The sequence below is a fragment of the Sorex araneus genome, chromosome 2 (assembly GCF_027595985.1).
Source record: "Sorex araneus isolate mSorAra2 chromosome 2, mSorAra2.pri, whole genome shotgun sequence".
In the NCBI taxonomy this organism is placed as follows: Eukaryota; Metazoa; Chordata; class Mammalia; order Eulipotyphla; family Soricidae; genus Sorex; species Sorex araneus.
Window position 1 is genome coordinate 45,721,006 of NC_073303.1, and position 72,089 is coordinate 45,793,094.

The 72,089-nt window shown below is 41.8% G+C and overlaps 1 protein-coding gene across 4 annotated transcripts; it reads right to left on the bottom strand.

The window, feature by feature from the left end:
• Positions 1-22,790: 22,790 nt before the first annotated feature.
• On the bottom strand, positions 22,791-56,001 carry DIRAS2 (DIRAS family GTPase 2). 4 transcript variants are annotated; one of them, XM_055126875.1, is made up of 2 exons: positions 55,977-56,001; positions 22,791-26,617 (listed from the first exon to the last, which is right to left on the bottom strand). In XM_055126875.1, exon 2 carries the CDS (start codon positions 26,579-26,581, stop codon positions 25,982-25,984), a length of 600 nt encoding a protein of 199 aa, XP_054982850.1. In that variant the 5' UTR covers positions 26,582-26,617; positions 55,977-56,001; the 3' UTR covers positions 22,791-25,981. The 4 variants fall into 4 exon arrangements, with proteins under 4 accessions (XP_054982850.1, XP_054982851.1, XP_054982848.1 ...); XM_055126876.1 differs by having other exon boundaries at positions 55,973-55,994; XM_055126873.1 differs by lacking the exon at positions 55,977-56,001 and adding an exon at positions 55,393-55,547.
• Positions 56,002-72,089: the final 16,088 nt, after the last annotated feature.

Below are 72,089 nucleotides of genomic sequence, written 5' to 3' on the forward strand. Positions count from 1 at the left end.
TTATCATTATAAATGATTATACTAATTTAATTAATTTAATTTTAATTGATTGCATAGCTTTTCATGAAGTAATTGTGAAATTGTGTTTAATCTTCTAAACATGGATCTTAAACAAGATGAACAAATTCAACCAATATTAGGGAATGAAAGGCCTCAAAAGTGGGCAAACCCTTGGCCATAGATTACAGAAAAAAAATTGTCAGTGCTGAAAAAAGTAGGGGAAGCAGGAGGAGGTAGTTTGGAAGTCTCAGAGGGACAAGGGTCTTGGACTTGTCTGGGATGTTAAGGTGAGGTATCTTCATATAGTGAAACCACAAAATTCAACACTGCTATAAATATGAAATAAAACTATAATAACTAAACTTAAAAATGTGTTGGTCATTGGACTCTGGGTTCAACAGGACCGGGGAGCAGAGATCTTCTGCCTGCTCCCCCCAGACTCTGGCGACCTGTGGGTCACCCCCATAATCTCCTCATCACCAGATAATCTCCTCTTCGGCCACCATCCAGAACTCACGGCTGCTTCTCCCAAAATGGAGCATAAAATGAGGCCCCATAACTATGCCACCGAACTCTGCGCCAGGCTGCTTTCATTTGGGGGTCCCAGACGTGGGTGGGTGAGAGCCCCCCTGCTCCAAGACACCCAGTCCCAGCAGCCGACCTCCACTACCCAACCACCACCATGCTCCAGGCCACTTTCCACACACTCGGGCTGAACTTTACGTATGAGTGAACATATTCCTGGCCGTGCAGCTGCTTTCTTGGCCGCTGGATACATTATGAGATACTCCCTACCCATTTTTCTTAATTACCACACCATATTTGATGGGGTTCAGACAGTAGGCAACAACTCATAGAGGGAAATATATATACATGCCTATATACATATATTCAGACATATATACCAAAGCTCACATCACCAAACTTTAACAACATGTTAGTGATATCTTATAGAATGTCTTAATGGCTCCTGCCAAAATAGAACAATCTTCACACTGTTTCCTATATGAACACTCTTTTGAAAGCATGTTCAGCAGTTCTTCATAACAGACAATACAAAATATATTCTTTCATTTGTGTTTTGGGACAGGATTGGGGCTTGGGATGGAAACATCCCAAATTTGGTGGTGGGAAGGTGTAATGGTGGTGGAATTGGTGTTTGAATATTAAATGTAATCAAACATTGTGAAGTAAGTTATAAAATAAAAAGTTAAAATATTTTAAAAAATTTTAATGTGTTGGTCAAAAAGATAGTTTAGGGGGCAGGAAGGAAGCAGGCTCTTGGTGGAGGGATGCAGACACTGGTGGTGAGATTAAAATGGCAACATTGCATATCTGCAAATCTACAGTCAACAATTGTTGAGTATCACAGTTCCTAAATTTAAAATAAAAACATCTACAACTCCTTCCCTACCAGAATATAAGTTTGATTGCAGTTGACATTGTGTCCCACTCCCCTGGTAACAGTGACTTTGCTTATAAGAGGTGCCTCTGTAAGACAGTGTTGATGATGAGTCAGAAGTGCAGGCTGTAGCATAGGTTTCCAGAAAGTTCCTATAAAGGGGTAATGACTCTGCACGCACTCATTCCTCTGTACCTTCTCCTACACTGGCCGCCTAGAATAAGGCAGAGTTCTGGGTAACATGGCAGTCATTTCCAGCAGTCAAGAGAACTCCTTAGAAAAAAAGGAATGCTTTCCTTCAAAATCCTAACATCACTGGGGCTGGAGCAATAGCACAGTGGGTAGGGCGTTTGCCTTGCATGTGGCCGACCTGGGTTCGATCCTCTGCATCCCATATGGTCCCCCAAGCACCGCCAGGGGTAACCCCTGTGCATCGCTGGGTGTGACCCAAAAAGCAAAAAAAAAAAAAAAATCCTAACATCATTGAGGAAGGTCCTGCACTGTGATTGGGGGTTTCTGTTATGTGCAACTAAACATTGGCCTCACGAGACCTGTGCATCTGTCTACAGACGCTGTGTGAAGGGGGCAGGAACCTGGTGGGCAGTCTCACCTGCAGCAGGGAAGCCGGTGGACTTGGAGACAATGAGGAAAAGTGAGCAAGAACCGCCCAACTGTCTTCTCAAAGAATTAAAGGGAAAAAGATCTTGGAAGGAAAGGCTAAAACTGGCTCTTTTGGATCATCTATATTTAGCACTTCCTGAAAGCAGCTATTTTGAGTTATGTGTGAATGAAAGCAACAGTGGATTTTAAAAGAGCAGAGAGGTAGAATGAAGCAGAGAAAATTTAACCCAGAAGAAAAGGATTGTACCAAAGTAATTCACATCACTGCACATTTTAGTTTAATTCAGTTTAATTCAGTTGACTAGTAAAAATGTGGTCTTGCACTTAGAAAAAGAAATATTAATGGTACTCAGGATCAAAATCAAATGAGGAGCAAGGGGACCTCCTGCCTCTCTGATTGAGGTAATTATTTCTGGGACAGTTGTAAAAGACTGGAATAAAATCAGTTTTACTACCTGATAATATTGTGCCAACTCTTCTACCTCTGTTTCTTATTTAATTCTAAAAGATTTGTTTCTAAACTCCCTATTAGAAGTGAGAAAATTGGGATATCCTCTTGCCCCCATCATGCACAGAACAAATCTGTCTCTGATCCAGTGTCAGCCCATGATCTTGTTTTCTAGCTATTCCAACTACAGCTGAAATGATCCTACTTTATTTATTTACTTGCTTGTTTCTTTGTTTGTTTGTGTGGTGGTCGCACCCAGTGGTGTTCAGCGCTTACTCATGGTTCTGCTCAAAGGAATCAGGCCTGGCAAGCTCAATAACCCTACTTTAAAGCCACTGCACAGATTCTGGTTTTCAATGTGATTATAAAAATCTCAATTAAGAGAATCTTCAATTAATTGAATGTCACAGGTAATTTAATTTCCTAGTTTAATTGGCCACTAACCAGAAAAAACTTTTTATTAAACACATTTTTCTAAATACATTAGACACACTTTCTTGACTTAGTGAATCTTATTTAAATTTTATTTGAGACTTAGTCACTTACAATGTGTATGACTTAGTTCAGGCCAACTGTTCTAAAAATCACTTCTTAGCATCCAATAGCACACATAATACTTGGTGTTCTATCAGATTTTTAGTTGTTTTTTTTCAATCTTCCACAATTAAGACTAAAGAGGATATCTCTAGGTACAATATTTTTTATAGGGGATTGAAGAGATAGTACAGTGAGTAGTGTGCTTGACTTGCACATGGTCAACCTGGTTTCAATCCCTAGTATCCCATATCATCCCCTGAGCCATGCCAGGAATTATTGCTGAGTGTATAGCCAGGAGTAAGCCCTGAACATCACCCAGTGTGGCTCAAAAACATATATATATATATATATGTATACACACTTATATATACATATATAGGTACGTATGTGTGTATATTATTTCCTTTAAGTTTCAAGTTGGTTCAGACATCCTCAGCTAGAATGTTGGGTTAACTGCTTGTTTAGTACTTTTCAATGCTTTTAAGAATAATATCAGAACACCCATTTTCTCTGTACTGATGATAGCACTGGATGGCATAATTCTTTTAATTTTATAGTGCAACTGATGTAAACTATAAACAGTAAGTCATGATGCGAATCATGAAATTTATATAAAGATTGACTTAGCAATAAGCTGGTAACAGATGAGCTGTGAGAGAAGAGAAGACAGTTCTGTGTGAAAAGAAGGATGAAGATGAATGAGTGAGCTGGAGAGAAAGAACGCTCAAACAGAACAAGGCTTCACAGGGGGAAAGAAATGAATAATACTCTGTGCAGCAAATAAGAGTGCTGGTCAATGCTTAAGAAGGAGCTTCCAATGGAAATGAGAGGAGAGAAGGGAGGGGATGGGAGACGAAGGGAGGGGCAAGAAAGGGAAGGCAGAGGAGGAGACAAGAAGTCATTGTCTGGCAAGGGGTACATGTTCCTGCCATGGACGACTTAAACTCATTTAGCTGGGAGCTGGTGGGGGGAATGATTACAGGTGGATCATATGACCAGAGGGAGTAATAGAAGGGGGAAGCCTGGAGGTGATTATGACTCCACCACCCTCTTCACTCTGTAGGGAAGAGTTGCTGTACAACTGTTCTGGATACTTACAATGGCCTATAAGGAAAGCCTTGAGGAGCTGGGTACCCTGTGTGAGCAAGAGATACATAAGTGCCTTGTCATGGCACAACTGAATACACATCATCGGTAAATTGTCTACACCCTGGGGAAGTATCCCTTAGGCTATACCAACACCCTCATCTCTAATTTTTTTAAACCAAAGGTCCAGATATGGGTGAATGGATCAGGAAATTGTGGTCTATGTATACAATGGGATACTCAGCTCCAAGAAAAGAATCATGCTACTTGCAGGAACATGGATGGCGCTCGAGGGTATCATGAGGGTAACATCAATCTTACGAATGGAGCCAGAGAATATCATGATGAATAACATCAGTGTACGGATGCCACTAGAGAGTATCATGATAGTAACGTCAATCAGAGGGAAAGGATCACATACAGAATAATCCCTCTTATATATGAGACTTAAATATACACAGCAAGGCAGCAATAAAGTCTGAGGTCCTTGGGGAAGGCAGTGGGTTCGCTGGTGAGTGGTGTGATGTTGAAGTGTGGGTATGGCAACAGGAGAGAGAACAAAAGGGAATGCCCTGCTGCAGAGGCAGGATGAGGTGGTGGGGGTTGGGATGGGGTGAAGGGAGGGATACTGGGATCATTGGTGGAGGAGAATGGGCACTGGTGGAGGGATGTAAACTAAATACAAACATGAAAGTTCCTAAGTTTGTAACTATACCCCACGGTGATTCACTAATAAAATTTTTTTAAATAAATAAATAAATTGTGGGTATGGGAAACCATCACTAACAATACTGCAAATCATAGAACTCCAATTAAAAACTTTTTAAAAATATTTTCTATCTGACAAGTAAAGCATGTCTTGAACCAAGTATCCGATTTCTTTGCAGAGTCATTATCTCTTCTTATTGGTCATCATTTTCCACTTATTTGAAAATTTGAAAATTCTTATTTGAAAATTCTAACTGAAAATAATAGCAGCTCATTATGGATGACAGTAAATGGTTGATTACTTTGGCAGAGAGTTCTAAGTACTAAGAGCTAAGGTTGAAATAGATGCGGAGATGAGGAGCTGTTTCTCCGTGGCCCCTCTAGGCTGCATTTTATCTGATTTTGGCTAAGAAGCATGTAATACTCTTATGCCAAAGTTTCATCAAAGAGACCACAGCAAATGGATGCTTAATCTAGTCACTAATTTTATTTGGCTTTTGGAAGTGTTTCTTCATGTTCTTTCTCAGTATTTGGTTATGGTTTTTAATTATTCATACTACAGCATTATTCTTTTTCTCTAATAAATTTAGAACAAAACATAAAATACTGGGTAAATGCTGATGGTTGAAACATTTTTCCTTGTCATGTTACTCTAATAACCTACCTAAAACAGTGATTGGCAGTATATTAACCTTGTATATTAATTTATTTTCTAATTTTGATGCATTGACATCTGGGATTACTCCCAGTAATCACCCATTTCCAGAAATATTAAAAAGACTCAATTGTGGGTATATCTTTTCTACACAAATCAACAAACACAGAGTCATACCCCCTACTTACCTTCTTTCTCTCTTTCCTCCCACTTTCCACACCAACCACCATTCTCCCGCATGAGTAATCCAGAGACACATAGCAGACAGATAAGAAAAGTCCTTATTCCCCAAATCAGCTAAATTGCTCAAACTAGCAATCTGAAACCCATGTATCCTGATTTATTTGTTTCTGAATCACATCAAAGGCTCTGCCCACACTTGCCCCTGTCTCTGACTCTCACCATCTCCACAGATGGTACCCACACAATGGTCTGACACGTCTCCACCTGGGGTCTAACGGTTGAACAAAGTGCTCAATCATTCTAAAGATCTGATTTTTCCATTAACATATCTGAAATAATAACATCGACTTTTTCATAATTCATTTTAAACACAGCTATTAAAATCTATCTTCCCTTCTCAATTAGAGATCTCTAAAGTCTAGAAAGCATAGATCCTCCAAGTTTTAAAAAACAAACAAAAACAGTCTTTGTTCTCTGTTGAGTCTCCTTGGTCACTGGCAGTGACTATATGGATAACATGCGATGATCTCACTTTTGTGTGGTACTTAGAGTTACTGTTCAGGAAATGCCATGGTTTAAGCGGTTACGCCTGGAGCACCTTTGGCCCCAGAGGAGAGGAAGGAGAAGGAAGGAGAGTGAATGGGAAGGGGAGAAGAGACAGGAGAAGAAGCAGCAGAGGCAGGGACAAGGGGACTCAGGTACATCAGGGTCTTAAGGAAAGATGGAGCTAAATATCCAATCCAGAATCAGCAGCACTGAGAGAGTGAGACCCAAGCTTTAATAACCAAACTTAAAAGGTGCCTGTCAGATGGAGGACTGGGTCTAGGGCAGTGGAGTAGGCAAGGAAAGCTGGGGACGCTGGTGGAAAAGATATTCCCACAAGTGAGTCTCTTGGACACCGGTGGTGGGACCAGTAATGGAACATTGTATGTCAAAATACAACTCTGAGTAACTTTGTAACCCACAGTGCCTTAATAAAATAAAATTTGGAAAATTAATAAATAAAATCCATTTAGTGACGATTCCACAGAATTAAGAAATATTTTTCCTACTTTTCCCTAACTCTCTAACCCTAACCCATCTTCTTTCTCTTGGCCCAAAGAGAATCTGAAGGCAGGAATGCCAGCAGTCATCCTGCACTATTCGGGTATGTCCCCATACCCTCACACAAGGAAGCTACACCATTTAACAGGCGTAGACTCCTCATTGTTTATGAAGCTCATGAATTCCTCTCATGTCACCAAAAATAAAAATCTGTCATTCGAAATATATTATTTGGCACAAGCAAGGCCCAGGTCTGCAGGTGCCAGGACTAAATCTCCAAGCCGCATGGCAGCAGAGGCACCGCTGTCCCTCCTTGGCTTTCATCCACTCCGTGGCCTGGCTGTCATGCTCACAAGCTTACTCCGAGTGCCATCTTGGTGCACTAGCAGCCCTGGGCCAGAGACTCCCAGTTGAATTCCCAAATGGATTAGTGCCCCACAGAGAAGTCTTTGGAACCCAGCCATTTACAGCGTAGGATTCTAGATGTGCACAGTTGCATGAGGCCAAACTCTTGTGATATTCAAAATGAGCAATGGAAAATAAATTATCTAGCATCTGCCCCTGGCAGGCAGACTTGAATGGAGGTGGGAAAATTCGGGCAAAACATAATGCCAAAAAAGTAGAGAGAGAGTATTGGGGAACTTGTCTGCCATAGACCCACGGGGAGGACTGGGATGGGGGTGCGGAGGGATACTATGGAAGGTGTGCACTGGTGGAGGATGGGTGTTCAATCATTGTATGGCCGCATCTCAAACATGAAAGCTTCGTAACTGTATTTCACGATGATTCAATAAAATTATATATATATGTATATACATATATATAATTTGAGATGCTACTCTACTCAATCAAATAAATACATAACGTTAAATTTTTAATGTTAAAAAATCGCTATATTTTGCCCTGAAAATTAAGAACTGAAGCCTGTCAAGACCCTGAACCTTTATCAAAATGTCACAGGATCAAGCTACTGACATCATCAGTATCAGAAATAAAATAGTCTAACACATTCTTAATATCAGAAACTTTTACTAAGTTTCCCCTTCAATGGTGAGCATAGTACTGAAAGGTGGCATGCTAAGTGCCCTTCTCTGGCACTTTTCCTAAAAATAGATAACAGATAAGATGTGGGAGGCCATAATTTGATTAGATTCACAGTTCTCAGTTCTCCCTTGTCCTACACAGCTCAGGAGTGGGATAGGTAGCTTTAGCTACCAACTGCCCTGGAAAACAGAGCAGTGACTAATATAAATATTGATCTTCCTTTTCCATGCCCATCATCACTTGATCCCAAGTATACTTTCTGCAGTGCATGCAATCTTACAAAATAATCACAAATTAAATGATTTATGATAAAATATCTTCTTAAACAGTGCAAATTATCTTTGCTCCCTCATCTGTTCCAATAATAGGCCATAAAACATATACAAATACAGATTAAAATCAGTAAGGTCACCAAAGCACCAACACATTGGTTCCGCTCTGACCCACGGTTGGGCATTAGTAATAGGTGATCGCCAATAATAAACAAAAGAATTTAACCAAAAAAAAATCAGTTTAACTGGGGCAAAGCAATAGTACAGCAAATAGGGTGTTTGTCTTGCATGCAGCCGTCCTGGGTTTGATTTCTGGCATCCAAGAGGCCTCCAAGAATTACTGTCAGGAGTAATTCCTCATTGCAGAGCCAGGTATAACCCCTAAGTATAACCGGGTGTGGGCCCAAAACAAAAACAAACAAAAATTAGTTGCACTTACTTTCTAAGAATGTCTATAATAAATTTTGAATATGGTCTTAATAATTTCTGCATCATGGTATGATTATGTCTTTTTTTCCCTAAAATGGTATAATTTGGGGTTATTTTCTCTCTACTTAAATGTTTGTTTTGCATTTTGTTTTAAAAAATTAAATCTGGTTTACAAATGACAGTGAAACTTGGATGAATTGATAAACTTTCTGAAGAAGTAACACATTTATGTTGTGGAAGAGGAACTTAGGCTCATAGCTGGCAGTGCTCAGTTCCTACTTCTGGCCTGTGCTCAGAGATCATTCCTGGCAATGTTCAGGGGACCATATGTGGTACTGATGTAGGCAGGTAGATAGGGAAAGGTCCTTGGCAATGAAAATTGAGATTTAACAGTCTCTGAGAAGGAGACTCTTAAGACTTGCAGATTCAAGAAAACAAAAGACCCGAAGGAAGCCATCAGAGGACCCTGAGGATAATGGACCCCTCCCCAGGAGGTTCCCCAAAGAAGGCCATCACCACTCCCAACCTCCCTGGTAACCTTAGCAACGAACTTTTACCTGGAAAGAAACCCCATGTGGGTGGGGGCAGGTTGAAGAGACCCTATAAAAGACACCTTGAACAAAGGAAGCGTGCGCATATGCTGCCTGAGTCCATGTGCTGATTGCGCCCACATGGCCGAGCACATGTGTCGCCCCAGCACATGTGTCACCCGCATCTCCCCTCTTGAGATGTGTACTTTCATGCTTTCATACTTTTGTGTCTAAAGCTCGGTAATGTATAGGGGCTTCCTCCACCCTTGGAGAAGCCCGCGTTCTCCCTTGAGCGCATTATTCTTACTATTTCTCTCTCCCACTTATCCCTTCCGCCCTCCCTCAGAAACCTCTGAATAAAATCTATTCACTTCACTGCTTGTCTACTCCTGAAATTCTTTTCCGTGAGCGAGACAAGAACCCGGTAGCTCTGGGTCCCGGGTGGTAGAGGCGGTTGGGGAGAAAGTGACTGTTTTTCTCCTCCCTGCTTCAGGTAAGTCACCCGTGGGGCCCACTGACATCAGTACCATGGATCAAATCAGGTTTTTCCATGTGCAAGGCAAGTGCCTTACCCATTGCACTATTTCTCTGGCCAAAGAGTAACACATTTGCATGAGGAACCCATACCATATAATCAGATTGTCAAATATTTTATCTAATTTTCTAAATGCTCCAGTTTTTGGTTAGGGAAGAGATTTTTTTTTGCTTTTGGGGTCACACCCGGCGATGCACAGGGGTTACTCCTGGCTCTGCACTCAGGAATTACCCCTGGTGGTGCTCAGGGGACCATATGGGATGCTGGGAATTGAACCCTGGTTATCCGTATGCAAGGCAAACGCCCTACCCACTGTACTATCGCTCCAGCCCCGGGAAGAGATTTTTTTTAATCAAACTTTTATCAAATTCACAGACTGCCAGATTCACCTATTCACAAAGAGATTCTCACTGTTTGAAAACACTGTAGCTTTAGTATTTTGCTATTTAACTTTACATTTGTGCTTCATTGCATTGAGTTTGACACACAAAGGAGGAAAATGCAGTTTAACACACAAGAATGTATATGCAACAAGCATGACAATAAGCTTGCCAAATGAGAAGTAGAACTTTAATAGAGTACTGCCCTAAATGATCAACAAAATTCCCTCAGGCCCTGGAACAGATGTTGAGAACACAACTATTAGGAACTCAATGGAATGTCTGTGAAAGTCGATTGGTTTTATATTTCACATTTGTGAAATTTATAGGAAGGTAAAACCCTTTCATTGTTTTCCCCGAAAACCATGAAAATATCTCCCAACTACCCAACTGGTCACATATTTTATAAAACATTTACTTATTGTGTTAAAATATTCTGGAATGCCTAATGAAATGTAATCCAATTCACTAACTTTGTTAATATTTTTGTAGTCTAATTTATTGCTAATTGACATTAGCAGCTAAAATTTGAGAATTTTCTTTATAAATAACCAGTCAAAATTAAAGGAAAAAAATATTTGTCAAAGAAGACATTGAAAATGTACGTGCTAAATTCCACCATGTTTCAAAAGTTTTCATTCTTCAATTTCATTGTATTCATTTGTGTTACTTTTAACTTATTCATCTGCCATTTTAAAAAGAAAATGTTTAAAGAAGGAAATGTTCATCTGAGATTTGAAACCAGGATTAATTTATTAGTCAAGACAACGTGGATCATGCTGCTACCAAAGAAATTCCCCAAATCTGAACTGATGCAACTGTTTTAACTCAGATTAATGTACATATTGCAGGCGGAAGAAGTCTGCTCCCTGTTCTCAGACACAGTAGATAGAGAAGCCACTGTCCTGACTGCTGCTGCCCTGAAAAAAGTGAAGGGCCACTCAAGGAGACTATTAGGGAACAGAAACACTCCAGCCAAGAAACAATGGTATCTCTGTCACTCCCAGAGATGGCCAGCTCAACCAGACAATGAAAGGACCAGAAAGTGCGATCTTTCCTTGCATCACAAGGAGGCAGAAGGGGAACACAAGGAGAACTGCACAGAATCCCACAAGCACATGTCCCTAGATCTTGCTGCTCATTCTAAAGAGTGTGGAGCACTGATGGGTCCAAGGAATACCTCAAGTTGTCAGGAACATTCTACGAGGGTTCAAGGTTGAATAGTATGGCACAAATCAGAACACGTAGGCAAGAAATATTTTGATATAAAAAAAACAAGATCTGTGAGTCAGACAGGTAGGAAAAATCAAGAGGCATTTTTAAGAGGGAGAGAATTTATTTGATTTAAGCTGGGACAGTTTTGTAAAGCAGAGGATTGGATGACAACCTTAATACAGCAAATGGTTTTCACTTTTTAATTTATTAATTTACTAATTATCACATTTCATTCAAGTGAGAGAAAGAATCCGGAGATCTGACCTCCATCGATGATCAAGAATCAGGGACGCTGTCTCATTTGCCAAGACATCGAAATCAGATGGGCTGGACACGTAATGCTATTTAAAGATGACCGCTGCACTAGAGCTGTTAATGACTGGATTCCACGGGACGTCAAAAGATCATGTGGCTGCCCACCTAAGAGATGGTCAGACTTCTTCATCAAGACCATAAATGAACAGTTTGAGGCTCTTTGTGTTCCTGGAGCTACACTAGCACGTGCCAGGGACGAATGGAGATGCTAATGGTGTCCACTGGAACAATGGGATGACAAGTGATACAAGTGATTTATTAATGTAGGTTTCAGGGTCATGCCCAGCTGTTTTCAGAGCTTACTCCTGGCTCTGTATTCAGGGATCATTACCGGCGGTGCTTGCTGACCATATGGGGTACTGGGATTGAAACCCAGGTCAGATAAGGCAAGCCCCCTAACCACTGCACTATGTCTAAAGTCCCAGAAGAAAATTTTAATATGATGGAGATGGAGCCCAAGATGGAAAAATGGAGTTACTGAGAAGAGGAAGTAACAAGAGCGAAGCAGAATATTTTGATAGCAAACCCACTTAAAATGTTGTATGTTGTAGATGTATGCCATCAGTTTATAGCTATATCTTGAACAAAGGCCATTTATTAAATATTCACTCTATGGCTTTCACGGCTTTCACACAAGGTGTAAAATATACTAAGTCTAATTTTAAGGGCTGTTGTATTACTCTGTGTGTGTTATGTGAGTTTGTGTTTGTGCACATGTGCTGAGTATTAATGAGAATTTGGAGGATAGTTCTATAAAAAGATCTTTACCAGTTTATTAGTTCTATAAAATATCTTTGTTATTAGACTACAAAAAATATAATCTTGAAATTTGACAAAAGGAAAAACATTTCATTTCTACTTTATACCCATTGATTTTTCACATCTACTTGCATTTATTTGATGTCCCCATTGAGAAAATTGTTTAACTTTCATTATGAGTATTCCTATCTTCACTTAGATCTTCTTCTTTATTAGAAATCCAGCTGTGGGACCTGATGGTTTACTTTGTTTTCTTATACCTAAACTAACCCCATCAGTTTCAATTGCACAGTTTGGTGTATGGGTATTTGTATATTCTGTGTCTGCTCAAGCCCTAGAAGTCTAGCTCTTATTCACAGACAAAAGTTAACCTCTGTTGCGTGAATGTTCATGCAGTCAGAGGCGCTGAGATAAGGAACACAGAAGAAATATGTCTCATGGATGACCAAGGCTCGCTCTGGCTCTTGACAAAGGCAGAGGGCCTCGTGGATCTCCTTTTATTGATCAGGGTACCTCTAAAGGGCACAATACAGTGACATCACCAAAGGCATCAAAAGGTGTTACAGGAAGAACATTGAGGCAGTAGAATATGCATTATTTTCTTGCATCTGCAGGCCAGTAATCTTGGCCTCCGGAAAGAAGATAAAAAACCAAGACTGAAACCTTGGACTAAAAGCACTTGGATTTACATCCCAAAGACAAAACTGGGCCAGCACCTGAAATCTACATCCCAAAGACTAGTCTGGGCCAGAGCCTACAATTTACAATATCAAAGGTCAGGCCTGGCTAACACCATCTGCATGTTAAAAAACAGCCAGGCTTCTGTGAGAGAAGGAAAACTGCTCTTTTCAATATACTGAAATTATTTTTATGAAGGCAGCTTGAAGGGGGAAAATGTTCAGCTTCATCCAAACCAGTCAGGACACACAAGAAATCTCGCCCATTTTCATGGGTCCCTTATGTTCCTGTCAGTAGTACAGTACAGTATACATGGGCTCGCCCTGGTAGCTCAGTCCAGCCCCAACAAACCTCTTACCCTGATTATTCATCCCCACAACCCATTACTTTCTGGTACCTAAATGATACTATTACTGCTTCATGAAAGAGAGGAATAAAACTTTTTTTGTGTGTGGGTTTGAATTCAGCCTGCAAAATTTTGGAGACAAACTTTTTGAGTTCCAAGTGGCCACTGAAATCTTAGCAGCATCTTTGATATTATTCTAAAGAGCCATAATCCCTGTTAAGATAAAATTTTAGGTACAAAAATATTCACTGTGGCTAATTGGGGTATTTATTTCCTTTTCCTACAACCTATTCTTAGATAGCCAGCTTTTCTACAACAAATGCAAATTTCCAGTAGGTCATGGATTTTCCTCACTTTTAGAGTCTAGTCACTCCAATGATTTATTTTGATTCAAAATTTGTAGTCTTATCTTTGTCTCTTTTATAGTTTCAAATAATTTTTCAGCTAGTGATACAATGCATTTGCATTAAGTACTGACCAGTTCCAATTGTCTTTATACTACAGTGACTAATTTTATATCTAATCCTTTCAGCTGAATTTAACAAGGATTATTTAGATGATCTTGAAGAAATTTAGCAATATGACTAAATTTTTTTTGGGGGGTCACACCCGGCAATGCACAGGGGTTATTCCTGGCTCATGCACTCAGGAATTACTCCTGGTGGTGCTCGGGGGACCATATGGGATGTTGGGAATCAAACCCGGGTGGGCCACGTGCAAGGCAAACGCCCTACCCACTGTGCTATTGCTCCAGCCCCCTATGACTAAATATTTTTAAGACTTGTTTGATTCCCTCAAAATAATCAGAAATACTTTTATTTTTTTAATTTTTAAAAATTTGTTTTATTTTATTTTTTGAGGGTATTTTTGGTGAGGTGTTTATTTCATTGACTTTTTATTTTTTAATTTAAATTTATTCATTTTTTAATTAATGAGTCACAGTGAGGATACAGTTACAGATTCACACATTTCCGTGCTTGTTTTTCCCTCATGCAATGTTTGAGAGCCCATCCCTCCACCAGTGTCCATTCTCCACCACCAATGAGCCCAGTATCCCTCCCACCTCCCCAATCCCACCCCCCTACCTCACCCCGCCTCTGTGGCAGGGCATTCCAATTTGATATCTCTCTTTCCTTTTGGGTATTGTGGTTTGCAATAGGGGTATTGAGTGCTCATCCTGTTCAGTCTCTAGTTTACTTTCAGCACACATCTCCCTTCCTGCGTGGGATCTCCAATCACATTTTTCTTGGTGTTCCCTTCTCTATCTGGGATGACTTTCACCCAGCGTGTGTGTGAGGCCAGCTTCCAAGTTATGGAGCCAACCTCCTGGTATATACTACTATTCTTGGGTATTAGTCTCCTACTCTGTTATTTTATACAGAAATACTTTTATAAGGCCTTAGTTTGCAATGCCAAGTTGTAGACCAATTTTTATTTCCAGGAAACGCTGGAGGAATAACACCACAAAAATGGTTGACTATGCCTTGTCAGCAAGAGGATTGGAAGGTTGATCTCTCTAAAAACTAACATTCTACTTGTTCCATTCATTGCCGAACCTTGCTCCTTTACAGAAACAAATGGATTAGCTAATACAGGGTGAATACTCTGGCACATTAGTCTATGAACTGTGTCAAGTCCCCCAGCGGATCCTGCAGAATCCCATAGGAAATCTTACAGCATGTAATTCAGTCATGGACCTAGGGTATAAATTACATGGTAACAGATTCCCTTCTATTGTTGGTTTCTGCCGAGAAGGAGTTTAACAGCACTGGAGTCCTGGTAGTTCTCCAAGGATTCTGAGGGTAAGACAGGAAGTACAGGGTGGTAAAGCTAGAAAAAGGAAGAGGACCAGGGAACCCTCAGATAGAAAGGTACAGACAAAGAGGGGGAAAGTAGGAGAAAGAAAGGGTCATATTTGTTAACTTTTATAAGTTAGAGGCAATTTCTGCTAAATTTTTATAAGATACATACATTAAAATAGCACGATTATGTCTTCTCTTTGAATCTTTCAAATACCAATCCAGGGAAGCATCTCATATTGTTTCTTCAATTTTTGAGCAGGTACATCCCAAATGCATACACATAAAATATTAATCAGGCCTTTCATGGGGTTCCTCGTACGACATTTTATTTATTTTAATTTGCTATTGGGGTCACCCCTGATGGAGCCCAGTCAGCCTTGTGTCCCTCTCAGCCTTGTGTCTCTTTCAGCCTAGTGTCTCTCCAGCAATGTGGGCCTGAGAGGGTCACTGCTCAGGGGCCCTGAGATGTAGTTCTCGCATTGCCTGTGCTTAATGATTCCAGGTCACCACATCGCTCAGCAGTGCTCCGGGAACTGAGCAGTGCCAGGGATCATCTACCTTGTGCGTACTGGACATGAACTCTTCTAATTGAGTTTTATTCCCTAGTCCCCATTTTTGTCACCTTCTTGGGGGAATCTCCTTTTGTAGAACACCCCCATTGGGAAAGAAATTTACAAGTGTGAACCTTCTATGTGTTACACGTGAAGTTGGCCAGAGTACCGTGTGGATGCTTCTTGTCTAGTATTGTGTATACTTGAGCCTTGCATGTCATATTCCAATCCCTCTTTAAGAAATGTTTTCAGCAAGACACTGAACTCAGGACTGAATATTGTGGACTTGAATGTGTTGCGTGGTCACTAACCAGCTTTCATCCCTACTCTTTCACATGGAAATTTCTCTATAGCCACAACTGGCATACAGAGTGCAGCGTCCCAGGATAGGCAGAGATTCGTGTCCCAGGATAGGTAGACATTAGTTCCAGTGGCCAACTTCACTGTGCACCAGGGCTTGACCCTTGGCACCTTCCCTTGGCAACCGTTAGTCTGCAGCTGGCATCAGTAGTACTGATGGTGGGTCACATAGAGACGGAGATATTTCAACTTCCTGGCTGACTCACTCATTTTGTTGTTGTTGTTGTTGTTGGTGGTGGTGGTGGTGGTGGTGGTGGGTTGTTTCTTACTTGGGGAAGTTTCTTACTTGGGAAGCTGTGCTCAGGGCCTACTCCTGCCTCCATGCACAGGGAGCATGTGTTGCTGGCAGACCATAGGTCATGCTAGGAATCGAACCTGGGTTGACTGTGTGCAAGGCAAGCACTCTGTCTGCCCCCATACTGTTGCTCTTGCTCCATTATTATTACTCATGGTAGCAGGTTTGTCACATAGGAAACCAAAAATTTGGGGAAGGGAAAACTCTGAACTCAATTCGCCCCTCAGCACTCCCAGATTCTTCTTGGTATCTTTCACGCTAGAAAATCCCTTTGCAGTTTTTTTGTTTTCAATTTGAGCAAAAATCTCATCTCAGTATATTTCACCCTAGGAAATCGTCTCAGTTTTCCCTGAGAGATCTTTGCATAATTCTGTTGGTTTTGTCTACAAAACATTCTCCAGCTAAATGCAAGGAGGATCAGAGAAGGGGCTAGAGAGTGTAGAGGTAAGGTACTTGTCTTGCCACAGCTGCTCTCCAAGTGGACTTCCCAGCACAGCCAGGAGTGATCCCTAAGCAGAGTTGGGTGTAACCCCCAAACAAAAATAAATCCCCTCCCAAAAAAGATTTCCTGTGTACATTTGGTGAGCTTCTTTGGGCCCAATTTGAGCTGCTACAACTAGTAACTAAACAAAATATTGCCACTACCTGGAGGAAAGAAAGAAAAGTTTGTTTTCAGAGTTCGGTGTCTGGCACCAGGAACAAGAAGCCAACATAGAAGAGTTCAGATTAGCTGTCTCCCCAAATTATGCCCCCGACTCTGTTCAAACCCTGATTTATATATCACTGTGACACATGCGCTGTACTCTTAAGCAGACAATTTACATCGGATCAATAATTTCAGAGTAGCAGAGTAACAAGGAAAGAGACAAAGCAAAACGCCCACCCCTAAATAGCCAACCCAGTGCCTGTGAACATTTGTTTTCCCTCCATTTTTTTTTTCTGAATGCTCGAAACCCCATATGATTTCTTTTCTTTTTTCCATTTTTTTAGGTTTGGGGGCATTCCCAGGACTGCTCAAGGGTCATTCCTTGTGGTACTCAGGAAACCAAATAGAGTGCCAAGGATCTAACAGTGTCAGCCACATATAAGACAAGTAGGTGCCTTACCAGCCAGACTATCTCTTTCTTCTCATCTCTCTCCCTCTTACTGCTTTTTGGAAGGGTGGGGGGCACACATGGCAGTGCTCAGGACTTCCTCCTGGCTCTGTTCTTAAGAATCATGAGCTCTTGGCTTTCAGGGGCCTTATGGATTGCTGGGGATCAAATCCATGTTAGCCGTATGGAAGGCAAGCACCCTAAACATTGTACAATTGCTAAGGCCCATTCCTACTGTTCTCTCTCTCTCTTTCTCTCTCTCTCTTTCTTTCCTTTTCTTTCTTTCTGTCCTTCTTTCTTTCTAATTGAATTACCATGAGATACACTTTCACAAGGTTGTTCATGATTGTGTTTCAGTCGTACGATGTACAATGTTCAAATACCTGTCCCTTCACCAGTGCACATTTCCAATCACCAATGTCTCCAGCTTTCCTCCTGCCACTATTCCCATCTAAGCCCTTCCCCACCAGACTGCCTCATAAAGGCACCTTTCTCCTCTCTATCTATCTATCTATCTATCTATCTATCTATCTATCTATCTATCTCTCTTCCCCCTCTCATGGTTGACAATATAGGTACGAGCAGTTATCACGTTTTGCCCTTTACCTCCTTTCATCACTCAGTTCTTGTTCAGAGTGATTGTTTCCAACTATCATTTTCATATTGGTCCCTTCTCTATCCTAACTGCCCTCCCTTCACCCTTCCACTTGTGGCAAGCTTCCATCCGTGGACCGGTCCTCGCCCTTGTTTTTACTGTTCATGGGTATTAGTCTCATATTATGCCTTTTTATATTCCACAGATGAGTGCAATCATTATATTGATATAGGCAGGCAGGTGGATAGGGAAGGCCCCCTCCCAATACAATGGCAGTAAATTTCCTGGGAAACAATAGCCCTGAAGTTGTGAAAGCCAACCTGGCAGCAAACAGGAACTGAGGCCTGATAAGATTCTCACTTATCTCAGCAACAGGCCCGGAGAAACTCCAGCAGAAACAAAAGGCCAGGAAAGGAATTTCAAAGAAGAGCATCACCACTTCCAACACCCCCTTGCTAACCTTCTTAGCAAAGGACTTTGACCTGTGTAGAAGACCCATGTGGGGGCATGTTGGAGAAGCCCTTTAGAGGCCGCCTTGAACAGGGAGGAGCACTCATATGCTGCCCGAGCCCAAGTGCTGATTGTGCCCATGTGGCTGAGCTCACGTGGCACCTGAGCACACGTGTCGCCCACACCTCCCCTCTTGAGACCTGTCCTTTCGTGCTTTCCTGTCTAGTACTGGGATGTGTAGGGACTCTCTGGCCGTCCCTGGAGAAGCCCGGGCTCTCTCCTGAGCACGTTACTCTCCACTCTCTCCCACTTTCTCTTTCTCCTTCCCTTCAAAACCTCCAAATAAAATCTGTCTCACTTCACTGCTCGTCTACTCCTGAAATTTTTTTCTGTGAGATGAGACGAGAACCCCGTAACTCTGGTCCCAGGTGGCAGAGGTGGGTCAGGAGAAAGTGACTGTCTTTCTCCTCCCTGCTTAACATAAGCCACCCATGGGGCCCACCGACATCAATATGCCTTGTCTTTTCTTAATAAAGTATATGCCATTCTCCTGCCTTGAGTCTCCTGGCATTAATCTCTGAGTGCAGGAACACAACCCACTTTCCCCTGAGCAGTAGCAAAGGGAATTCCTGCAGGCAGGTAGAAACTGCCTAGCTCTAAAGCAGCTCCAAGCCCTGAGAACCACATCCCTTTGAGATGCAAATACCGAGCACTTTGGAGATGGAGAAACCAAGGGATAACCCAGAGAAGGGTAGAGCCCACAATAAAGGAGACACTACAGGAAACTAGATTGTGATAAGAACGGGAGAGGACCATTAAGAGTCCAAGTCTTTTCCCTTGGAACAATATCCAGATTCACTTTCATGTTTGCAGAGAGCTCCAGGCCAAGGCAATTTGGGAAATTATATACAACCTTCCTCTTCTCAAAAACCACTCTGTGCTTTTTCCCCTCTGGAGAAACCCATGTTCTCCCCTGAACAAATATTTCTTTCTCTCTCCTCACATTTCTCCAAGTAGTTTTTAAAAAAAAAAACTATTCGACTTCACTATTTTATCTCAATAAAGAAATGCTCACCCCCACCCCTTTGTTAAAAGGCATGAGAGGTTTCTGCCCTTCTCTGAAATCCCTCTTCAGGAGACTTTTCCCAGGATCTGGGACCCAACCTGTTTCTTTTCTCCTTCCTATCACTTCCATTAAATAAAATCTCTTCTGAATTTGGCCATTAGATTTCCTGTTCTTCACTTTCAATTTTGACCCCTGGAAAACAACAAGAACCTGATCTCCAATTTCCGCTATAATCCTGGGGACCTTTGACTGCAGAGCAAGAGTGTTTCAGGTGCAACTTGACAGCTGCCACATTGGGCTGGTGGTTTCCAGCCCGCCCCCCTCCGCGCCGCCCCCCCCCCCCCCGCCTGCAGGCAGATAGGACAGGAGCCATGGCAATGGAATTTCTGAGAAGTGGGTCTCCTAGCCCTGTAACAGAGAAGGCCGCAACCCCTCCAGAGAGCTCCAGCAGAAACAAAAGCGCAGGAAAGGAGTTTAAAGAAGACCACTCCCAGTGAATTTTTACCTAGCTAGAAGGAAAAAGCCCTACCCGAGCCACCCCGAACAAAGGAAGGTGCATAGGCTGCCCAAGTCCACTTGCTGCTTGTGTCCATGTGGCCGAACACATGTGGTGCCCGAGCAGACGTGTCTCCCGCATCTCCCCCCTTGAGATGTGTGCTCTCGTGTTTCCACATCTAATGCTGGGATGTGTGTAGGGGCTCTCTCTGCCTTTGGAGAGTTCTCTCTTGAGCACATTCATCTCTCACTTTATCCCCCTCCTTCTCCTTCCTACAACCCTCCAAATAAAATCTGTTTTTACTTCACTGCTCATCTGCTCCTGAAGTTCCTTGCTGTGGGGAAGAGAAGAACATGTACCCCTGAGTAAGGCCTAGGACTGTCTCTTTGCAGGGGCTCATTGTAGACGTTACCAGTTCTAGCCACCCCTGCCGGGCCCAGGGTGGCAGAGGTGGATCTGGAGAAAGTGACCATTTCGCCCCTCCACATCTCACAGGAACCACCCAGGGTGCTCACCAACTTCAGTTTGGGAGCATCTGTACTGCGCAGTGCGTCAACCGGCTTGGTCAGCCCTGACCCACACCAGGTCTTTGCCCAGGTAGCTAAAGTAGCCTGGGCAGAGAGGTGGAAGCACAATTAATTCCTCGAGGTTAACCGCCAGGCTCCTTGCTTCCCCCAAGTCACCTGAAACTCTTGGGGCGATAACCAGGGCCAGGGAGCCTGCAACAGAGCTCACGAGCCACTAGCAAACTCATCCTCTCTGATCATCCAGCAAAAGTCACCTCTCGACCTGCGATGAAAAAGGAGAGAAAGAACTTCAGTGGGCCGGGCTCTGCCCCACTGGCCCCAGTCCTCCTGCGTGCAGTGGTGTCCTCCAGCAGCTGCCACTGTCCCGGCAGAGCCAGGATGCGGCAGTTTGGGCTCATAGGGAGCCACCCCCACCCCTTGGGGAACTTCCCCCTCCCCCATTTGCTCTTTATGGCTGATCAAAAAAGACCTTGGAAATTCATTTCCTTTGTGCTGTTTAGCTCCACATTATTGTGCTTAGTGGAATAACGCAGAACTGTCTGATTCTGTCTGATTGCATTCTTACGTGGACGCAAACAATGCAACTCGGGAGCACACTCAGACTCTCTGATCTTGTTTCTTGTCTTAGTTTGTGTGGCACACCAGGCAGTGCTCAGCTCAGGGTTGATCCCTGGCTCTACACTCAGGAATTACTCCATAGCCAGGACCGAACCCCAGTCAGCTGTGTGCAAAGCAAGCACCCAATCTGCTGTACTATTGCTCTGGCCCAAGAACTTCTCCTGAGCAAAGGCCACTAAGTCACAATTTCTGCAATGGGGTTTGGGTTCCGGTAGGTTTCAAATCTCCAGGTATTTCCCATATGGCGAACAGGACAGGGAGCAAGGCTCCTCCACCTGCTGGGCGGGACCAGGGGGCTGGTCAGAAACACGCATTCCCAGGCCCCTCCGGCCCTGCTGACTCAGAGGCAGCTGAATCACAAGGCCCTCCAGTGCTTTATTTGCACATTAAAGCTGGATAAGCACCGGATGGGATGCCCTTTAATGGGGCCTAATGGGGCCAGCCCACTGTAATTATCTCAGCAAAGGGAGAAATCACTGAATAATGAATGCCCCACAGCGACCTGGGGGCGGGGGCGTCCTGGTCGGCTGACAGCAGGACCAGCAGGCTGGAGAGTAGGCCTAAAGGTGCTGAAAGATCTGGTAGATTGTCCGGGTTTTCTGATTTATTTTAATTTTGCCACAAACCTTGCAAACCAAACCCTGCCTGGACAGAGAGATTTTGTTCCCACTGAAAGCTCAGTATTTGACAAGATGGCTCTAAGTGCTTTGTGCTTGTCCTTAATTTCATTTTGGGGGCCACCCGCACTGCCGCAGATGTTAATAATTCCCATTTGCAGAAGCATGGTGAAGTGATTGTAGCAGAGAATTTATTTTGTTTGCAGACATGGATTATTTTTCCTTCCACCCTCCCCCCCCCCCACACACACACTCACACACTCCTAAATTAACTTCCTAGTGTTGAAAGGCCATAGGGACCAAGGGTGTACAGCAGGAAGTGCTTGGGAAGAAAGCTGCAGATTATCCCTGTCAGGCCCTTTTTAATAAACTCCCCACAGGCAGAGCTGGGAGAGAGGGATGCAGGGAAGGAGCAGAGACAGGATTCTAAAGGAGGGATTCACATTTAGTAAGAAGGACAAATGCCAGTTAGTCTAACTTATCTGTGGTATACAGATCCTATGACAAGAGAATCAAGATAGGAAAGTCGGGCAAACCCTTAGCCCTAGACTGTACATATGAAAAGGCCAGGGAAAGAGGAGAGTGATGGAGGGGCAGTAGGTAATGGCAGGAGGAAGTAACAGGGGCAGTGGGCAGGAGCCTTGGACACGTTGGAGGTGAACTGTTGGTGTCTGTATATCTGACCCACAGAGCCAAGGGCACCGCAAGCATCAGACGCAAACTGCAATAACAAGTCTGAAAGTTGTGCCTGTTAAGGAATCAGGCTGGGGGTAGGAGGGAACCTGGAGGAGGGAAGCCGTCCCTGGCAGCAGGACTGCTGTTGGAATAGGACTATGGAAATCTTAGTCCAGCGCCTCAATTTAAGAAATCAAAGAGCCTGGCTTGGTTTCCTGCCCCAGAGTCCTCTCTCCTTCTCTCTTACCTTTCTTCCTAGAGCAGCACGTCAGCTTTCCCAGGGGCCAGCTGGGAAAACTCCCCAGGAAGTGTGCCTGGCAGCTGCTGTCACCAACAGCAGACCCGAGCAGAGTCTGATAACCCCGTCCAGTCAGATCACTAAGCACGCGGGAGCAGCTGCAGCGGAACTAGGTCATCCCTGAGGCTCCCCTGGAGAATAAGAATCACCACTTTCTAGTCATGGCATCAGAGCTGAAGCTTTATTTTAATAGATTTTTATTGTTTTCAGAACATTACTGGCAACTAGAAACTTGTATGCAAGAATGGTTTTTATAATTGCAGAGTAAATAAAATAGAGTAGATAATGGAATTATAGCAATAAATACACCTTAAGTATAAATATACACATTGATATCCCACATGTATAAAAGTCATGCTCTGTAAATACTCTATCTATGGGCTTCTTGGTGGGGAATGAGGTTTCAGGGCAAAGCTTTGAGGGTTTACAAGGTATCCTGTGAGTTACGGTTATTTTCAGAGGTGCATGTAGGAACAACAGATTACAAATTGGAGGGGAAAATTAAGTATCACAGAGCAATTTTTAAATAATTTTAATATGTTTTTTGTTCTACAAAGAATGAGCATTTCTTAGTATTAGAAACAGTGAAACAAATATCCTAGCTTACAGATATGTACAATGTACTACTTTATACTTCAAAAATGCAGGAAGATAAATGATATATATTACATAGATAATTGTAGATCTAATGAACAATTCAATATTGCTCTTGTGTTGGTCTTGCTGTATTGCATGCATGCCCAGGGCACGCCCATGGCTTGTCACCAGATGGAGGAGGGGCTAGCAGGGACAGAAGGGAACTCACAGAGCCCCATGCTGATGCCCGAAGTGCCACTGGAGAAGCAATATTCTGAGTGGTATCACTTACTGTGACTGCGTTAAAAAAACTTCTGTGCCCCTGAACAACACAGCACAGGTCTTCAAGTACCACAACCATGTATCTGGGGAAGGGGCCACATGAATGCTAAAAACATCAGATCCAAGCAAACTAAGTCCTCGAGCCCTGAGTCATTTGAGGAGCTCCTAAAAGATTATCTTGAGGTGCTCATCAACGCCCTCCATGCAGCCCATAGGAGATGATCTCAGAACAAAGACCTATCATTGAGGCTTCGATTCCTCCTGTCAACTCGGGACCAAAGCACACAAAAGGTGTCCAGAGTGGGACTCACTGTATGGTCATCAGAAGCTTGTCGTATTGATGAGGCTCTACAATCTTAGAAACACAGACACTACTGGGAGAGAGTACAAAGATGTTCTAACTTCCACCAGTCTGGAAAGTCAGGGCCAAAGGCAGAGCTCAGCTAAGAAGCCTGCAGACTTGGCACCCTACCTGCCTTGGAGTCCAGAGGATCCCCCAAAACTCTCTAAATCCCATCACGGCATCAACTTCTGCCTCCTTCTACCTAATCCATATCCACATTACACATTGATACCTCTGAGAACTGAAAGAGGGGGAAAGATAAAGGTAGAGAGAAACTGAAAGCACAAATATTCTTGAATATTGCCAACTAGATCTATTCCTGTGGGTCTGTGGACAGCTAGCTTTGTGGGAGCAAAAAGCCCCCAGGAGATCAAGAGAATGAAGGGGGCCGCCATCTGGTGGGGATTTCTGGCCACCTCCCAGATCTTCTTGCTCAGGGTTCCCTCCCAGAGGCCTAGGCCAGGGGAAAACCTTAAAGCCCATGGTTCCTGTGGTTCTGCCCCTCTCCTAATCCCTCCAGAGAGTCAGGAGCAGAGCAGACAGGAGCAACAAAGTCAAGACTCACACCAGAGAGATTAACGAGCAAGTGACACAGGGGATGGTCTGCAGGGTACAAGCTCTCCTTCTCTCCCTGGCCCTGCCAGGACATTTAGACAGAAATAGCAAAAGGGTTAACAAGAGGGGCCCACACTCGTCCTGAACTTGAGAACATGGCCTGTGTTGGAATCAATCCCAAAGGAGCAGGACTGTTCCCAGCCTGAGGGGTGTGGGGACAGGAGTCAGCCCTGTGCTGCCTGGAACAAAGAGAACTCACAGGCACCTTCAGGAAGCAGAGCCAGACTAGCTGAGGGCAGAGCAGCTGTGGCAGGAACAAACACGACCCTGCTCTTGACAACCCAGATCGGGGCCTGTCTCTACCCTGGCCCAGCAGGCAGGAATCGGCAGGGTCCACAGTTGGGTTGGAAAGACAAAGGATCATGTGTCCAGAGAAATGCTGCACTGAACAGCTCTTCCATGACACTTATGACGAAACATGCAAGATAATCTACTATCACTTGAGCACATTTTCCAGGAATAGAACTCTGTTCTAGACAGATCATCAAAAACACAGTGAAGGAATTCTGTTTCAAAGTATCCCTGTAAGGTGCGAAGTATGGCATATGCATGTTTGTGTCGTTTAGAAAACAGTGTGCTTCTGTGCTTTGATGGCCTTTGCTGGCTGTTCCCGAGCTGGAGACAGACCAAGTTATTTAGAAAAAGAAAACCTCCTCGGAGGAGATGGGGAAAAGGTCTAAAAAGAGCTGCTTTAATTGCTTTTCTTTAAAATCTGAGGGCTGGAAGAAGTTATACCCTATCGTGGGTCCAGGAAGGAAACTTCACATTTTGAAAACCCTGGAAGTCTCACAGACAGGGAGCTGTGGTGTTTGGACAATGTCGCGGTGGCCTCATTTCAACAGTGACATGCTTCTGATGGAGCAGCATGCTCGAGTGGACTCAGTATGGGACGCAGACAGAAATACTCGAAAGGCTAAAACAACAGTTGCTAGCGAGGTCTGGAGAGGTCAGTACATCCCTTGGGGTGGCAGGGCTCAGGGACCAGCTAGGGGTGGGCAGTGAAAATCTACTGGATTTTCCATGTGAGATTTATTTTCATAGTAAGTACAGCTCAAAACCACCAGGGAGAGAATGACTTTGGCTATGGTCTCCTCCCCTCTTCCTGGTCCTTCCCTCTGTCACGATGTCCTTGGCTTCTGGTCTGCAGCATGATTTGCAGCCGCGGGTTCACATGCTCGCCCATGCATGACACAGGGGAAGGTGGCTTCTTTCTGCACACACATGCTCCCCTGGGGGACCAGTTCTGCTGCCTCCTAATGCAAAAGTGCTTTCAGAAATGGCTGGTGTGCCTCAATCCCTGGGATCCTGTCTCCACTTCCTTGTCTGGCAGATTCCCTGATCCCGGAGGGGATGCTGACCGGTGGTGTACGCATGACATGCCCTCTCCAAGGACAACCGGGCATGTCTTGGTTGAAATGCAACATTGAACACGTGGGCATCTGACATGCTACCCTGATGGCTGTGGGTTTCACGTGGGGGTCGGGGGGGAGACAGGGAGATGGGACACGCCACTCTCCTCCCTGGAGAAGAACCTTCACATGACGACGCATTTGCCCTTGAGCTTCTCTTTCCTCTTCTGCTGCTTGCTCTTCTTGCCGTCGATCTGGAGGCTCACGGTCCTGCGCTTCTCCAGGTTGAGCAGCTCCTGGAAGAGCTCCTTCACGTTGTGGTTGAGCTTGGCCGAGGTCTCCATGAATGCACACTTCCACTTGCGGGCCAAGGCCTCCGCTTCGCTGCTCTCCACCTCGCGGTTGGGGCTCTCGTCACACTTGTTCCCCACCAGCATGATGGGGATGCTCTCCACGTCCCCCTTGATCTCACAGATCTGCTCGTAGATGGGCTTGAGCTCCTCCAGGGACTGCCGGCTGGTGATGGAGTACACCAGGATGAAGGCATGCCCCTTGGAGATGGACAGCCGCTGCATGGCCGGGAACTGGTGGCTGCCCGTGGTGTCTGTGATCTGCAACGTGCAAATGCTCTTGTCACAGCTGATCACCTGCCGGTAGGTGTCTTCCACCGTGGGGATGTAGCTCTCCCGGAATGTGCCTTTCACGAACCTCAAGACCAGGGAGCTCTTCCCGACGCCCCCTGCCCCGAACACAGCCACACGGTAATCGTTGCTTTGCTCAGGCATGATGCTGCTGGGATCCAGCTAACATCCAGGAGAGATCTAGAAAGGGAAACAGGTGCGAGAAAATTAATGAGAACAAAAATATTCTCTGGAAAAGATTGCTTTTCAGTCTTTTTTGGCAGCTTAAAAAAAAAAAGCCACCAGGTTTGTTTTCACTCTCCCAACATAGGAATCATTTCATTTGGGGCAGAGGAGGTATGCAGGTGACCCCAGTGTGGCCCCCAGCACCACATACACTCCCCTCCACACAAAGTCAGGAGGGAGTCCAGAGCATTGTTGGGTGTGGATCCCATATTAAAATAATAATTCAGCTATTATTTTAAAATTATTTATTTTCAAAGACAATAACTACATGAATCCCAGAATTTCAAAATGGCAGTAGGTCTATTTACAAGTTAATAGGTCAGTTTCTTGCTGTTAGACCATGATGTGCTACTTTGATCTCATGGCACTCTGTGTCCAAGGCAAAGACACCAAGTCAGTGAGGCAGGATGAAGTCCAGTCGATGAGAAGGTAGAAATGAATCACCGTGCACCAGTATGTACTTGCATATACCAAACACTACTGTATATAGTCAATGTACTGGTCACAGATTCAGAGGTTTTTTTTTTAAATCACTGTGTTTTCTTTTGGGGAAAGCCATATCCGGATATGCTCAGGGGTTACTCTGCACTCAGGAATCACTACTGGAAGGCTCGGGGTAGTCATATGAGATGCCCCAATAATAGAGATTTTTTAAAATATAGTTACTATATTTATGTTTTAAATATAGTAACAGGGAGCAATAGCACAGCGGGTAGGGAGTTTGCCTTGCACGTGGCTGACCCGGGTTTAATTCCTCCGTCCCTCTGGGAGAGCCCAGCAAGCTACCAAAAATATCTTGCCTGCATGGCAGAGCCTGGCAAGCTACCATGGCATATTCAATATGCCAAAAACAGTAACAACAAGTCTCACAATGGAGATGTTACTGGTACCCGTTTGGGCAAACTGATGAGCAATGGGTTGACAGTGACAGCAATACAGTGATAGTAGCAGTGAGCAAAAGATAAGAGAATGCCATTAATATTCATTCTGTGCTTATGTGAACTCAGGGATACCACCTTTCAGAAATGCTATCATCATTCCTCTAGTGTAACAAAGAAACTAGAATCACAGAAGGAACTGGAAATGTAATGTTAGAAGGAGGCTGGGATGCCAAACAAGTCTTGGGTGCTCACACCCATCCTACAGACTGCCTGCAGAGCCTGGGGCAGGAGATCCAAGGCAATACTCGAACCATGTGTGGACCTTCTCTTAAACAGCAACCATTGATGCTTAATAAGGAACTTGGAGAGTTCTTGTATGCATCCAAATTAGAATGATGACAAGTGCTGTATCTTTAAGATTCATAAGACAAGTGTCACTAAGATAGTAGTATAAACTACTATACTATCAAAACTGAGCATAATAGGGGTTCCCTTTATCACACATACCAGTCCTAGTTTGTCCAAGAGATAAAGGTATTCTCTTCAAATATGGGTTATCAAATATCTTCCATTCTCTCCTTTCATCAGGGCAAATAACAAATTAAAAAGCAGATAATTAACCTATACCTAAAATTTTTCTTTTTTTTCTTTTTGGGTCACACCCAGTGATGCACAGTGGTTACTCCTGGCTCATGCACTCAGGAATAACTGCTGGCGGTGCTTGAAAGACCATATGGGATGCTGGAAATCAAACCCAGGTCGGCTGCATGCAAGGCAAATGCCCTACCCGCTGTGCTATCGCTCCAGCTCCTATACCTAAAATTTTTCAAGTAGACAAAAATACTATTATGGGACCCAATCTATCTAGGCAATAGGTATGTTCCTTTCAGCTCTCAAGACTTAGAGCAACTGGGGGTCAATGATAAAAGAGGGCTGGAGCGATAGCACGGCAGTAGGGCATTTGCCTTGCATGCGGCTGACTCGGGTTCGATTCCTCCGCCCCTCTTGGAGAACCCGGCAAGCTACCGAGAGTATCTTGCTCACATGGCAGAGCTTGGCAAGCTACCCATGGCATATTCGATATGCCAAAAACAGTAACAAGACTCAAGATGGAGACGTTACTGGTGCCTGCTCGAACAAATCGATGAGCAATGGGATGACAGTGACAGTGAATGATAAAAGGCACTGCTCCCAAAAGTCAGTTTCAAAAGAAGTAAATCTGATAACAAACAGTTAGTTATAGGATGCATATACACTTAACACTTTTGCCAGATGACAACGCATCAGATCATGGCCCAGACCTGGCCTCTCATCTTTGGATCTCTCTGATTTCATTGACCATTGAATCTGATCAATGAAACGAAGTAAACTCTCACATTTACTTTGTGTGTTAACCATGGGGGCAAACCTATATGAAATTAAAGCAGCATTAATGCTAAAAGAGAAAATAGATCAAGAAGTTCAGAAGAACAGTGAAAGGTTATCAGAAAACCTTCTCAAATGCTTCATCAGTCTATTAGATACTGTGAAATCATGATGATCAATTTGAGAGTGTGGCATTATGAGAAAATACTGATTATTCTGGGCAATGAGGGTACAGCTGGTGGTGTTTGGTGTTTATGGGCCATTCCCACTGGTACCCGGGCAACTATACAATGTGAGAATATGAGGGGTGGAACCTGGAGTTCTCATGTGAAAAGAATGTGCTCTGGTCCTTTTAGTGATCATTCAGGTCCAACTGCTTTACATTTTAATCAATAAAATGTCATATGCATCTAGTTTGATCTAGTTTGCATCCCCAGTGTGAGGTTCCATTTATGCATGCAAGGCAGTGTTGTCGCTCAGCACTGCTTTGTACTAAGATTATTTAGCTATATGTTGGAATGTAAGCTAGGGGTAGCTGGATGGGATTATGCCTAAATAAACTCAAGGTTTCAAAGTCTTTGAAAAACTTCAGCTCATGGTGAACTTTTGTTGGGGATGATGCTATTAGTCATACCAAGGTTATTAAACCAAGCAATTCAGATTTTAAAAAAAGCACACAATAAGCATAAGAAGGAATAATTCATAGCTACCGTTCTTTCATTTGTCCCAGGAATAGCTGTTGAACTCCCCTGAGACCAGACTCTGGGCTCTGGGTCAGCAAAGACCATGAAGAAGACAAGCCTACAGTAGGCTTTCTTATGGGACTTGGAATCAAGTGAAGGAGATAGACTTTAAAAAGATGACACATCACAACTACTCAGTAAGTTACATCCACATGCAAAAATGATGCAAAAGAGAACAGGAAGGAAGCTTTAAAAAAAAAGCTTTAAAAAAGCAGCTTTAACAGCCTCCACCCCACTTTTCTGAGCACAAAATGGAGAGACGCACCCAAATGCGCGGCACGGCTGGAGGGAGATCGAGGGCGGGGAAGTACCGGTCTCCGCCCACTTCGGACACTTAAAGAGAGTGCAGCCATGTGGGCTTTCCCACTTTGCCGCGCCCGCAGCTCCAGTATGACTGAGGAGGACAAGGGAGCTTTCCCACTTCCGCGCGTGCGGGGGCCCGGTATTTCTCTAGGTTTTCCCATCTTATGAGCACCATAAAAGGGTAAAAGATTGTAGTGGTAGAATTTCAGGCAGAATTTTCCCTGGACTTTATACAGAAACCCAAAACCGCGCGGCCGCGGTTGATGACCTAATGTCATCTAATCATCAGCAATATGAAATGGTTCCCTTTTAACGGGTTGGACTTTGGTGGGAAACCCTAACAAGAATAGTAAGTTTTTTGTTGAAATATTGAAGGCAAACATCTCTCTAGATTGAACTAAGCCATATCCCCATGCCAGCTGAGAAGAAATATCCTTCTTTCTCGGGAAGAAACGCGGCGTGGCGTTAACCATAGTATGATGTCCATTAAGTTGACACGGACCTGGTGGCATGGGAATGGGATACAAGGGAATAAAGTATTATGTACATGGAACAGTGGGATGCTGGTGGAATCTCAAGCCGGGGCCGATACCAGCACACTACTTTTGGTTCCAGAAACTGCAGACTTTCTACCAGACTATCAACTAAGCCAGAGCCCCACGCCGGCTGATGACAGGAAATAACCATCTTTTCCGGTTTTTTTTTTCCTTTGTCAGGCAGCGTGGTGAATACTATACAGGCGTGAACTCGGTGGCGCGGGTCGAGGGGGGAAAAAAATAGAAAAGTTATGTAACAAACAATGGGACTTGCTTGAAACCCTAGCAACAATAGCGAGTAATGTGTTGAAACAGAATGTAACCAAGATAAAGTGTAAACTAAGTGAAACTTATCAATTACAAGGGCGGGGACGGGGGGGGGGGCGGCTCGAGGTATACTGGGGTGGTTGGTGATGGAATAGGGGCACTGGTGAAGGGAAGGGTGTTTGAGTATTGTATAATTGACATAATCCTGAGAACTATGTAACCCTCCACATGGCAATTCAATAAAATTTAATTAAAAAGTTAAAAAAAAAAAAGCAGCTTTACTCCTGTGATACCAGAAGTAATTTTCTTAAGGAGACAGATGACATAGCAGCAGGAACACAAAAGACAGAAGGCAGATAGGTGGAATTACGTAAAGTTCCAAGTGTGTGTATGTCCTGGGTCTCAGGCAACAATTCCATCTTGACTAAGCTCACTAAGTCTTTTCATAAACTTACAGGTGATATTCTTCCTCTTCAGACTCATTCATTTACTTTAAAAACAATTCTAACATACCATCTGGTCACAAGGAAAACTTTGTGCTCACCCAGTGGAAGGTCACAGATTCAGAGGATAGGCAGGCATAGTATGTATGTAATGTATATATGTAACACATGGTAATAATATGTAATACATGTAATGTATTATATATGTAATGTATTACATGTATCATATAATACATGTAATGTGCTATATATAATAATATGTAATACATGTAATTATACATGTAATAATAATAATGAATGTATGTAATATATCCCAACAAGCAGATGTTTGGTTAAGTCACAAAGGACAGACAAGAATCTGGTGGGACTTATAGTTCCTTCTGGGTCCCTCAAGAAAGAGATCACTGATGGCTAACATTTGCCACTGGGCAAAAAGATAAAAGACATGTTGGAAGAAAACACCTATTGGAAGGGAACAAGGCATTAATAGAGCCAATACTTAGATCACACTAGGGATACTTAGCAAGTAACTCAATTTTAGTTCAGGGTCTGAGTAGAGAGGCCTAATCCAGTGGAAAAAATAATTGGGGCATCAATCTTCTATAAATGATATTATAATAAATAAAAATCACCCAGGGGAAAGACACGTAGCATGGGAGAACATCAAATGAGAATCTGATGGATGAAAGTCAGAGAAGTTTGCAAGTAACTTACTTAAAGTTTCTGCAGCTAAGTTACTTAACACCACCTTCTTCACAGAGGTCTGTGGGGTCGAGATGAAGAGGTTGAGATCACTCAAACAAGATGGCAAATGAACAAGAACGCAAGGGGGGAAACTGAAGAGAGGTGATAAAATGCTAAGGGAGCAGAAAATGCTATGATATGTCACCCCCTAAGACCCCAATTACCCAATTATAGACCAATCTCTCTTGTAAAACCCTTATTTCTCTATATATGTGCTTATATATCCATTCATCTATCCATATAAATATTTATCATATTTATATAGATATAAATCCTCAACAAAATACTTCAGAATTAAATTCATCAGTATACATAAAGGAAGTATGCACCATGAAATAGTGAGATTTAAACCAGGAATAAAAAGTTGATTTAACATCCCCAAACTAGCATAACATGCCATATCAATAAATGAAGGACAAAACCCACAATAATCTCAGAATATACAAAAGGGAGCAAACCAACAAATTTCAAACACCAATCATAATAGAAAAAAATAAACAAAAAATGTTAAAGCAGGGATGACATAAAATTTCCTCAGTTAAAAAGGAAAAGCCAGTCACTTAAATAGACTTACTGATAAAAGAGCAAATATTTTATCCCTCAATCAGAAAAAAAAAAGAATATTAACTTTTGTGGCTCTATTTAACATTTTACTGGGGGCTTTACCCAAGATAATTAGATTTAAAATGCAATAAAAGGTATGTTATTCTGGGCCAGGGAGAAAGTATAAGGATGAGAGTACAAGCCTTACAAGTGGCCAATCCAGGTTTGATCTCTGGTACAACACAGATTCTGAAGCACTCCCGAATTAGCCCTGGAGTCATGACAGTACCCAGCACGGCATAGCCCATATAACTCCACATCCTCAAGTCTGAGCACTAAACTACCGGCCCAGCTGTCAAAGTGTCAGTGGGAACGGTTCCGTGAGCTTCCTTAGCATTATGGAAGCACCCCCCGCCCTCACCCTTGCAAAGGTCTATTTTTCTATTAAAAGCACTGCTTACTTACTTACTTACTATTAAAAATTAAGAATAAATAAAACTCTCTGTATTGCAGATGACATAATCTTATATCCAGAAATTCCTAAGGAATCCACTAAAATGCTAATAGCATTCAAATTATAGTTCATCAACTTTGCAGAATAAAATGACTAGAAATTCAATTGTATTTCCAAACACTTCCAATGTAAATAAAATTAAGTCAATTTCATTTGTAGTATCATCAAGAAAGAAAGATATTCAGGAATAAGTTTAACAAATTAATATAAAACACTCACAAAATTAAAAAGTAATACTTAAAGAAGTTAATGACATAAAAATATGGCAAGCTAACCTTATTTATGTATTGGAAGACTAATATCGTTAAAGTGGCACTAGTTTCAAAATTAACTATCCAATCAAATAAATTCTTTAAAACCATAACTGACTAGTAAAATTGACAAATTAATTGCAAAACTAATATAAACATTCAAGAGGTTTATAATAATCCAAACAACACTGAAAAAAAAATGGAACAAAATTGGGTGGTACATATTTCCTGGATTCAAACACACTACTAAGCATAGGGCTGGCACAGGACAGGAAAACAGTTTAGAAACAATTCAGTTTAGCAACGATTATAGCCGGTAAGGCACTTGCTCTAAAGTAAATTCAAAGCAGACTGACATTCAATCACTGGCACCCCACTGGTCCCCAGAACCTTCCAGAAGCGATCCCTGAGCCAGGGGTAAGTGTGAACACCACCAACTGAGGCCAAAAAAAGCCAAAGAAAAAATTTTTTAAAGGAGAAAAGAAAGAGCTCATTTACAATCAATTATATTTAAGAAGGATTTTAAGAAAATTCCAATGGAGGAAAAAAAGCCTTTCGAAGAAGTGGTGCTGAAACAATGAATTATTCACGTTCATCAGCATAAATTTAGAATCCTCCCTGCACCACATATAAAATTTAAGTCATTATGGATCAGACTTAATACTAAAAAAAAATAAGAAAATGATGGCATGCACTTTTTATTACATTTGCTTTGACAATTTTTTTTTTTTTGCTTTTTGGGTCACATCCGGCAATGCACAGGGGTTACTCCTGGCTCTGCACTCAGGAATCACCCCTGGCGATACTCAGGGGACCATATGGGATGCTGGGATTCGAACCCGGGTCGGCTGCGTGCAAGGCAAACGCCCTACCCACTGTGCTATTCCTCCAGCCCTGACAATGATTTCTTAGATATAAAATGAAAAGCATGAGTAACAAGATTGAAAATAGGTAAATTTGATTCCAAAAAAATTAAAAACACTTGATTCTGAGAGTATTAAAAGAGTAAACAGCTGACAGTATGACAGTATAAGATGTGTTTACAAATCATCTATCTGATAAGGAACTGTTTCCAGAATTTTAATTTTAATTCCTATAATTTAACAAGAATGATGAAAAAAATTTAGAACAGGAAAAGGATTTGAATAGATATTTTAACAAAGAATCAATACAAGCCAGCCTTATTTAGCGCATGAAAATATGTTCAACATTATTGGTTATCTGGGAAGCACAAATAAAAGCCATTATGAAATGCCATTCCACACTTACATGGATGGTTATCACTGTATCACTGTCATCCGTTGTTCATGGATTTACTTGAACGGGCGCCACTAACATCTCCATTTGTCCCAGACCTGAGATTTTAGCAGCCTCTCCTTACTCATCTTTCCCAATGATTGGAGGCTCTTTCAGGATCAGGGGAATAAGACTTGTTATTGTTACATATCGAATACGCCATGGGGAGCTTGCCAGATTCTGCCAGCATGGTTATAATTTTTAAAAAAAGAAAGAGAAAATAAACGTTGGCAAAAATGTTGGTGAAATTAGAACCCTTGTTCATTGCTGATCAAAATGTAAAATAGTACATCTGTCTCGGAAAACTTTTGTCATTTTTTTCAAAAGGTAAACATAAAGCTACTGAATGGGCCAGCAATCCCCCACTGAAGCACAGACCCATGATAAAGAAAAATAGAGCTAAATTACTTATAATTAAAAATGGAAATAACCCCAAAGAATATGTAAGGAAAAGTTAATGGTATATCCATATAGTCTAGTAGCACTGGGCAATAAAATGAGATAAATACCAATATGTGCCATGACAGAATGGATAAAACTGAAAAACATAATGCTCAGAAGCAAGTAACAAAAGACTCCAAATATTGGATAGTTCTATTTATTTAAATATACAGAATTATAAATCTATTAAAAAGTATATCTGAAGTTGCCTAGAGACAGTATCAATGGTGGGTACTGGAGAATGGGAAGTGACAGTGGGTTTTTGTTGAATGATAAAAATGTTCTAACACTGGGCCAGAGAGATAGCAAAGCAGGATGGGTACTTGCTTGTATGCAGCCATCCCAAGATCAATCCCTGACACTCTTTATGGTCTCCCACGCCCGGCCAGAGTAATTCTTCAGAGCCTTAGCAGTTACCCTTGAGAACCACCACCAACAATAAATAATAAGTAAATACATTTTTAAGAATACATTGAGAAAGTCAGTAAGCAACTGTCTGCATATAAGACCACTGTTTGCTGATTCTGAAACTTAGCCAGTTATGGAGAAACAGACCCACAGACTCCAGGGAGAGAAATAACATGTCAAAGTTGCAATGCCTGGTTTTATTCCTAATAGCTGGACATAAGCGCATGTGCAGCAGAAACAAGAACAAAATATTCATGCTGTAATATAACCCCACAATGAGAAAGATCAATATAAAGAGTGTTCTTGCAGCAACCACATTGAATCTTGAGCATTCAGCAGCACCAGGCAACCTGAATCCTGGCCCTGCTGTCCAGTTTCCGGTGGATGGTGGCTACAGAGTGTGAACAGCCTGATACTATATATAAGGTGGCTTATGCTACTATATAAATGTTTACTCTAAATAATCTTTTTGTTTTGTTTTGTTTTGGGCCACATCTTGTGATGCTCAGTGCTTACTCCCAGCTCTGTACTCAGGAATTACTCCTGGTGGTGCTCAGGGGACCATACAGAATGCTGAAGATCAAACCCCGGTCAGCTACATGCAAGGCATGAGCCCAACCCATTGTACTATATTCTCTCCAGATCAAAATAATCTTATTATTTAGATATTGTCATGGAAACAAAAATTCCAATTAAAAAATATCCTAAGAACCTGGGAAATCCAAAAAGATTTATTCTCAGACCACAACGAAAGGAATACTATTGGAGGTTGCATATGAAAGCATATGAAAGAAAGAAGGGTAAGGGTTTGAGTTTGGAGAACAGAAGGTTAAAGAAGACTGGAGTTTCAGCTTAGAAGCATGCTGGGGGATTGAAAGAGAATCAAAGCCATTATGAAATGGGTTTGAGAAATGGAAATAAATGGATGAAAAGGTAAGAAATAAAGGTTTTCCTTGAAGGAAAGGAAAAGGAACAATTGGTTTATTGGTGTACGGTGAGGTCAGATTTAAAGGAATGGGAAAGAGGAAATGCACTTGTCTGTGAAGGGTATCCCACGGAGCATGCCTAGAGGAAAGCAAGGCTCTGAGACCCAGGAGCACACTGGCAGGCTGGTCTTCGAGGAGAGAGCAAAAGGCGGGGACGACGATGGAAGCTCTAATTAAACTTACCCAAATCCACTCTAACGTCCTGTTGCCTGAGCTTGACAACTTTATCACAAATGAAAAATTATCCTCCAGCAGCACCGGAGACTTTCCAGAAATAGCCACTGCTAAATTTATAATGAAAACTCATTATAAACCCTTTTTTGTTGTTCAGAAAGTATTAATATACCCAGCACTTGAATAGTAAGTCTTAATGTCAGAGTGACTTTGGACCATATCTATGTACGAAATGATCACAACAGCCTTCTTCCACTGCCTGTTATACTATATTTTATAAAGTATTAATGAGTATTCCCACTCCCAAGGATAATATTCATAACTTCTTCCAACACTTAAAATATTTTTTCGGTGCTATGTAAGCAAGTTTTCCCTAAGTCCGGTCAGTATGCGGCATTAAAATGATTTGGTAAAGTTTACTCACCATAGAGGTAAATAGCAGGAGAACTCACTGAAAAGGAAGTCGCTTTCATCAAACATTGTTGAGTGAAACAAAATTCCTGCAGAAACATTTGCTCTGACCTTCTTTTTCTAGATTTGTTATTACTGGCCTTAGTAATACTAAGTTGTATTTATTTATGTAAGATTTCTTTGTATTACAATTTGTTACCCCTCTTGGATCCATTCAGTGCTTTGTAAAAATAAAAACGAAATATTTTAGATAGCACTAAAGTTTGTGAGTTACTGCCTTCTGATTCTGGTTGAAAGAATTTCGCAGCAAGATTTCAAGTTCTTTTTTCTTCAGATTCTCTTTCCTTTGTAGAAAAGTTTACTTTCTATCTTTCTTCTTTGCAAAAGTTAGGATATTCTTTCGGGGAGGAGTCGAAGGTGGACCACACCTGACAGTGCTCAGGGGCCAGTCCTGGAGGTACTTAAGGGACCATTTGTAGGCTAAGAGATGGAGCCAGAGTTTGCTGTATTGCAAAGCAAGAACTTTAACCTCTATCTCTTTTGCCCAGAATATTCCTTTAACTCTGAAATTTATGACATCTTTCTAGAAAATATCTACAACTGCTTTTTAATTGGAGAAGTTTGGGGAAGGAGAGCAAGAAACAGCTGAAAACTTGTTGTATCCTCAGGGATCACTCCTGGCAATGCTCAGGTAGAATATGCAGTGGTAGGGATCAAACCCAGCTTCCTGGAACTTCCAATAGAGATTTAGGGTTCCCCTAGAATCTACTCCTGTGTACTCTCAGTAATACTTCATGTAGCACTGTCATCCCATTGCTTATCGATTTGCTCGAGTGGACACCAGTAATGTCTCCATTGTGAGACATTGAATACGCCACGGGTAGCTTGCCAGGCTCTACTGTGCGGGCGGGATATTCTTGGTAGCTTGCAGGGCTCTCTGAAAAGGACAGAAGAATCAAACCCAGGTTGGCCACATGCAAGGCAAAGGCCCTACCAACTGGGCTATCACACCAGCCCAATACTTTATGTATTCTGAGTTTTTATTTTCATTAGCTATTTTCATGTCTTACGGGAGAGGATTGGGGTATGGTGCCGCTAGCAGGTCAACCTGTACCTGTGGGGCGAGTGCATCAGCAGACTGATGGTGCCTTCAGACTTCCAGATACCCCAAAATTGCTGCTGTGCCTTTGGCCAGACCCAACAACTTGGGGTCAAGTTTACCAAAAAATTATATGGCCAAAAGTTAGGTATGTGGGAGACACACCCACAAACCACGGCTCAGGTATATAAGCTCAAAGCCTCTGCCCCTCAGGGCTGGAGCAATACCATAGTGGGTAGGGCGTTTGCCTTGCATGTGGCCGACCCGGGTTCAATTCCCAGCATCCCATATGGTTCCCTGAGCATCACCAGGGGTAATTCCTGAGTGCAGAGCCATCGCTGGGTGTGACCCAAAAAGAAAAAAAAAGCCTCCACCCCTCTCAGAGAGCCTGGCAAGCTACCTAGGATATCCTGCCTGTATGGCAGAGCCTGTAAAGCTACCCGTGATGTATTTGATATGCCAAAAACAGTAACAACAACGTGTTCTTCATGTTCCTGGAGGGAGCAGATGCCACTGGGCTACACTAGCATGCAACAGGGACGAATGGAGACATTACCGGTGCCCACTCGAGCAATCGATGAGCAACAGAATGACAGTGATTCAGTGTGATACGAGAGAGGATGCTACACTGAATTTCACCCGCAATGCTGAGATTTGTTACTACTATCTTCCTTACTAGTTTGAGATGTTTACTTATTGATGCCCTTCTCTGATAGGTTGTTGATTTCACCAAATATTTCCTGGTCTCTAGTTGTTCCCTGTTAATGAAAGTGTCACTCTGGTTTATTTTCAGGTCACACTTGGCAATGCTCAGGTCTTACTCCTGGCTCTGCACTCAGGAATTACTCCTGATGGTGCTTAGGTAACCATAGGGGATGCCAGGGATTGAACTTAGGTTGGCCGCGTGTAAGGTATGTGCAAGGCTAGGGCCTGCTGTACTATCACTGCGACCCTGAAGGTATCATTCTGGGGTCAGGAGAAGGTTCTCACAGGTGAAAAATCTAGAATGATATAAAACTTTTCTTTTTTCCTTTTCTTGAGAGTGTTGGAACTAAACTGTCTACAGTCACTTACATTCTAATCAGTTTATACAGAAGCAGGCAGATCACAGAAGAAAAGACTAGGAAAGGGGATGACCCATTCCAAAGCGTTACATAAACGAACAAAGATCCTAACACAAAGAATTCGGGAGGCTTGAGCAGGCTAGATTCAGATTATCCCAACTATTCTCTGCCTATGGGGTCTGAATTCTGAAGGAAAATAGATTTTTATTTCCTGAGTCAACAAACCTACCCACTTAAGTCTCTTTGGGGAGAAATATTAGAGTGATAGAATATGAAACAGGATTTCAGATAAAACCATAACCTTATCTGGTTATTAAGAACTAAGGTTGCTTCAAAGAACAGAGGCTAAACCAGAGAAAAAGTCCAGACTGGAGGGAAAAGTCTGATAATTCAGAGTATGAACTAGTGCAATGCCCAGTTGCGTCTAAGTTACTGCCTCTTGGTAGTAACTGAAGTTCACGTAGGTTGTCTCTGCTCAATTTCGGACTTTTTTCCAAATAGGTTTATCTTATTAAAACATTTTAATTTTATTAACTTTAAACAAACTCCCATTTCACATTGGTAATTAAGTGTCCAAATATAAAACTGAGACTAAAATAAGATGAGTCATGTAAGTACCGGAAGGACTATTTACTTCCATTCAAATGTGAAAATGTATACATACCTTAAAAATAAACTAAGAAACAATTTCCCAGGGATCATCTATTCTCAAAGAACATGTACTTTTTATATGCTTTTAAAGAGTCTCAATTTATGGGGCTGGAGCCATAGGGCAGGTGGGGCATTTGCCTTGCAAGCAGCAGGCCTGGGTTAGATCCCCAGCATCCCATAAGATCCCCTGAGCACTGCCAAGAGTAACTACTGAGTGCAAAGCCAGGAGTAACTCAATGAACATTGTCCAAGAATCCCTGGGTGTGACCTAAAAGCCAGAGAAAAAAGGCCCAATATACTTATCAGTTTATTAGTTTTTCTGGGGGTTCATACCCAACAGTGCTCAGGGATTACTCTTGGCTCTGTGCTCAGGGATCATGTCTGGTGGGACTCACAGAATACTATATGGTGCCAGTAACTGAACCAGGGTCAGCCACATGCAGAGCAAGTGATTTACCAGCTATACTATCTCTGAACCCTGAGTCTCCATTTAAAGACTAATTTCATGAACCTTCTTAACTGTAACTAAAAAATACAAGATTTTTTCATCTGAAGACAATTGCCTGATTATAAAGATTTAAATATCTTAAAAAGCACAATGATTATATTGAGACACAATTGTTCCAGGTAATGACCCTTCCCCTCGGGGGCCCCCCAGCCCCCGCCCCATCCCATACAGGGAACAGGAAAGGGGAGAGGGTGGTCTCAATACACATTTCAAGATCCATAATAATATCCTCATGAAATGGCCTCTTTCTAGGAATAGACAGAGTACACTAAATTGTATTCTAATAATTTCAGTACTGAGAGGCAAATAAGCCCCCAATGTAAGCTTAGAAATAAAATTAATAGATGTTTGTCTGAAATATTCCATATATGATGTGGAGGAGTTTCCAGAAACCAAATAAAATGTACTGTTACATATGACATTTTTCAGACTGCCAAGTGTCATTTTGGCATTTTCTGCTTTATTTCTTCTTTTCCCATGTAGGAAAGGGAGAAGAAAACCACATGACTAAGAAATGAGAACTTAATAGTGTTAAAAGACCAGGTACTAAGTTTGATCCTAAAGGCCCACTGGGGTATAGTAACCCTGTAGAAAAACAAATACCAAAGGATCAAGACAAGCGAAGCCTAAAAACAAAATGCAGAACAAAGAGGTGAAGGCCAATTATGTTCACATAACAAGCAGTATATACGTCAGGTTTCCCCCTTTACTCTGTGCACACTGAACTATCTGAAGCACAGATTCTCAGTTAGCTACATTTCAAAATTTAGTCAAATGAAAGTCGACAAAATTGGCAAGTGGCTAAAAAAGATTCCATCAGTCACGAACTATTTTGTTATTCAGTTTCAGTAGCATAGCTAAAAATCTATTGTCAAAGGCAAAGATTTATTCCTATGCTTTCTTAGAAGAGCTGTATAATTTAGTTATCTGATGCAGTTAGGGTTTTAATTTTTGTATGTGGTGCAAGAAAGAGTTCAGTTTCATTCATTTACATAGAGACATACCCTTGTCTCAACATAATTAAAGAGATCATTCGCCATTTAATAGACTTAGCCTTCTTTTCAAAATTCAATTACCTGCAAATGTGAACCTTTATAGTAAGACTCACAATTTCATTACTTTTTCTATGTCTATACTTATGCCACTACCACACTATTTGTCGACTGTGGTTTTCTAATATATTTTGAAATCAGCAACAGTAATGTTGATTACTATGCTTTTCTCTTTTTCAAAAGTGTTTTAATTTGCCATGACATATGAATAAATAATCAAACTTTACCAAAAGAAAAAAAATTGTACAAGAAAGGACATTACCACCACTCCCCCACACAAAAATGGGGGGAAAGATGAAACTGCATAAGGGAAGAAAAGATGATAGATAGATAGATAGATAGATAGATAGATAGATAGATAGATAGATAGACAGATAGATATAGATACAATATCCAGAATTTATAGAGTTCCTTAAACTAAATAATAAAAATGAAACTAAATTAAAAATTGAACAAGCCTTTGAACAGACATTTGTGGAAATAAGATATATGAATGACCAAAAGCACATAAAAAAAGGTTCTCAACATTATTAGTTATTAGAGCAATGCAGATCAAAAACCCTTATGAAATATATCAGTCATTACATTATAGCACTGTAGCACTGTTGTCCCATTGTTCATCAATTTGCTCAAGCGGGCACCAGTAACATCTCCATTGTGATACTTGATACTGTTCTTGGCATATCGAATATGCTACAGGTAGCTTGCCATGCTCTGCCGTGCAGACGGGATACTCTTGGCAGCTTGCAAGACAAACGCCTTATCCGCTGTACTATTGCTCCAGCCCATATCAGTCATTAAGCATTTATTTATTTTTTTAAAAAAAACACAATAGAATTTAAAACAAAAAATATAAAAGCAGAAATTTGAATTCTTGGACACTGCTGATAAAAATCCAAACCAATCACTGTGCACAGAGAATGATCCTGCAATCCACTTCTCGAGATATAGGTCCAAATTGCTGAAAAAGATAAGAAATTCTGCTATATTTTCGGACACATACTTCACCATGAATGAATCTTGAGGACATTACGCTAAATTAAATAAGCCAGTGACAAAAGGAGAAATATTCTGTTATTCAACAGATAGATGGTACCTAGCACAGTCAAACTCTTATAAATAGAATGGTGGGCACCAGGGGCTTAAGGAGAGGAACATGAGGAGCCAGATTTAGAGGAGAAATCGCTTCTGCTCTGCAAGATTAAGAATTGTAAAGCTGGTGAAGAGATAGTGTAGGGGTTCAGACACTTGCTTAGCAAGTAGTTGACTCTGTTCAATCCCTAGTTCTACCTGGTCCCCCCCCCTAAGCTACAGAAAAACAATTAAAAACTGAAGAGTTTTGGGGACTGAAGAGAGTGCAGCAGTAGGGCACTTGTCTTGCACATGGTCAACCTGGGTTCTATCTCTGGCATCACACATGGTTCCAAAGCACCACCAGGAGTAATTTCTGAGTGCAGAGTCAGGAGTGACCCCTGACTATTGCCAGGTGGGTGGCCCAAAACAAACAAACAGAACAACAACAACAAAAAGAATTCTTAAGATATACAGAGGTCAGGTCACATTGCACAAAGTGAATATATTAAATGACACCAAATTTGACACCAGACAATGGCGAAAACAGTAAATGTTACCATATGCATATTTTCCTATGATGTGAACTGATTTGAAGTGAAACAATTTTAGAAATACCATGAATTAAAGATCATACTCAGATCTTAAGGACAATCTGCAGCAGTGACTGCACAACACAGACAGTTCTTTCTCATCCACATGACAGAGTTAAAGCAATAAAGATGAAATTCTCCCTGTCGGAGCCGAAAACCTTTTTTCCTGGGTAGAAGATATACCGCAAGTTCTTCCTACTTCCCAGATTGGATGAAACATATCTAACAGCTAGGGCATTTAAAACTATGCCTGGACCCAGGGATGGCTCAATGAACAATGATTGATTGATTGCTCATTGTTCAATAACTGCTCAGAGATTGCAGTGCATGGGGCAGACCTGGGTTCAATCCCAGCATCACAAAAGGTCCTCTGAGCACCACTAGGAGTGATCCTTGGGCCAGAGCTAGGAGCACCGCTGGTTGGAGCTTGAAAATGAACAAATACAAATGTTGAAAGAAATAATAAAATTCAGCTAGACTGGGTTTTGGGCTGCAGTGACAGTGCCTATTGTGTGGGTTCCATCTCTAGCGCCAACACCCCAACACCACTGCACTCCCCAGAGTCATCACCAGGAACCCCCGTGAGAAACAAATACCCTCCGCCCACAAAGTACGAGGGTTGGTTCAACTCAAGATGATGCCACCAGATACAGAGGAAAGACTATGACTGTACACCACACTGGATTTTGTACACTGCACCCAAAATAAAGTATAATACTTTATAGTACCATAGTTATCACAAGTTGAAATGATAAGATTTCTTGTGCACCAAGTAAAATAAGGAGAGTAGATTCCTAAATAACAGGTTTAAACTGACAGGGTCTGTTTTTATATGTCTTCTCTAGGCAATATAGACTCCAGTTAATAAATACACTATAGGATCAAAGAAATAGTATAGCAAAGAAGGCACTTACTTGTCTTGCACGTGTCCAATGTGGGTTCAATCCTTGGGACCTCATACCCAGGTTCCTCGAACCCTGCCAGTAGTGTTCCCTGAGCATGGAGCCAGGAGTAAGCCTGATCCCCCACAGTATGGCCCCAATACCAAAAAAATTAAAATATAATAAATAAATAAATAAATACAGTACACAACAACATTTTCTATGACAATATTCTTAATAGCTTACTTTTCTTTGGGCTAGAGTGATAGCACAGCGGGTAGGGCATTTGCCTTGCATGCGGCCGACTTGGGTTGAATTCCTCTGTCCCTTTCGGAGAGCCCGGCAAGCTACCAAGAGTATCCTGGCCACATGGCAGAGCCTGGCAAGCTCCCTATGGTGTATTCAATATGCCAAAAACAGTAACAACAAGTCTCACAATGAAGATGTTACTGGTGCCCGCTGGAGCAAACTGATGAGCAACAGGATGACAGTGATAGTGATACTTTTCTATAGCTTATTTTATTATGAGAATACAGATATGATATAATGTACTAAAACTGCTAATAGATTGTTATTAGGCTTCTAGATAACAGTAGATTGTAGGTAAACATTAACTTTGAGGGCTATAAAAATTGTGTAGAATTCTAACTGTAAGAGGGTTGATGCCTCTGACCCCTGTTATTCATGAGTTAACTATGTATTATTTTTTCATGTGTTATTTAACTTCCCTTTATCTGTACTTTTTACATTTTCATATATGGTAAAATATATAAAATGATAAACTAAGACGTAGGTTTGAAAATTAGAATGATTTCCTTGCTCAAAATTCTCTAGAATGGTAAGTAGGAGACTAAAGAGAACATGTGAAGAAACCAATAATGGAAATTTCACAGGGAAGTGACTTTAGCCAAACAAAATTGTACATGTTTTAAGTGCTCTTCAGTACATCTATTATTGGCTAGAAAGATTCTCTTTCAATAATAAGATTCTTTTTTGTTATTGTTATTGCTTTTTGCTTTGGGGGGGCCACAACATTCAGGGCACAGGGCTTACTCCTGGCTCTGTACTCAGGATCACTCCTGGAGGAGCTTGGGGGACCATCTGGGATGCTGGGGGATCAAATCCAGATTGCCCTCGTATAAGGCAAGGACCCTTACAACTGTCCTATCACTTTGGCTCCCAAAAAATATTTTTTGGTACATGCATTTTCCCCATATTTTACTTATATATTGTGTTTCCTCTTTCCCTACCTGGAATTTCAGTGCCAATGGGTCAAGTGCCAGGGCAACGCACTCCTGACACTATCGTGCTCCCAAACCAAGTGCAGACACACAGGAAACACTTATCACAGACTGATGACCTATTGTTACAATATATTTTTGTGAGCTGACCAAGAAAAATCGTACTAGGAAAGACAGATGCTTTAAAGTGATTAAATAAAGTTTTAAAACATAACCTAAGAATGACCACTCACAGGATGTCACCGAAATTCACTGAAATGAAAAATGACCAGAGTTCACAGATACCACCTTCAAGGCAAATGAATTAATTATAATCCATTGATAATATGGTATACAAAGAATTTGAAGCTAAGGTAGGCTGAAGTGTCTGGCATCACGCATTTCAGTATTTTTATTGTTTGCTTCTGTTTTGGTTTGGTTGTTTTGCGGCCATGCCTGACTATGCTCAAGTCTTACTTCTGGCTTTGCAGGCAGGGATCACACCTGGCGGGACTCAGAGAGCAATATGGAGTGTCAGGGTTCTAACCAAGTTGGTCCTATGAAGGCAAGAAACCTACCTGCTGTACTACCTCTCCAGCCCTCATCAACATTTTATTTTATTTTTAATATCCTTCAGAAGGCAATTGATCCATACTTAGGTGTGAGAAGCAACTGTAAAAACACATTCTACCATGCCATGGCTTACTAATTATCTTATGGCAAAGAAAACACACTTGTTGGAGAATTAAAAGTGCATCCTCTTTTTGTTACATAAAAAGCAACGGTTCTGTTTTGCACCATTTCCATTTTCTGTGTGGCAAGCGGCTCTCAGCTACTGCTCTGTGGCAGGCAACCCCCATAATCAATGTGCTTCCTCACCCTATAAAAAATGACAGTTTTGACATTAGGGAAGGACATAGTATCTACTTAGGAAATATCACGTGTGCTGCAGAGAGGGCATTTGCAAAAAAAATAAAGAAATGTGCAAACAGTACATTTTTTAATAAATGGTGACTAATCTAATAAACCCTAACTTAGAAAGACACAGCATCACTGTTTATTGGGAGGTTGCTCTCTAACTTTCTCATATGCCAGATTTAAAACAAAACCAAAAATGTATAAAACAGACAAAAGAGACTCCAAGGGAAGCTCATCCAAATTCAATATCCAGAAAAATGAAGTGCTATGAGCCCACTCTTACAAAATATTGCCCAAAGCCAACTTCTATGTCCTTCTTATAGCTTGCCTATCTGCATAAAGGAAACCATGAACATCAAACTATTTTCCTTTTTTTTTTTAACTTTCATTGATTCACTGTGAGATATAGTTACACGCTTTCATGTCTGAGTTACAATCACACAATGATCAAACACCCATCCCTCCACCAGTGCACATTCCCCACCACCAATATTCCCAGTATACCCTCACCTTTCCCACCCTCCCCCTGCCTCCATGGCAGACAATATTCCCGATACTATCTCTCTACTTTGGGGCATTATGATTTGCAATGCAGATACTGAGAGGTCATCATGTTTGGTCCTTTATCCACTTTCGACACAAAACTCCAAACTATTTTTCTTGAAATGATTGAAATGATTTTAATGGTCTTCCAAATAATGGGTTCTCATGAAGGCAGGTTGTCTGAGTTAAACACACCAAAGAAATTTCCTCCAATTGTATTTCAAGATTGTGCAGTGGGTAACAGGTGCCTGAGAGGCCAAGTGAGCTCTGGAAAAGGCCACCATTCAAACACAGTTTGGGAATGTTTCCTGAAGGAGGGAATGTGGGTGGTGTGCTCAAGGGACAGAGAGGGTTCTAGAATGCTGGGATGGAGGGAGAGAAGTAGGTGGGCAAAGTAGTGACAGGCAAGTGGTGGAATGTCAGAAGGATGGGAAGTCACTGAGGATTTCGAGCAGAGAAACTCTGGATACTCTGGATGTGAGTTCTGCTGGTCGGGGACTCCCTGAGGCTTTAGGGGGCTGGAGTGGAAGCAGGGGACAATGGAGCCCAGACCAGGATGTGTTAGTGCGGGAGATGGCCAGAGCCGTTACTGCTCCTGCGCTTTCCAGTAAGACACCTTGCACTTCCATCCTTGTGGTACCACTTCCTGCGAATCCCCCCTTAAGATGCCCCCTGCCGTTAAAGAGCACTGTGAAGCCCATATCTCTCAGTGCATAGCTATGGCAGCCTCTCCCCAGAAGCCCACATACTCCCCTGCACATCTCCGTGGATGGCAACACCACATTTCTTCCAGAGTCCAGGCCAACCCTTAGTGTCTTTCTGAAGACACTTGTCCTCTCCCACCTTCCACCCATCCATCATCACATGGGGAGAGACATCTATAAAACACTTCCATGGAAGAAAACAAGCTGTTAAGAGGTTCAAGTTGCAGATGTGGCAATGAAGCAATAGCAGGGCACATCAGGCCCTCCCACACAGGGTACTTCCAGTCAAGGACAAACCCCAGAAGAGTCCTTACAAAGATGAGACGCAGGAAAAATCTAGTAACATGCTTGCAAATTAGAACCAGTTTAGATGTTGGCAGAGAGGGGAGCTCAGTCAAGGAACAAAGGAGAACAGCATTAGGGAGAAAAAGTAATGAATTTAAAGGAGATTTGATACACAATATGGATTTCTATAGGTCTGGCTCATTGACAAAGATGTAAAGGGGGAAGAAAATGTGATGCATAATTCCATCCAGAAGCAAAGAGCAACCATGAGAAGACAGGCTTCCAGCCAGGATGTAAAGGAAAATAAATCTGAGGCAGTAAGACTGAGGATCTATTAAGATGCTGATTAGCAACCAGGAAAGCAGCCCAGGAATCCCTGTCCTCTAGTAAGACTAAGAAGTCCTAGATAAGCTTAATCTTCAAAATACCTCTAATTTTCATATTAATAATCCCCTTTACAGGAAAAAATTATTTAGTGCCTCTCTGGAAATCTACCTCAGCACATACCTGTGGCAGCCTCTAAACAAAAATGCCCCCAATTGTACAAAACTACTACTCGATCCCCATCAATCCAGCACCCCCACACCCCCCACAATAGGGCATAATTACCTGTTTGGGGAAACAAGAATATTGATTGTATTGTAAGAGAACTAGTAAGATGTTCTCAACTAGTAAGAGAACCCTGCATTTCAACTCAGCTTTAGCAAATCCAACACATGTTAGCATGAGTCAAATAAGCAACAACGGTCAAGGATCTCCTCACTGAGGTGTTAACCAGCAAAAGTTGCTGCATTAGCCTTTATTGCCAAGCAACTTTCATACCTCTAGCTTATCAATTTTCAAAAATATAACAACGATGCTAGGCAACTAATAATGTATGACTGGGTATGTCTTCTGACCCAATTGCCAGAAACAGTGTCTTGACAAGAGCAGGAACCCGTTTGGCAGAGAGAGTAAAACATTTACCAGGTACTAGTGCTTAGTGATTAGTAGTGAGGATCTAGCATGGAAACCGGCTGGTAGGAAAGTGGCATCTAGCACAAGAGCAAGGGGAATCAACTGATCGTTAAGTAGTGAGTGACAAAGATAAATAAAGATAAATGGGAATGCAGCATTGAAGTGTTTCATGAAGATTTTCACGTTTCTCAATCAATAGCTATATAGGGCATTTTAGCAGCACATGGAACTCCTTACGGAGATGCACCATCATTTATCAACCAATTATTCACTGATTGCCCATCTCTTTTTTTAACTGAAAAGACTAAAGCATTAATGCTAATCATATTTTTAGCTCATCTACACAATAAACCACCAACACAAGGGCTGGATAGCAGAGGGTATTTTAAATCTAATAAAAGCCCAGTGGCTCTGCAAAATTACTACCCGTGTAAAGATTTCCTCAGCCCCTGCACAGTCTAGTGTGTAAGTAAACACTTGGACCCTTTGCAGTGGAACAAGAAGCCTATTTTTCATTACTGGTTTAAGTGCCTTTATTTAATTTGTCTCACATTGAGCATCTTTTCCTATGCTAAAAGTAATTTGTACTTGCATCTTTGATACCGGCATGTGCATGGCCTCTGCTCAGCTTCCTAGTGGTTTGAGAGGGTGGTACTCACCCTACACTATGGCAGTGCATGGCAGACTGAGCTCAGCGAGTTCATACTGTCCCTTCCCTGGAACCTGTCCAGTCCCTAAGTCAGAGCCCCAGTCTTGAACCACACAATCTTAGACCTTACAGGCCTACTGGGTGACTTGGATGCCCACATAATTTATGACCAATTGTATTAATAAAATGAACTCAATCTGAAACATGTTGTTGCAATTGTTTCTTCCCAGCTGTCATTTGTCCTTGAATATTCCTTACACTTTCTGGAACAATTTAAAGCTTCTGTGCAGCCAAATTTATCAAGCTATTCCTCTTCAGTTTCCCAAGCTGGGATCATTCTTATCAAATGATTCCCTGATAGAAGAAAAGTATTCTCCTTCAAACACATAATCACTGTGTTTGAAGATTTGGGGCTGGAGGGATATTAAGGCAAGTAGGGTGCTTGCCTTGCACATGGCGAACCCAATTTTTACCCTCCCAACATAAGAATTCAATTTAGGGCAGCAGAGATATGTAGTCAACTTTGGCTTGATGCTCAGCACCAATACAGTCCCCCATACCATCCCTCAGTGAGCACAGCCTGGTATGGTCCCAAAAAGAAAAGAGATAAAAATAGCAATAATAAAGATTTTCTCCAGCAATGTGGGTTATTTAAGTATCTTGAAATTGTTCATATATGTAGAGGAATTTAACACTTAAGAGAAGGGAAGATCCAAAAGAGAGGTACACAGAATGGTATCTATAAATCTATCTGTGATAAGAAAAATAATACATAAAGATGTGGTGGTCATGATGTTTGGGGATTAATTCACAAATCCCAACTTCCTCTCTGCTTGCAGACACTGGCAAAGACCAGGCCAGTTTTACATTTGTGGTCCTTTCTTTCATTCTGTGGTCAGGAAACTGATTAAGTCTAAAGGGGCCTCAAAAAGGAAGCAGAATCACACTTGAAATGTCCAGACTTACTCCACAGACCTCAGGAGACTATTTCATAAGAAAGGAAGAAATACAACTGCCCATCTTAGACAAGGATATGTAATTGAGAAAGATGGTAGATGGGCGGTAGGGGTGGGGATATGAGTCCAAATGCATAAAATAAGGGAAAATGACATTGAACTGGATTTGAATCTGACTGAGTGGAGTGAATATCCTGGCTTGGTGCTAAATGTAGAGCCATGGATACTGCTGACCATTAGTCGTCTCCTTGTACCATCTGAAGAAAAGCAATCAACTTGAAAATCACAGAGGGGCTCCAACAAAAAAGGTCTGACTTTCCAGGCTGCCAACTTTAGAAGCTAGGGTCAGGTGTCATAACCTACCATACAGAGGGTACGTTACCTTGCATATGGCTAACCTCAGTTTGATTCATCTCATATTGTCTCCTGATTGCCACCACCAGGAGTGATCCCTGAGTACAGAGCCAAGAATTACCCCTGAGCACCTCCTACCCCCCAAGTTTAGGTGGGAAAACAGGGGAGAAGAGGGAGAAAGGAGGAGAGGGAAGAGAAGAAAGGTGTAAGGAGGGAGTGAATGTGAGAGGGAGAGGGAGACAGGAATAAAGAGGAGGGGGAGGGAAGAACAGAGAAAGAAAGAGAGAGAATAAGGCTAGGTTACTGTGGAGAGGTCTAATGGAAAGTCCCTAGGTTCTCTTCTTTCCACAGGAAAATAATCACTTTCTAGTCAGCAGTGTTTTTAGAAAAATATCCGATAAATTCCTTTCCTACGTAATGCTGCTTTCTTTCTAACCGCCGTCAGGATTTCTGAGCTAAAGCCCCATTTGACAGAAGCAATCTGCTCCCCGCTCCCAGCATCACTGATCACTCATCACTGAGGCTCTCCAAGGAGCGGGAAAAGAAATTGAAAGCTTTCCAGTAAGGTCATGTCTCTTGTTTCAAGAAGTTAATAATCATCTGCCAATCAAATATAAAGGTTCTTCACTAAATGTTATGGGTGTCAAAATAAGTACAATACTGAAAATAGCAGACCAGCAGAGAATGCTACAAAAGCTCTGTGAGCCATATTCCATGTCAATTCTAGAGGAAGAGAGTGACACAGAGTCTCTTGCCCCCGTGCCTGGCTGTCTTCACCAGTGTCCCTCAGAGCGGGGCGAGTTGAGTTTTCCTCCCCACCCTGAGCAGAGCCCTGGCAGCTGAAGACCTCCAGAACTCAGCCACAGCCATGCTCTAGGCCACTCTCCACACCCTCAGACGAGCCTCACACATGAAGGAACCGGGGCTGAGATCTCCAAGCCTGCTTGGATCGGACTGGGCCTCCTCCACCAAGACCCCCCATTTTCCAGTAGCTTGGCAGCCACACCCATAAACTACCCCCAGTGCGGAGTAATTCCATCAATGGCCAACATCCAGAGACTATAAAACAATGCTCCCAACCTCTTATAGCCTAGTTCTCTCTCTCAGAGAAACTGGCAAGGTGCCAAGAGCATCCTGCCCGCATAGAAGACCCTGGCAAGCTCTCCATGGTGTATTCGATATGCCAAATACAGTAACAATGATGGGTCTCATTCCCCTTACTCTGAAAGACCCTCCAATGCGGCATCACTGGAAGAACGAGTAAAGAGAGGCTGCTAAAATATCAGGGCTAGGATGAATGGAGACATTACTGGCGCCCACTCAAGAAAATTGATGATCAATGGGATGATGGTGATAATGATAGTGATCAATTCTAGTCCACTAATTTATGGGTTTTACCATAAATTTGCCCAGTAAATGAATCTAAAGAAAATTGAAGAATCTCCGAAGGGCAGAAGAATAAACTAGCTTTACCTAAGTTTGAAATAACAATTAGGTATTTAGTTGTTAAGTTTTAATAATAATTAGTAAGACTAGTAAGGATTACATCTGAACTAGCAAACTTAATACCGATGCAAGATGATAAAATCTACTCAGCTCTCCGGGCTGCACCCTTGGTCTGCAGATCAGATCTGCAGGCTGGCGGGGAGCTTGAATCGCCTAAGCACTGGCGATTATTTCAGAGGAAGGGTGGCTTCTTCCCTCTTTGGCTTCTTCCTCTATCATACTGATAAAAATGTAAGTAATTAAGTTCAAGACTGCCCAGCTGTTGATGGCAAGAGCACATTAAAGCATAGGTCTTAGAACAATTTGCAAGCTGAAAATCTACATATTTATTTTTGATGGTTTTATTGCTTTTGATGAACAGCACCGAATATTTCATTTTTTAATTTATCATGTCAAAATTTGCCCCTAACTGGGCTAACAGTCACTGATCACATCCTGTACGGTCAAGCTTGTTTAAGCTTTACTTGGCTAGTCCAAGTAAGTTTTACAGGGGACAGGAGAGATAGTTCAGGGGGGCAGGGCCCTTGCCTTGCACCTGGGTGACCTAGATCTGATCTTTGACACCCTGAGCCCCACCAGGAGTCAGGAGTGATCCCTAAATACCACCAGGTATTGCCCCTTCCCCTCCAATAAAAAATAAAAGCAAGACAACAAATAGCCTAGTTTCCTAGTGTAAGGATAAGCAGTAGACAGAAACGAATAATATGTCTGGCTAGCTTTTCATATTCAATACACCTTTAAATGATCATTTTGACATATTAGGTTAAATAAAATAAATTAAAATTAATTTTCAATTGTTTATACTTTTCTATTATGACTACTTAGAAATTTTAAATTATGTATGTAGCTCACATATTTAATTCCTGTTGGACAGTGCTCAGTTAGATGAAATCAGTTCACTGCATTAAGAAGAGACCTGACCCCCACCTCCCAAGTACGCTCTCTTTTCCAAAGTTTGCTTGTGCCAGGAGCAAAGAGCAAGTGAATGAAAGACATCTGTTCCCAGTAGTTTCAAGAACACTTTAAAAAATACTTCAGGAAGAGAAACTTATATTCTCTCATAATAAAATAAAAATTCAGACATCATTTGAAATCAATGGAATGTTGTTAATCCTTCGATTATATGCATGTATAGAGTCAACTTGGAGAAGTAAACCTTAGCAATTTTGAAAACAGGATAATCATTATCTTCCCTTTTGATTAAGAGCAGTTATTTTTCTAGAAGAATCATAATTCCAAACTGCTAACGTCTTAGAAATCAGTTTCTGCAGCTAGAGATATTTGCCCATTGTAAACAACCAGTAAGACAGACATATAGCTAGATGTCAAATGGATAGATGGATGCATTATGAGCTAAATAAATGGCTAAGTAGGTAAATAGGTAGATTCAATGCACCTTTTAATGGGAACAGGACATAGTGGTTATCTGAATTGAAAGTTACAGGTCAACACTGAGCCATTTTTAACTTGAAAGAGCAGCTGGAAATTTCACTATGGACAGCCAAATGTACCCCGTCATAACAAAGAAATTCCTCAGTGCAAATATTTACTGCATTTGTCTCTGGCAAATGATGCTTTTGTCTAAATCAACACACTAACACAACCACTATGGCTATAAAATTAGAAGACTGGATGATCCATTTTTTACTAGAACAGGTGATACTTTTTAATAACCCCCATTATTTTCCAATGGTTTTTATTTGGGGGAGAGGGGATATACCTGCAGGAATCAGAGACAATATTTACTGCTAATACAGTACCACTAATACATGCAAAGTCATGTGTAGTTTATAGGATATCCACTACACAAAATTAATGAAGTCTTATCTGGTTTTCTCTTTGTGAAATGGAATGGCTTGATGCTGAGAATAGCTGGATTTTTAGCTAAACAGAAAATAAGATTGGGTTTCCACAACTTGGAATTCAATTGGGGTGTTTGTAGAGTATCTGCTTAAAATTATTCTAACAGAGCTGTAACATGAAAAAGATGCTGGAGGTCTCTACAATAACCATGCACATATAATTGTTCTTTGCAGAGATAAGAGAAGAATGGGCAACAAATTCTATGCCACAGAACAGAAGGTAATCATATCCATCTCTTCCCTACCTGCCTTGCCGGAGTTCACTGATGTCCAAATTAAATGGCTTGTGCTAAATGGAATGAAACTGTTTCCTTCCTCATATTCTATTTCTAGAAGATGAACTACAAATGGTCGGTCTTTCTGTTCTTCAACCCACTGGTCTCCCAGTCCAGCATTTCCAGAGAATGAACTGTGACAATTTACCATTTCAAGCAACACCCCCCTCAAAAAAAAAAAACATATTATTCTTCCACAAATTTGTTAAATTTATTCTAATTTTATCCCCTGCTTTTCTCTCCCTCCCACTCCACCTCTTCAAATCCAAATGCCACCGAAAAAGGCAGCCGATTTGAACTGATCTGAAAAGCAAAAACGTTTCAGCCTATTATGGTTACCTCGAAGATCTTCCTTTAATAAAAAGGTTTTTAAAGTTTTTACTGCAAAGCAGCGAGTCTCGACACTGACCAGCCCTTACAGGAAATGAGAGGGGTCCAGAGAGAACAGGGTCAAATAGGCAGTAACAATTCCTGGGAGAGACGCTAGCTGTGTCACTGCACGGCCACAAGACACGGAATTCCAGCACAGCGTCGGAATTCACCATTCCACGGCTGCCGCGGGAGCCTCGCAGCGCGTCTCCGCACGCCCCAGAGCGATGTCAATGGGAGTTTTCCATGAAGAAAGCGGGCATTTCCCGGAGAAGGACGCGGGCCGGTGCCCACCGCGGGAGAAGCCGGCCACGCTTTGCAGGCGAGCTTGAGAGCCGCCCGCGGCGGGGGGCAGCGCGGGGCAGCGCTCTTAGCACGGACGCAGAGCGCCCGGCGCCCAGCACGCCCCCAGGTAGCGGGACCCCAGCGCAGCCCCGGAGAGCGCGGGCTGCGCGCACCAGCCGGGTCTCAGCCCAGCCCCGCCAGTGCCGCGGGCTGGCAGGAAACGTGCTGCCGGGCACGGCCGCCCCCCGCGCGCCGCAGCCCTGCACTTTGGACCACGTCTCGGGGGGACTTGAGCAAATGCATTGAGCCCACTCCCCCCTCCGCGGAAACACCTGCACCGCAGCGTCCCCCGCCACCCCAACTCCTGCCGGGCGAGGGAAGCCCGAGACGGCGGGCAGGCGCGCTACTGCGGACCGCAGGCTTCACAGCACGAACACGCAGACGCTCGGGCACACACGCACGCGGCTCCCCGCCAGCCCCGCTCCACCCCGCGCGCGGCGCCCCGACCCCCGCCCCCGCCTCTCTCCCGGCTCAGCCCTCCGCCGGGGGCTGGCCCGGGGACGCCCCAGGCCCGGGAGCCCCCGAGCCGTGGGCCGCGCGGCCGAGGCGGGGACCCGGTTACCTGCGATGAGCGGGCGCCCCTCGGCTCGGAGCTGCAGCCGAGCTCGCGGCGCACTGGACCCGGCGGGCAGGCGGGGCGGCTGCGGCTCCTCCCGGCCGCGGGCGGGGCGCGCTCCTCGGCGCCGTGACGACGCGGGGACCGCGGGGCCCGCGCGCCCGCCCGCCGCCGCCGCCGCGCCCCGCTCACCTGCGCGCGCCCCGTGCGCTCCTGCGCGCCCGCCCGCCTCCCGGCCGCTCCCGGCCCCGCCGCCCCCCGCCCCTCCGGGACCCACGCCCGGCCGGGCTTCCCCCGGAGAACCCCAGCCGCCCGCGCCCCCCACCCCCCCGCCCCCCGCCCCCCGCGGGCGGCCGGAGCCTCTGCTCCCGCGCTGAGCCAGGGCCACCGGCCGGCGGCGGGTCATGCTTCCCTCGGGCGTGTGGGCACCGCTCAGCAAGCCTTGGTCAGCCCTGAATAAACCAGGAAGCAGTCGGTGGCTGCGAGCATTGGCAGGGCAACAGACCGTGGCGTTTCAGCCCCTTCGCCTCACCCACACGGCGGACCCCCAAGCCCCTCTTGCACGGGTCGGGTCCCAAGGAGACACCTGCCCCTGCAGAAGGCGAGCCGTCCATCGGGTGCACCTGGCCAGTCACTGCTCGGACGGGGATCTCCGAGAAGCAGCATCCCTCCCACGTCCAAGGCTCCTCAGACGCCTTGGGCAACCCACCACGGCTTGGATGGCCTTTGAGCAGCATCGCGTGGCCGTTTCCAAGAAATATACTTTTTAGGGAGTCCTTGGTCCTAGTATCAGGGAAACATGGATCCAACCCAGACAGCAGCAAGAAAAGATTCATAGCTAGCTGCTCTGGGCCGACGTGGTTGAAAAGCTTGCCCTATAGTAAATAACAGAAGCCACGGGTTTGATTTCTTCGTGTTAACTAAATTTGAAAAATGAAAAATCCAATTTTTCTAAGAGAATCGGTTGTGTTGGTATTTTTCTTAGTCTTTCCATTAGATCCAGTTTTGGAACCCCATTCACCTCTTTTAAAACGCTTAGGGCTTTTGGGAATCATTCCAAGCGGCATTAGCCCTCCATGTTCATTTTCAAAGGAAAATCCTGCCCTGTTAATCACAGGAAATAAGTGCTTTGTATACTTTAAGAATTACCATTATGTTAAAAAAAATTTTTTTTTAGTTTGCTCACTGGTTCAGTCTTAATTCTAAGCCTTAACATTTTTGTATTAAATGGTCACTGGAAGGTGAATATTTAAAAATAAGTGATTTTGACTAGGTCCTTCACAGCGTTAGCCATCAGCAAATGGCCCTTATTTAATGATGGTGAAAGCACGGCAGAAATCAGATTTCCTCATTCAGTTTTAAGGCCTGCAAGGTCATTTGGGATTAAAGACCCTGATCCATTTCGGAATTCTAAAACAAATGTGTAGGCTAACAAGTGGGATGTTATTTGCTATGACAACCTAGCATGTAGGTTATCTGGTTAAAGGGATAACATGAGAGCTGAGCCCTAAACAAAGGAGAGAAAACATTTTTTAAGGAAAAATATGGAAAGCAAAACCCAGTCCTAGATTGGAACTGTCAGAATAAACTTCTGGAGCCAGTTTAATCCTGCTAACTCCACACTCCTGAAAAATCCGGAGCTTCCCAGAAAGCATTGTCATTTGTTCCAACCACTGAAAATGAACCCCTGGGTTTCCCATCACTCCCCCAGCTCTCACGTGGTATTGGCTAGAGGAGCCCTGATCCCAGAGATTCAGCCTCTAAATCTGCTTTCAGTGGAACCCCCAGGCCTGTTAGGGATTAGAAGCTTTAGGCCAGGATACTCCAAGGGGATCACAGGTGAAAATCACACAAATGACGCAGGAGAGGAGCCCACAACAGACGTCTTGTTTGGGAGCAAATCAGTTGGATTAGTGGGGGTGGCTCGAAGGAAGGAAGAGAGGTTCGAGGGGGCCACAGCAAGGAAAAAAGTTGAGAAACGTTGCATTGGGGGTCCAAAGAGACAGCACAGAGTAGGTAGGGCATTTGCCTTGCAGAAAGCCCACCCAGGTTCTATCCCCAGCATCCCTAATGGTGTCCTGAGTGCAGGATCCAGGAGTAACCCCTGAGCACCAGTGGGTGTGCCCCCCCCCGCGCCCCCCCCAGCAAAAATAAAAGTAACAATGCATTAGACCAACATCTCCTGCGTGAATGAGAGTCACCAGGCTGGCTCAACACACCCTCCCTGGGACCATAGCCCAGAGTTCTGGTTCAACAGGTTTAGAGTGAAAGAACAATTCTACCTGGTTTCCTGGTCCTGCTTCACTCCTTGGAGTAAGGGACCCTCTGAGATTCACCACCACCATCCAGTGCAGGCTGCTAATGGTGGAAATATGGCTCAGAGAACATTCTTCTCGTTCCTAAAGCAAACTGCAGCTGTCTGGGCTACTTTGAGAAAACCTTGCCCCCACAATCTGTTTAGAGACCTAATTTGGTCTCTAAAAAAACTCAAATTCTAGCATCCAGGCATCCTCAGCCTGAGGGCTAGGCTGGGAGTCACCTCACTAGCTGCAGTTTACTGCAAACAAACAAATACTTAAGTCAGGGGTAGCACAGGGCTTAGGGCTGCTAACTCTCGCAGGATGCAAAATCCACATGTAACTTTGACTCCCCCTAACTTAGCTTCTTATGCCTGCTGTTAATCATAAACTATTTTAATAATCATGAATACACATTTTACATGTTATATACTATTATTTATGCACAGGAGAGAAAAAACTGCTATGGATATAATTAAATCTCAAGGAAGTGAAAATATGTTTCCCATGTGATAACTCTAAGTTTCCAATGTCCGTTCATAGGAAAATTTGGAGTCTCAGAGGCCCCAGGCTGTGCTATCCAAAGGTCAGTTATATAAAAAGAAGATGCACCTTTGACCTAAATTCTTCATGTAGTCTATTATCTCCCATTAGTTTCATCCTATTTTCTCTAAAACATTGGTCATAAGCACCCACAGTATCTGCATCAACTGAATTGTTAGAAATGCAAATTTCAGCTCCCCCCAAACCACTGAATGAAAAGCTTTGAAAGGGTGAGGAGGGTTGACCCAGCAACTTGCATTTAAGAAAAAAATATACAAATGATGCTCATGAGCCCTAACGGGTTGGAAAACTGTTACATTCAAGTCTATGCTCTTATTATATATTTTAAAACAGATGTCAACATTTTTTTGTCATTTTCTTGGGTTTTATAAAAAAAAAGCTCTACTTTAGGAATTGTGATTTCCAATATTGATAATGGCAGAGTTTCATACATAAAACTTTCCAATACCACATCCTGCACCAGAGTGTTAGCTTCCTGTCACCAGTGTCCCAACCCCCCTTCCTAGAGCCCCCAATCCACATCCTCCCCGCCACCCCCAGTGATGTTTCCTACTAAAGACCTAAAGACCAATTCATAGTTTCTGTTGCAGTTTCTGGTTGAATGTTCTTTGTTTCCTTACTGTGTTTCTTTATATTTCATATTGAGAGACATCATTCTATATCTGTCTTTTTCCTTCTAACTTCACTGAACATGATACTCTGCAGCAAATTGCATGATTTCATCTTTTCTTAAAGCTAGGTAGTATTCTTTTCTGTATATGTACCATAGTTTCTTTATCTAGTCACCTAATCTTGGACACTTGCATTGTTCTAGATTTGAGCTGTTGTGGATAGTGCTACAATGAACATAGGAGGGCAAATGTCTTTCTGAATAGAATTTTTGGGTCCTTGGGGTAACTTGGAGGCAAAGAAGTGGGTAAATGTCAAAAGTGGGACCATTGGGTCAGGTGGGAGATTAATTCCTAGTTTTTGAAAAGGGTCCATATTGTTTTGGACAGTTGACATTCCCACTAGTGATGGATGAGGGTTTCTTTTCCCCACATCCCCAACAACACTGGTTATTTTTAATCTTTGTAGTGTGTAGCTAGTCTCAATGAAATGTGAGATGATATCTCTTTGTTTAATTTGCATTTCCCTGATGTTATGTGATACACAGCATTTTTATATACTACTCATCTATCAAAGGGTTAACATCCAAGATATATGTCACTGGTAGAACTTTACAAGAAAATCAACAACCATATCAAAAAGTGGGGAAAGAGATGGACAGAGATTTCCTCAAAGAAGATATATAGGTGTTCAATATATCTTCCTCTACTCTTTATCCATGGGGGTGGAATGATAGCACAGCGGGTAGGGCATTTGCCTTGTGTGTGGCCGACCCAGATTCGATTCCTCCGCCTCTCTCAGAGAGCCCAGCAAGCTACTGAGAGTATCTCGCCCCCATGGCAGAGCCTGGCAAGCTACCCGTGGCGTATTCTATATGCCAAAAACAGTAACAACAAGTCTCACAATAGAGATGTTACTGGTACCCACTTGAGCAAATAGATGAGCAATGGGATAACAGTGACAGTGATAGTGACTCTTTATCCATCTGGACAGATCGTCCTTAGCAACCAGGGTCCTATTGCCCCAATGTTCTTAGTTCTCAAATTCTCCAGCATTACAACACTCCTAACCTCTCAGCCTTCCTATCTAAGGCCCTACCAAATAAAAGAGGTGCAGGACTCTACACCCCAAAGGATAACCCACTTCTCAGCATTCATGTCAGCAGTTGGGATCTTCATCCCTAGGACTGACCCTATGACATTTAGGCAACTCAGCCTCCCACCTCCAGCTTCTCTCCTGGGAAGTCGCTCCAGCCAATCCAAACTAAAATGTTGGCCCTGAAATACTAAGGGGTAAAACATTACCATCACATGACTTGGAGGTTGGGAAAACTGGGCTTCTACATGCCAAAACTTACCAGCAAAGAGAATATAATGAAGTCTTCCTCTGCTTTTTAACAGTGTATTTGTGGACAAAATAAGATATCTGATATTGGGATAATCCTTCAGAGGTATGTTGCATTGAGATTCACCCCTGGATTGACCACTGTGGGTTTGCTATATTCTCAAGCAGTGTTTGTGACAAATGCCCAGAAAGGAAGTCAGGTGAGACCCATGGACAACACTTCAGCCAGTGAGCAATTGGGCGTCGGTTCCAATCATGAATATGTCTGCATCTATAGTATTTCCCTTAGCAGTTTTGAGAGAATGATGCCAATTTGTCATGAAAGAAGAATCTCAAAGGCAGGTTTTTTTGCTGTTGTTTGCAGAAAAGAAAGGTTACTTAATTGGTTTACTGTGTTACTTAATTGGTTTTCTTCTTGATTCTGTATTTTTAACAGTTCCTTTAGACTCTACCAAATGTTACAGATGATTCTCCATCCTTCAAGGTTTTATTCTTTCTCCCTCCCTTTCCTCAATACATATGCACCCCAATAAAGATGAAACACAGTGCTTGCTCTTTGTTCTTAATCTTTCTGTTTTTCCGGGTCACACAGATACTAATATAACATCTGTTCACTATAATCTCAGAGAGTTTCTCATTTTTGCCCTAGCTAAGGCTGACCTAGTTCTTTTTCTCTAAAAGTATTAGAAGTATTTCTGGATATTGGAAAAATATGTACAGATAATTATAGTCATGAAAAGCAACCATTTATGATTTCTTTGTCTATGTGTCCATCTCACTAAACTCTTGGTCTTCCCTTATCCTCCTACCCACCATTGGGTACTGTGACACAACTGTACCTTATTATCAGTCAAATTCTACTGACTTCCATCTTTACTTGTGGAATTTTGTCACCCATTTACCCTAGTTAAGTATCTCAAGAATAGATTATCTTCTTGAGTATCATTATCTCCATGATCACAATGGACTGTGAGCCACATCTTCCTCTAAAGGGGGTCTTGGGGATTGGCTTAAGGAAAAACAAGGTTTTTTGAGCAACTGAAGAGGAGTAGGTTGAAACCAAAATTTTATTGCCCCACAATTTGTCATGCTGCTAGAGAACAGGATTAAGATGTTAGGCGTCCTGACTAGGAGGCATGGTTGAAATATAGTAGACGAAAATGTTACTAAGGGTTAGAACATCATGATGATGCAGTGCAGGACTTCCTACACTTTTTCCACTTCCCAAGAAATTTGTATGTAACCTTGACTATAGAGATACATAAAATAGGAATAAGCATGAAACATTTGCCAACAATAAATTTCTTAGATTTATTTATTGTACATAAATTTCTAATTGAAGAAATTAGGATGTTGAGTTGCCTTGCACGTGGCTGACCTGAGTTTAATTCCTTCAATCCCTCTCGGAGAGCCCAGCAAGCTACCGAGAGTTTCCCGCCCTCACGGCAGAGCCTGGCAAGCTACCTGTGGCATATTCAATATACCAAAAGCAGTAACAACAAGTCTCACAATGAGACGGTACCGGTGCCCACTCGAGCAAATCAATGAACAACGGGAGGACAGTGCTACAGTGCTACAGGATGTTGAGTAGAGGCCTTGGATCTTTCAGGTGACTCTGGAGCAGTTGATGATGAAGTACTCCATATACAATGGATGGTGATGACAACATACATGGAGGAGGGTACAGCCAGAGTCTTTTGTGGTACCAAGTCTTTTGTAGTCATGAAGATGATAAGGCTCAAGAGAAAGGACAAAGATTCATTCAAAATGGATAAAATATATACCATAGAACACAAAAGTGTAAAACTCTGAAAAAGAAAATTGGGGGGATGTTATGATATTGAATTTTTCAAAGACAGCAACATGTCTGACATCAAAAATACAGCAAAAATAGGAAGGAAAGATAAATTGATTATGGCAGAATAAAAACTGTACGCAAGAGCATATAATCACCTGAATGAAAAGGCAACTCATGAAATGATAAAAAAAGGAAATATATACATCTTTTCAAGGGGTACTATTCAAAACACAAAGAATTCCTTAATTCAACAACTTGATTAAAAAATTAAAAAGGAAAAGGAAAAAACATTTCTCAACAAAGAACGTGAAAATGCCACTGTGCAAATGACAAGAGGCTTGATTTTATGAGTGAATGCAAATAAAAACTAAACTAAGATGATTTTAAACAGAAAGTAACAAGTACTGGTATCCTCATCTTAAACTGTGGAAATGTAAAGCCTTAGCAGTTGCTAGGAAAAATAGTATTGTGAGTCTTCAAAGGAAAAGAAAAAGATAATTGAATTACAACACAATGCTGAAATTCTGCTTTTGATTACATATCCAAAAATATTTGAAAGCAGGGGTTCAAATAATTTTTGTACTCTGATTACAGTAACATTATTTATGATAATCAACGGTAGAAACAATATCACCTCTCGCTTGTGCCAATGGCCATGGTCAAAAGACGGCTCAGAAGCTTGGTAGGAGGGGAAATCGTCCTGCTCCTCCCACCTCCCTAGTTTACCAGTAGGTTGGCAGTCAGGTCCACTAGGTGCTCCTGGTGCCTGTATCTCATCAATGGCCATGATCCTGAAACTCAGAAATAAAGCTCCCAGGAGGGAGCAACATAAATTGTCCAGAGCCTGTGCCAGGCTGTCTTCACTGGGGCAGCTAGGAGGGAGGCAAGCGAGTTCCCTAGCTGCCGCAACAGAGCCCCTGCAACAAAAATCCTCCAGAACTCAATGGCCACCATGCTCACTGCAGCTCCCCACAGGCTTGGGTGAGCCTCACCCATGAGTGAACCTGCTGTATAATTATTCTAAATTTCAGAATTTCTGCAGTGTGCAGCCATATTCATGACTAAGCGACTGCTCATACTCTACACCACTGATGTACCAAGAGTAGCACATACAAGGGATTGACAGCTCCAGGGTGAAATGCAACAACCTTCACACACTTTCCTCTAAGGAAATTTTATTGGATCATTTTTAGTGGATTATTCATAACCAGCAATACAAAATTAATTGTTTTGGTTCTGTTTTGCGGGGCACAGTTTGGGCTTTGGGGTGGAAACATTTGAAACATGGTGGTGGGATTGGTATTTGAATGGCAAATGTAATTAATTACTGTGAACAACTTTATAAAATTGAAATTAAATTAACAAAAAAACCCAAAAAATTGATGGCCAGGTTTTGGTGAGGAAGTGGAGAAAATAAAACTCTTATGCACTGTTAGTGGGAATGTAAATTGTTGCAGTAACTACAGCGAATAATATGAAAGTTTATTGACATATTCAAATTTAAATTTCATATGATCCTGCAATTCCTTTTCTAGCTATTTATTTACCTGAAGGGAATAAAATTTCTTCAATAGATTTATTTTCCAATACTTACTGTAACATTATTCACAATAACCACATTATGGAAGCTATGTATATGTAGGTATAAATATATATATATATATTCATGGTCAGAAAAGAGATAAAGAAATCACTAGGACACTTTGTTTTATATTTTAAGCTTGTGTGCTACTCCCTACTATGCCACCTCAGAGACTGCATGTGGTTTGGCTGCACGCAAGGCAAGGCAAGTGCTTTATCTGCTGAGCTAGCTCTCCAACCCCTCTGCTCAAAAGTCGCTCCATATAGTGCTCAAGTAATCAAGCAGTAGCAGGGAAAAAATCTGGGGTCCTTCTGCATGCAGAGCATGTGCTCACCCCATCAAACTATCTCCCAGACCCAAATATAAATAAACTTTAAAAGAAATACTATATGTGATGAAGATTCATCATTTAACTGGATCTTTGCAGAACAAACTTTTTTTTATATTTTTTTTATTTCTCAACTTCTTAATGAAACACACTTTTTTTTAAATCAATTTGAGGAACTTCTCACTTAGTCCTAGTTCTTGAACTTTATCTACTATGTTTTTTGAAAAGATTACACTTAAATCCTTGACTCAGTTTTGCCCATTTTGCTATGTTTGTGCATGGTATGGAGCGGGTAGAGTTGCTATAGGTATTTATTTATACAGCCCATTTATTGAAAGTACTCATTCTTCCTTTGAATCACTTTCCCACCGTGTATAAAAAAATCAATTAAATATATTTGTGCGGGTGTTTTTCTGGATCCTCTGTGGTATTCTATTGATTATTGTGTCTCTCCCTCTGCCAAAATCACAAAGCATGATTAGTATAGAAGCTATAAAGCTCTGATTCTTCCCTTTCTATTCCTCCTTTCCAAATGAATTTTAGTTGTTTTTGTTACCTTATCTGTTCATAAAAAATTTAAAATAATTTTGCCTATATTTTTAATAAATATGACTAAAATTCTGATAGTTTTATTAAATCTGGTGGTCATTTTGGGGGAAAAATGGGTATCTTTTTCTATGCTGAGTCAATCTTTTAAACTGTGGTAAAATGATGACTGTATTTAAAATATTCTCTTTAGCATGATAGTTTTTAACACAAAATTATCATGTACATTTTGATGGTTTTGCAACTTAGTACTTAAATTTTTCAGTAATTGTAAGTGACATTGTACATTAACTTTTATGTTCATGTGTTCCATGGTTACGTTGGACTCTTCGCTCTGTGCTCAGAGATCATTCCTGGTAGTGCTCAAGGGATCATATGCCATGTCAGGGACTGAATTTGGTTTGACTGCTTGCAAGTCAAGTGCTTTATCTGCTGTGCTAACTTCCCAGCCCCTCTTATCATTTTTGTTTTTTATTCTTGCCACTTTAGGTATAGAAAATTATGCCATCTACAAATAGGCAACATCTTACTTTTCCTTTTTACCTATATGTTTTTTTTGTTTCCTTTGTTCATTTTTTTCTTAGGTAGACTAGAAATTCTAGAACTATGTTGAGAAGCAGAAATGAGTAGAAACATCCCTGCCTTGCTTCTGATCTTATGAGAAAAAAAATTAAGTCTTTAACCATCTAACTTGTTGACTGTAGATATTTTGTAGATATTCTTATATACACCTCTACCCCTGTTTTTCTAAGAATTATTTTTGCCATACATGGATGGTAATCTTAGCAAGTGCTTTTCTGCATTGATAGACATGATATGCAGTTTTTCTTCTTTTAGTCCATAAATGATAAATTTCATTAATTATTCAAGAGCTAATTTTACATGTTTGCCCTTTACACATACAAGCAACAAATTCCCATATAGGCAGAATTTGGGGATTTTAAAAAAAGGTGTTTGAGCATAAATTTGAGGGACTGGTTTCTGGTAAAATGCTTTAAAATAAAAATTGACCATGGATGAACTATTACAGCTCAATTTACCTGTTGGCCCAGGAAAAGTTAGTGTTTGAAAGCCCACCTCGTTGTTCATAACAGAAGCTGTGTTCTTCTCTTGCTCCTTTGCTCTCAGTTTACCCCACATGCCTGCAGCCACCATACACTAAACAATTCTGTGATATTCGTTACCTGAGTGTCCTGCAATTTAGTTCATCTCTGACATTTTCTACCTAGAAACAAGGTCACATCACACAGATTAAAGACTCAGATTCACAATACTCCTCCTCCTCCATTTCAGACACCTATCATAATTATTAGCACCCACAGAGTTTACCTATGATTTCTGACTAAATTGACAGCAAATTGGAGGTTTACATTATCTCCCTCTTAAAGTTCCACCATAAGATGGCATATGTGCTAAAGGAGTTCAAGACTTAGGGAAAGTAATATACATACTATTTCATATAAGAGGATAGATGAATATAAGTATGAAGAATAGAGGTAAAAGCCAGATAAAGAAATATGTTGAGCATCTACCTGTACATAGTGTCACACAACAGAGATTAAAGACTTGTAATCACAACACTGCTTCTACAATAAATAAAACAATCAAAGGTCACTGAGCATGGACTTCCTGTGGAATTATAGTGTATCACCTTGTTGGCAACACATGCGTACCAACTTGGAAGATATCTGAGCCCCATACTTTGGGGTTCTTCATGGAACTTTTATTATATTTGCATGAACAATAAATTAAATATTCATCCCTCCCTTTCCCTTATCAGAGGATGTGAGTGGATAAAGGCTAAGTGTATATGAGAAATGTATTTTGGTCATTTGAATAAAAAAATTAGTGGTTTGTCTTATTTACCCAAACTTAGAACTCAATAATAAATAGACAATCAAAATTAAATAATTCAATTAACTAACAATACAGCACAGCACATCTTATTTAATTGTGTCCTAGAAAAAGGTTCAAAATTGTATGCAAAAATATGATCTTTGCGTCATTGTAAAACAAAACTACAACCACAATATCTAGAAAGAATCAAAATAGTTGTCAGCAAGAAATTAGTACATGATGGATACATTCATCCACAATACATGAACTATTATGCAGAAGTTGAAAAAATCCATTGCATCTAGAAAGCTGATAAAAATTCCTTAAAAAGTTTGCTCTGCTTAAAAAGTAAGGTTTAGAAATTTTGGGTACTTAGGTACTCACAGAAATCCTTATGGGTCAGCAAGGCTAAATAGTACTAGACAAAATATTTCAAATTGTCACTAAAAGTGCATGGTAATCTAGGAGAAAAAAATCTACAGAAGATCTTTGGAGCCAAGGAGTGAGAATAAAGTGATAAATTGCTATGTATTTTCCTTGGCATCAGACTGTCCCTGGTGGCATCACTAATCCTGGTTGGGCTGGAACTTTAATTTTAATGGACCATATTTAGGGAGTAGAAAAACCTTGAGCTTTCAAAGAATGGGGGAGAAGTCAAAAGAGAAATGCTCACCAAACAAAAATTCTTCTTGGGGACATGCTTTTTGGGTGAACGTGAAGTATGACTCCATAGGTAGGGAGGTAGTATGGATGCACACTTATGCCAGTCTCGGTTCTGGATAAACAGGAGGGGAAAGGAAAGAGAACTTATCTGAGAAGTCTTAATTTAATGTCAGTAAGTGGGTTTGGGCTCAGCTTTGCGATACAGATTTGTCCCCAAGTCCCCAAGGGAACAAAATTGTTTTAAACCCATTTGACAGAAAGCACCCTGAACCCAAATATCAATAAATTCAAATAATTATAAGATAGCACAAATAGCCAAAGCCATACCAAGAAGAAAGAAGCTGGGAAATATTGTGTTATATGACTTGAAACTATGATATAAATCTGTAATAATCAAAATAGCTTGGTATTAGAATAAGAGTAGACTGACCAATGGCTTAGAATTGAGAACCCAAAGATTAACCCTCAGATCCCTGGACAGTTAATTTACAACCAGGAATGAGTAATGAAGTGGAGTAAGGCTAAATCATGATGTCTTAAAATTTAATTAGTCAATTGATTTTTTAAAAGATAAAATGTTAAACAAAGGGTGTTGAAAAACTAGATATTCACATGAAAAAAGAGAAAAAAGGAAACTGGATTTGTAGTTCACACCATATTTATACAAAAGTCAATTCAAACACCTCAAGATTAAATCAGAATCCATAAAATAAATTGAAGAAAATATAGGTAGAAAATTCTAGGATTTGCACTTCAAACGTGTCTTTAATGATAAATTTTGTTGGCAAAAGAAACAAAAAAATAAACAATTGGGATTACATCAAGTTTAAGAGTTTCTGCATGGCAAAAAAAAAATGTAGCCTGAAATTAAAAGGCACCTTACTGAATGAGAGAAAAGATTGGCACACACTCTATCAGATGAAGGGTATCAGATCCAAGATCCATAAAGCACTCACAAAGATCAACAAGAAAATATTCCATAACTGCATCAAAGATGTGGAGAGGGGATGAATAGACACTTCTCTGATGTAGACAAAGATATGGACAATAGGTATATGAGAATTTGTCATTGTCACTTATTACCAGGGAAATTCAAATTCCAAATTCAAAAGGCAGCAATGAGTAATCATTTGATACCAGTAAGAATGGCATATCTCAAAAAAAACTAGAACCAACCTGTGTTTGTGGGGATGTGATTAAAAAGAAAGCTTCATTCACTGCTGGTGGAAATATGATCTGGTTCAGTACCATAAAAAAACAGTATGGAAATTTGTTTAAAAAGCCTAGAACTCCCACATAACCCAGAGATTCCACTTCCTGATATCTACCCCCAAACATGAAAAAATTCATTCAAAAATATATATGCATATTCATATTCATAGCAGCACTCAGCACAATAGCCAAGATTTAAAAACAACCCAAACATCCAACAACGGATGAGTCAATAATAAAGGAGTGGTATATATGCACTATGAAATGCTATGCAGAGGCAAGGAATGATGAAATCATGCAATTTGTTACAACTTGAACCGAACTGGAGGACATTGTGTTAACTTAAATAAGTCAGAAGGAGGATAGTTACCAGATGTTCTCACTTAGGTATGTAGAATAATATGACAAAGAAATAGAAGGTATCAAAAGAATAAGAGGAGGGATTGCAGAGTATCAAAGGTGGGCAAAGGTGGGTTAGTCTTAGATTAGAGCAATGAAGATACCCAAAAAAGAAATGGAGGTTGGGAGTAAGAAGACATAGATTAGAGACAGCATAGGTGGATAAGGCTTTATATCAGACTGATGGCCAATTGGTATACAAGAAAATGTTCACTATCACTTATTACTAAGGGAAATTCAAATCAAGGTGACAAAGATATATCACTGGAAATGGCATATATCAAAAAGACTAAAGCAGCCTGTGATTCAATACATGGCTAAGTTTGAATTAATTTTTAGATGTTACACATCCAGAATTCTTTTACTATAGCTATATTTTCCCCACATTTCATGGCATGTATGGGGAGGAGGATATCATTACCTAGAGTTTAACATGCTAGACTTGAGAGAGAGAGAGAGAGAGAGAGAGAGAGAGAGAGAGAGAGAGAGAGAGAAGGAAAGTGCCCGCCATAGATACAGGCAGGGTGTAGAGTGAGGGGAGGGAAACTCGGGATATTAGGAATTGGTGGTACAAAATGTACACTGCTGGAGGGATGGGTGTTGGAACACTGTATGACTGAAATCTGACCATGAAAGAAGGTAGACTTTAGACAGCTGATGTTTTAATTCCTAGTATATGAAAAACAAGTTTTGATCCTTGTGTTTAATGACATAATTTTGCACCCATAAATTGAAATTTGAAAATTTAACTCCTTTTAATGAACTATCTATAATTTGCTTACACCTTGTGCAGAACTTGAAAAAAATTGAATTTTCAAAAAAGACAAAGGAGTTTGAGTCTATCTCAGAGCCTTTGAACTTTGTGCCCTCTTAACCCCCTTTATCTAAGAAAATATTATGAGATCCAGGTAAAATTGAAATACATGTTAAGTATTTACTGATAGTAAACCATAAATTTATCTTCATATGAATTTCTCATGACTGCCATATCCAGTTTCACAGCCCTTTATGGGTTCTTGATCTACAGTGTAGGAAAGTTGGAATCTTAACATAAATCTGTACATTCTTCAAAAGAAAAAAAGCCTTATTTTTCAAAGCAGGAGCAAAAGAGTTTTGTTAAATAGTTTGTAAACTATAAGTAGCTGTAAAAAAAATTACATATAAAACTATGGTGTGTGGATTTCCAATTTACTCTTGCCCAGGGCCTACAAATGACAGAACCGTCTATCAGTGTGGTGAGGGGATTTCAACTAACTCCAGGGAAGAAAAAATATTAAACTAAAGCCAAAACACATCCCTCTTTTATACTCATTTTTGTATCCCCAAATTACACACAAAATTCTTCAATAATTCACATAATAGCTTCCCTAATTTTTCTCAAATTGACATTGATTTATGACCAAAGTGCTCCTGACTCTAATAAGAAAATGGAAGGAAAATGTATCCCATCTATAGATAGCTATATGTGAATAAAATTAGGCAGAGTAACATAGTGTGACAACCAAACACTCAAAATTTATTAAAAAAATAGTCTTTGTTCATTTTATTTCATGAGATATAAATGGAAGTCATGATGTTTTTATGATGTTCTTACAATTATCACTCCTATTACATAGACAAGGAAAGAGAAACTCAGAGAAATTGCTTGATATTCTAAAGGTCTCCAAACCAACAGCAGTAATCAGCAGGCATGGGTGATCCACCAACTTGCTGTTTGATCACAGAAAGTCACCATTTCAGCTAGAATATTGTTTCAACCCAGGTGTCTAAGACAGATGAGTGAATAATGAAGATGATGTATATATGTATACATAGAGATATTCATACATATTATTCATTGCAACATAAAAATGGAGGACGTTATGTTAAGCAAAGTAACTCAGAAGGCAAATACTTATTTGATCTCACTTGTTTGTGGTGTGTAGAATAACAGGGCAGGGGGATGCCAGGGATCAAAGGGGGGATGCCAAGATCCTGACCTGACCCTTGTTCCCAGATTATAGAACTAAGAGGGGAAGAATCAAGGTGGAGAAGAAGAAGAGGCTGATGGCAGGAAACAGGGGCAGGTCCTGGGGTGTCAGGCCCATCAGTGATACAGGAGTGTGGTAAATGTGTGTATCTAAACCCCAGAACCAACAACACTGTAACCATGAAATCGAAACTACAACAATCAAACTTTCAGATGAGCTTGTCAAAGAGGCAGGCTGGGAGGTGGGAAGGAACCTGGGACATTGGTGGAAGGAAGGTCACGCTGCTGGTGGCAGTGGTGCTGAACTCTACTAGACACAACTCTGTATAGAGCAGTGGCTCCATGAAAAACAACTTTTTAAAAAACACTATTTTATTCTGTTCTCTTACTTGGAAATATAAGTTCCCCTTTTAAAAACCCAAAGCCGTCAGTAAGGCTCAGTGTCCTTCATAAGAAAACAAGGCTTACTTCTGCATCTGTCACCAACCTGCCACGTAACAAAAGACCCGGCGCTTCATGGTGAAGGGCAATGGCAGGGAACTACATGAGTCTGAGACCGTTGGCCTCGTTCCTGTGATCTTACTGGCTACTTATGCGGTTGCAGATGTCTGGACACTCAACTAGGCCTGCATGGGGGAGCTGAGCCTCTAGAGACCTGCTGGCCAGCTGAACCTCTCTCCACACTGCTCTTCACCCACAGCTTCCTCCATGCTGCTGGGATGCTCCACAATGAGAATAAAGGATGCAAGGCCCACAGGTAGCTGCTCCACCTTGAGAGCTGCATGTGGTGTGACCCACCAAATGGCATCACTTGAAGCAGATTACAAAGCAAGCACAGAAATGGGGATGGAAACAGACTCCGGATTTTGGAAAGAGCAGTCACCAGTAAAGGGCTGGACGCGGGGAGGCATGATCCCTCCTGCACTTGCGTCCTGGACCCATGACTCATAGTGCAGGGAGACCTTCAAAATCTCATTCTATCCCAGCTTTTGGGTGAAGTTGGTGGTGCTGAGATGAGCATCAGGTCTGGGTACAAAGAAAGCTATTTGGGTCCAGTTCTCCTGGACACTCCTTGGACTCAGAAGACACATTACTCAGACACAGAAGCACACTGTGTCACCATCCCTAAATGTTCAAGGACTACACCTGTTCCTTACCTGCAGCATCAAAGAAGACAGATGGGTTACCGGAGAGTGCTCTGTGTGTCTACGGGGGACCCCCTGTGAATGCAACAATAGCAGCCAGGCTTCTCAAATCTACTTCAATTCCTACTAATTTGGAGATGTCTAAAATCATTTACGCTGTGTGCAGTGTCTCTGTGTAGTCTTTGCACTCACAGATGTTTAAATGCCTGACCCTAAACCCCTGAGCAGAGAAACAGCTTCTCGCAGAACAGCAGGGCTCTCCTGATTAATAATGAAGGATCACCATTAAGTCTTCTTGATCCTTCTGACCCTAAAAATGGGGGGTGTGATCCCTTGCATGCTATGTTCAGACCAAGGACAAGACTCTACCTGAAAGCTTTTATAGCCATTAGTATTATTTTCAAGGGAATT

What these genes read in the sequence shown, in the direction of transcription:
- DIRAS2 (XM_055126875.1), bottom strand. Translation starts at nt 26,581, where the DNA reads ATGCCTGAGCAAAGCAACGATTACCGTGTGGCTGTGTTCGGGGCAGGG.